Source organism: Eucyclogobius newberryi, unplaced genomic scaffold, assembly GCF_026437365.1.
Source record: "Eucyclogobius newberryi isolate DKJ021-1_F unplaced genomic scaffold, fEucNew1.0.hap1 SCAF_17, whole genome shotgun sequence".
NCBI classification, from domain to species: domain Eukaryota; kingdom Metazoa; phylum Chordata; class Actinopteri; order Gobiiformes; family Gobiidae; genus Eucyclogobius; species Eucyclogobius newberryi.
In genome coordinates, this window is record NW_027315801.1 from 32,909,388 (window position 1) to 32,981,476 (window position 72,089).

Sequence of the window (72,089 nt, forward strand, 5' to 3'; positions counted from 1 at the left end):
TCATAACACCGATAATAACACCTATAATAACACCGATAATAACACAGATAATAACACCGATAATAACACCGATAATACCACCGATAATAACACAGCTCATAACACCGATAATAACACCGATAATAACACCTATAATAACACAGATAATAACACCGATAATAACACAGATAATAACACCGATAATAACACAGCTCATAACACCTATAATAACACCGATAATAACACCGATAATAACACCGATAATAACACCGATAATACCACCGATAATAACACAGCTCATAACACCGATAATAACACCGATAATAACACCTATAATAACACAGATGATAACACTGATAATAACACAGCTCATAACACCGATAATAACACAGATAATAACACCGATAATAACACAGATAATAACACCGATAATAACACAGCTCATAACACCGATAATAACACCGATAATAACACAGATAATACCACCGATAACAACACAGATAATAACACCGATAATAACACAGCTCATAACACCGATAATAACACAGATAATAACACAGATAATAACACCGATAATAACACCGATAATAACACAGATAATAACACAGCTCATAACACCGATAATAACACCGATAATAACACCTATAATAACACAGATAATAACACCGATAATAACACAGATAATAACACCGATAATAACACAGCTCATAACACCGATAATAACACCTATAATAACACCGATAATAACACCGATAATAACACCGATAATAACACCGATAATAACACCGATAATAACACAGCTCATAACACCGATAATAACACCGATAATAACACCTATAATAACACCGATAATAACACCGATAATACCACTGATAATAACACCGATAATAACACAGATAATAACACTGATAATAACACGGGTCAGATCATCTCCAGTAGCCGCCAAACACACCTATAAAGTCACTGTTGCACCTGATGACTCTTATCTACCGGAGCTGAATACCTTTCTCATGAACAAGTCGTTATCACAGTTATGAGTTATCACAGTGCGTTTCAAACCCACGGCAATTTCACTATTTGTTTTATTCAAAGAGACAAATACATGAATGTTTTTGTCGTCCAGGCGTGTTCCATAATAGAAAAAGCTTCAGTTGTAGTCATCTGGACTCAGTTTGAAAAAATAGACGTTTCGACTCTCATCCAAGAGTCATTGTCAATAAAAGAATTTAGATCGAGAACTCCGATATTAATACTGTTCTGTGGTAAGACCCGCCCATTGGGCGGAGCCTTCCTGAAGTAGAAAGAGTTGTTTGTTTCAACAGAAACTCCCCCCTTGTATCTACCGAGCTAGCCTATTCAGAATCTTAATGGGCTATTAGAATCCTCTTTGTCTTTGTGAGACCCTGGCTCAACCACCCTGAGTACCTGATTAGCATCTAAATGTCCTGGTCCTGGTCCTCTACCTTTCCAGGGGTTCAGTATACCATTATAGATACCAGGAAGATTGAATCTTAGCCCTCCATTTCTGTTTAAAGAAGGTCTTTCTTTTTTTAACAAAAATAGCTTCCTTGACTCCTCTTTCAAACCATCTTTTCTCCTGCTTAAAACCTTCACCTCACCGTCTTCAAACGAGTGATTAGAGGCTTCAAGATGGAGATGCACGGCGCTCTGAGGTCCTGAACTAGTATTTCTTCTGTGCTGATAAAGCCTCTTGTGTAGAGGCTGTTTAGTCTCACCTATGTAACGTTCTTTACAACTTTCTTCACTGCATTGGATCGAATAAACTACATTGCTCTGTTTTTGAGTCGGCAACTTGTCCTTTGGGTGAACCAGTTTTTGTCTTAAAGTGTTTCCTGGTTTAAAATAAACAGGGACTTCGTGTTGTCTAAAAATTCTCTGCAGTTTTTCTGACAGGCCAGACACATAAGGGATAGAAACACCCTTCCTTCTCTGTTCAGTTTCCCTTTTGTCCTGCTTCTTGGTTCTCTTCACTCTGTTGAGAGCCCAAGCGGGGTAACCACAGGCTGAGAGGGCATTTCGGACATGTTTTTCCTCTTTCTTCTTGCCCTCTGAGCTGGTGGGCACACCTTGAGCTCTGTGTTGTAAGGTTCTGATCACCCCCAGCTTGTGCTGTAGTGGGTGGTTGGAACCAAAGAGCAGATACTGGTCCGTGTGTGTAGGTTTCCTATATACTTCTATTTGGAGTTTCCCGTCCTCTCCTCTGATCGTGGAACAATCAAGAAAGGTCAAGCGATTCTCCTTAGCGTCTTCTCTTGTAAACCTGATATGTGGGTCCACAGCATTGATGTGATCAGAGAAGGTTTCCAGCTCTTGTTTCTTAATTGTTACAAAAGTATCATCCTTTTCCTCTGTATCTACTGCGTTGCAACAATGAAATTTCCCCATGTGTGGACAATAAAGGAATATCTCATCTTATCTTATCTTATAATGTAACTTTTTTCTTGATTTAGTCTCATTTTAGCCCCTCGACCATGAGTCTTGTCCGGCTTTAGCTCTGGTGCGACTCCAAAAGCCAAACGTTATAAGATAAGATAAGATAAGATAAGATATTCCTTTATTGTCCCACATGGGGAAATTTCATTGGTGCAACGCAGGTAGATACAGAGGTAGATACAGAAGAGCAGATCACTTATAGGAAGTCTGAAAAACACTTCCCCTATAAACTATATTTCATTTATAGACTTTATTTTTTTGTTTGAAATTGCAAACTTTGACTGATCTTGCTTCAAAGGGGTCGTAGGGTCCAATTAGAAGTCCTTTACGTGCTCCTGTGTGAGAACTTTGGCGCGTGGGATCCTCCGTCGGACACCTGATGTTGGGGGCCCGGCTCCCAGGCTCCGCTTTACTGTCCTGAGGTGTGACTTTGGCACCGGGGGCCTCAGCGGCTCAGTCTGGATATACACCAGCGAGGGTTAGGGGTCCGGGCCCCACACAAGGAGGGCCCCGTGTGTGAGCCTCCCACATCATGTTCACATGTGGTTTTGTTACGTTCACAACGTGTTGGGAATGACAGGTCAGGCAAAGGTTCCACTCATGTCCAAATATGAACTTATTAGAAAGATAAAAGTGTAATTGTCATGACAACAACAACAACAACAACAACAACAACTATCCCAGAGTCATCATTTGAGTGTTATGTGAGAAATAACTGCAATTATCATTTGTGTTCTACAAAGGCCAAATGTACAAATACAAATGCATTAACTTTCTCAGTGTGTAACGACGCAGATTTTATCCTGAAAATCGAACATAATAATCTAATAATCCAAGTTTCAAACTAAATAAGGCCAGTACCAAAATCTACTATGTCAGGGGTTAAAAGTAAAACAATTTTTAATTTTTGTGGTTATAAACTTAATACTTAATACATGATTTACTATGAAACAAACAATGTATTCTGAAACAAACAATGTATTTTATTGTAATTATTCTATTCTGATTAAATTATCATTCCAATTCTATATTCCAATTGGACTATAAAAAATACCAATATGTTCATCCCCTAAATCTGTGTATATATATATATATATATATTGTATATATAAGATAAGATAATATATTCCTTTATTGTCCACACATGGGGAAATTTCATTATTACAACGCAGTAGATCCAGAGGAAAAGGACAGAAAACTTATAGGAAGTTTCAAAAAAACACTCTTAATAGAAGAACTCTTATAAACAAAACAAAAAACTCTTATTAACAAAACTCCTCTCATATTTGAATATATATATATATATATATATATATATATATATATATATATATATATATATATATAATAATCCTTTATTGTCCACACATGGGGAAATTTGGGATATATATATATTTCTCAACCACTTTCAGTGGGAAGTGGGCTCACAGCGTGCTCTGGTGAGTAAAGGAAAGTATGTGGAGTATTGAGGTCCAGCTCATTCAGGAATGATGTGGCCGGTGTTATAAATTGGTCCAGTAAAAAAGAATGGGATGTTATTCTGACTCTGTGAAGTGTTTCTTTTGGCAAAGCGCTCGGTATTTCCTCTTCCTCTTCCTGTTGTGGGAGCGAGACACGAACCATCACAATCCCACTGTACGACAGTGACAATCCCACTGTATGAGTCTGTCTCACACTGGACATTGACTATGTCATGACATGTTGACAGGGGATAATGACAGGGCATGTGTTGATTTTATGCACCTGTCATTTGGAGCAAAACAATTGAAATAGTTATAACCTACATCGGACCTGTTCAAACATGACCAGAAACTGAACAGAAACTGAACAGAAACTGGATTTTAGTATAAAAATGAGTCACTTGAATCACCATCAAAAAATTCCCCGAAACTTTTTTCCTCAATATTTCAGTTTCCTAGAATCTTGATAAACTTCTTTAGAATATGATCCAGTTCTGGAGAAATAAGACCAGTTAAAGCACAACTATTATTTAGACAGAAAGAGGAAGAAGAATCTTCCTTTTAAACTTTCAAACTAATTTTATTCCTTAAAGAAGACATGTGTTTTGTGTTTAGTTAAGTATTAAAGATCATCTCTTTACATGATTGTAATCTGCATTATTCCATTGACTTCATATTCAAAACCACAGAACGAAAATATGAATGGAATTAAAAACGATCATTGTTAATTTTCAATTCTCTCCTTTCTTCTCTTTCTCTCCCTTTCTTACTCAACAAAGTCACAATATGACGTCTATCAGGGAATAAAGTCAACTTGGAAAAATGTAATTTGTTGCCATTAAATTAATATTATAAGAAAATACTGATTCAAAATCAAAAAACACAATGGAAAGAATAATAAATCATATATATGTATATATATATATATATATATATATATGTATATATATATATATATATATATATATATGTATATATATATATATATATATATATATATGTATATACATATATACATATACATATACATATGTGACTACAGATTACACCAAATCGCTGTTCAAATCGGGATATAAATCTTAAACATCTAAAAATTAAAATAGTAACCAAGATGAAAGGTTTGTGACATCTTCAAATATCCCTGTGGAGTCAAGAGAACATAGTGAAAATAAGTATGTAATAAGTATGTAATAAGTAATTATCTGCTGGTCAAGTTCATACTAAAAATGATGCCTATAAAATAATATTGGTTTAATGAGTGACACGAAAACAATTGTGATTTCATTTGAGAAGAGAAAAGCTTCTTGTAATATTGGGCTTAACTCCCAGTTAAAAGGAGAATTCTTTACATTACGACCTCATGTTTGGCTGTGAGTTATTTCATCCATCAGAAGATAAAGACTGGATACAAATTATGATAATATGCAAATACATTTAGACATTGAAACAAAAAGTGTATATTATATGGAAAAACTACCAAATGAAACAGAGTCCAATTGAAGCAACCTAAAGTATCTGTGTATTTGAGTGTCGAAAAACCTAATATAAAAATTAGAAACAAAGAAATCTTAGAATTTTGTGTTAAAAGTAAGTTATGTTAAAATAATAAACTGACTGTATTATTATTATTACCTCTCAATTGTTTAAAATGTGAAGAATGTCAGAAAATCCAAGATTTATGGCAAACCACTGAGCCACATCACATCTAAATGTAGAAAGTCCAATAACACCACATGTGTTCTTATGTTCAGTCATATTTCAGTAAAGAATAAAAACATATTTCCATAAAAAACGGACTGACACTGACAGTCACATTATGACAGGAGAACACCAGACATTATATTAAAGAAACAGCAGCTGGATTTATAAATGATGAAGCAGATTATCTGGACCTCTCAATTTATACTTGATCTTCAATTCATCTATAAAACATAAAAGTATACATTTTGTGCAATAATGTGTACAGTTACATGAGGTTCATTATGAACACGAGGGCAGAACTCTGTATATTTAGGCCCGAGCGCCACAAGCTGGCGAGAGGCCTATTAATCTCGTAAGGCCGTGCGAAGCACGGCTGCGAAAGTGCGCACGTAGTGCGCACGAAATCGAGCGCGAAGCGCTCGCCCACTTCCAAACACTCACTAACGCACTCCTTCACTCACGCACGCCCCGTGCATACTAATTAATAGTAGGAAAATGGAACATTACCGTTGTAAACGGGCGAAGCCCGTGCAAAAGTGCGCACTAAACGAGTGCATATAAAGCACTCATTTGCCCTAAGTAGCTCACGAATACGTTCCCCATCTCTTGCATGTTCCATGCATATAAGCATGTAATGCAAAAATTTAACATTATTACTGTATAGAGGGCCAAAAACACAAAGTGGGCGGAGCCCACTCAAAATTAACAAAAGTACCCGTCAGTGACCAGGGACCCACACCATGAGGTAGGAAAGCGCGAGCGCTTTCCGAAAATGTATAGTTTATGATATTTGAAAAATGGGAAACATTGTTTTCGCATCGGAATATTTAGGCCCGAGCCCCAGCAGGGCGGAGGGCCTATTGCTCCCGCAACGCTGCCGAAGGCAGCGTTGCAACTGTCTGACCAAACATGCGGGCGCAGCCCGCATGTTTGGTGCCCCGTCGCCCCTGGCAAGTACAGTGAACTAGCCCATGCCGAAGGCATGGATCATGCATACTTACTCCTGCTATGACAGAAATAGTGAATTTGTGAATTTGTGAATGGGCTACGCCCATTCACAAAATTCAGAATCGGCGAAAAATTTTGTTTTTTCTGGGCCATTTTTTTTTGCGTTAAAAAATGGCGCGACAGCGCCACCGACAAAAGTCAAAATACATTGCGCCTATGGAAGACGCCCCGAGGTCAACTTTGTCGTAGAGCTACGAAATTCGGGACACGCATTCCTCTTGTGAGGACAAAAAAAAAATATTATTGTGGCCACGCCCCCAGACTTACCCTATGGCCACCATCTTCCTTTGAAAATGAAAACACGCTGTGTTAGCCATTTTGTTCACGTCAAACTTTGACGAACTCCTCCTAGGGCGTTTTGCCCACCGACTTCAAAATCGGCGTACGTCCTCTGGACAAGTGGGGCATCTAAAGTTATTCAATTTTTTGAGATACCTTTTACGGTCTGTGTGCGGCGCAGCCGCAAAGTTGGACAACTTATTTTGGAATATTGCAGATCTAAAAATTGCTCCCATTTGATCAAAACCAGTCCGATTAGGACCAAATTTGAATCAGTTGTTAAACTTTCTAGTTTGGACCAGTTTAGGCTGACAAAATTGAAATGGCCGCGATAGCGCCCCCTACAGAGTGACCTTTAAATTAACATTGAAGGTCAAAAATTAGTTTTACCAAAATTGTCTAAACTTTACCCAAAATTCTATTTTGCCGTCCCGATCACAAAAGCCAATCACAAAAATGCCAAAATTTTTACGCCGTAGTCGTAGCGATGACAGAAACCTCCCATGTTATCCCTATGGGAAAACCACAAAATCTCTCAAATTACCACATTTTTATGTTTCACACTTTAACGAAGTCCTCCTAGTGCGTTTTGCCCACCAACCTCAAAATCGGTGTACGTCCTCTAGACAAGTGGTGTATCTAAAGTTATCCAAATTTTAAGGATAACTTTTACGGTCTTTGTGCGACGGAGCCGCAAACGTTTCCCAGAATTCTGACTATTTGGCCTTCAGAGTGGCCTATAAACAATAGAGTTTTTCCAAATGACATGATATTTTGAACAAAATTCTAATTTGCCATCCTGATCATAAAAGTATGAGAGCCAAAGTCATATTTTGTACGGCGTAACCGTAGCGTTGACAGAAACATCCCATGTTATCCTTATGGGAAAATCGTAGAATCGCTCAAATCACCACATTTTTACGCTTCACACTTTAACAAACTCCTCCTAGGGCGATTGTCCGACCAAGCTCATATTTGGAGAATATCATCTACACAAGCGGGGCATTAAAACGTATCCATATTTTGATTTTAAGTGCTACGGTCTCCGTGCCGTGGAGCTGCAAATATACTGTCACAAATGGGAAAAACGCCAAATCCTTGAAATGTTCACATTTACGCTTCACACTTTAACAAACTCCTCCGTGGGCAATAGCTCGATCAAGCTTTACTTTGGGAAATATCATCTACACAAGCGCGGCATCAAAAGTTATCCATATTTTTATTCCAAGTGCTACGGTCTCTGTGCGGCGGCGCAGCAAATTTGACTGACACTTGTGTTGATTTGCACTGGATTGGCCATGTCCAATGTGTCGCCGTCTGACAAGTTCTTTTTTTATTCAACACACAATAAGGGCGCCATCTTTATCAAGTCGAAAGTGCAGAGTCGGAAGGCCGGCGGCCCGCGAGGGCCGTTGGATGCCGCTTGCGGCTTTAATCTTCTTCTTCTTCTTCTTCTTCTTCTTCTTCTCGGGACCAACCCCCCTATTTTTCACCCAGTGAACATTGACGAAAAGTCACAAAAATGTTCACACCTCTAAAAATCGTGCCTCTCTACATTCTGGCTATTTCACTTTTCTAAAATAAAAAAAATTGGCGCGTCAGCGCCCCCAAATGTACCAAAAATGCATTGAGAGATGGGAAATGACCCAAAAAAAATCTGATCGTAGAATCATGAAATTTGGCGCAGAGGTAGATGGTGACAAGAGAAGTAAAAAATATTATTACGGCAACGCCGTCCGCCCAACCACATGTCGGCCATATTGCTTCAAAAATGGCTAAACATGATTTTGGAGTTTTTCCAAACGTCGTACTTTTACGAACTCCTCCCAGGGCGTTGGCCCTAAAAAGCTGAAATTTGGTGAAAATGCTACTGAGGAGTGGGACATCAAAAGTTATCCAAATTACATTGATACCTCTCACGGTCTCTGTGCGGTGAAGCCGCAAACTGTAGCTAGAATTTCAGAAATCTCCCATATTTAAAATTTCTGCCGTTTGCGCAGATAAAGTCCGAATTGCGTCAAATTAGAATCAGTTGTTAAACTCTTTGCCCTAAACCCACTTGAAGTGAAATAAATTCATTTGGCGCCACAGCGCCCCCTACAGATTTTATATGGAGGTTAAATGTTTAGTTTTGCGAAATTATATGAAATTTGACACACAACTCAATTTTAGCATCCCCATCAAAAAAGTCAATGAGAGCCATGTCATAATTGTTATGGCGTTGCCGTAACGATGACCGAAACCTTCCATGTTTTTCCAATGGGGAAATCGCCAGAACATGTTTACACTTTATACTTTCACAAACTCTTCTTAGGGCGTTAGCCCTATTAACCTGAAATTTGGTGAGACTCATCTTCAGGGGTGGACCATCAAAAGTGATCCACATTTTTATTCAAAGAGTCACGGTGTCTGTGCGGCAAAGCCGCACATTGTGCCAAGAATTCAAAATAAAATTGCTTTTTGATGGTAAAACAAAGGGGAGAAGATGTGACAGCGTCACAGATTCAGCAGTAGGCGCAATAAAAGAACAATTGGGGCGCGTTAGCGCCCCCTCCTCTTGCGGCGTGGCGGCGGCGTGGCGAGGGCCGATCATTGCCGCTTGCGGCTATATTTATATTTATCTGTGTAATATAATTCATGGTGTTTTATGCGTATATAAAGTGACCGGGAACTGAAGCCTCTTCATTGTAATATTTCATTATATATTTAAGATAATTATTTAAATTGAATTAAGATAAGATAAGATATTCCTTTATTGTCCCACATGGGGAAATTTCATTGGTGCAACGCAGGTAGATACAGAGGTAGATACAGAAGAACAGATCACTTATGGGAAGTCTGAAAAACACTTTCAGTAGAAGATCTCCTATAAATAAATAAAAACTCCCATAGACAAATAAATAAATAAATACCATTGCATGTGATCACGACAGTAATTGCACATGAATATGTGTCACGACAGCACATAGATTGCACATGAATTTCACAGTAATTGCACATATGACAGAATTGCACATCAGTATTAGGTTAGGTCAGTATTGCGAGTGTTCAGTACTAACAGAATTCATTCTATTGTTGAAAAGACATTTTATAACCCTTACTGCATGTAAGTCTGATTTCTTTAAATACTCGTGTATTATTAAGTACAAACAGTGCAGAGGTTGAAACCTGTAATTTTCGGAGCTCTCGTGCCTCAAAGACAAGACAAGTATTATTACTCAATCCAAATACATCTTAGATAAAGGTAATGATGAGGTCGTTATAACATGGTTACAATATATTAGAAAATGTGTCTTTAATACTGCACAATACACAGATTAACCCACATAAAATCAATAATGCACTAATAGTTTGGAGTAGCACACGTTACAATACGCATCTTAAAGTCAAAGTATGTTGTTGTTGTTGTTGTTGTTGTTGTTGTTTTGTGTTACTTTTGTGTTACTTTTGTGTTGTGCTTGTCAAAATGGAGACTAAACACATGAAAAACTAAGACACTTCAGTGAAGACCAGACAATGGGACATTAGCTTGTTAACCAGGTTCCACACTGGTCTTTTGTATTGGCATAAGTGACTCCCCGTCTGTCCTGGGACAGAGCGGGATTATCACATAAACCTTATCACAGAACGTGTCTGTCGACCGCCTCGTCTCTCACATGTGTTCTCACTCGTCCACACGCTCAGAGCAGTGAAGCCTCATCAGAACAGCACGATTGAATTAGGCCTTATCAGGAGCGGGGCCTTCTCTGAGAACAGTGACACAGTGTTTAAACACATGCAAAACGACTGTTGGAGCCCCGGGTGCAAACGCTGGGAGACAATCCGGTCTGACAGGTCGACATCAGCGGGACGGAGCGCTCGGGATATTACACACCACAGACAGTGATCTAATTTACTGAGCAAACATCGGCTGATCAGGAAAATGACTTCACGCTCTGACTGGGAAAAACATGTCCCGTTCATTCACTGTGATTCAACATTTACTGCTATGAATCATGGGAAAATAGACGGTATTGATTGATAGACCTTAAAACCAAAATAGATATACACAACCGGAGCTCCACAGAAGCTGGGGGAAATGTCAAATGGTGTTAAATGAAACTAAATAAACAGCTAGAGGTGATGTGTGTGCGCAGCAGTTTCACATTGTTTCACCAGGGCCATAATGTACGTTAGAGTTGTTTGCATTCAGCACAATTTGCATAAACCTGTTGAAGTTTGTCTTCTGAATACACATAACTACTGACATCATGACCTACATGCTGCTGAGCTCATTAACCATTGTTCTGTTCTAAAGATCTACCAAATGTATTATATATGTCATTCATGTGATACAATAAAACACATCTTTTTAATCTTTTTCTATTTAACTAGTAACTGAACCCATTGTGAACTTTGACAACCCATTTTAAACTCAGGATATGATATTATTACTGTCACACACAACAATGTCCAATTCTGTATCGATTCAATTCTGTATCGATTCAATTCTGTACACTTGAGTTATTATTATTATTATTACGACACTGAAATTAACCGAAACTTTCCATGTGCTCACATTTCAACTGTATGTTTCTTGTTTGGTGGTAACAAATATACTTCTTCAGGCTGATGGAATGCCACGTGTCGGGACATGTCTTCTGGTTCCCAGCTCCATTTCTGATTGACACACACACAACAATCAGTTTCGCTCACGATCGTCCCGGGGTCGAGCATAATGAGCCCCATTTGGCCCCTTAAAGGTGTGAAACGGCACACTCCGACCCCCGCCCCCTCGCCCCCCACCCCCTCCCCTCGCCCCCTGTCCCCGCCCCTCGCCTCTGCAGGACTGCATTACCAGACAGTAGGTGTGAGCTCCGCGCTGATTATTCACCGTGTCACAGCCCGGACTCCGCCCCTTTTACGCAGATAGCCCTGTCCAAACAGCCCTGAGCGCCTGCAGGAGCCTCACTACAACTCTGACTGGAGCCGGGAGCGCACCGCCGTCCTCCAGGAGCTATTACACACATCCATCAGACCAGGGCTGCCATCTGTCCAGGACTAAGACTCACTTCAATGGGCAGCATGGGGAGCAGCATGTCATGTGTCCCCCAGCAGAACTTAAGATTCTCCAGCAAGAGCTTCATCCGCAGAAACAGGTAGGAAACACTTTTAATTCTTGTCTTTTCTGCCGTTGTGCGTGCGTCCAGAGTCACACTGAAGCCCGGCCTTGACCGTCTGTTGCTGTTATTCTAGATGTGGAAGGAATCTCTGGTATTTCTCGGTGTTTGAGGAGTGAGGTTGTGAGTTTCTGAGTTTTTATCAGGCTCTGGAGGATCATATTGTAATGTAAGAGGAAAGTCCCCTCTGGGATCCTGTCTGTGGCCGCCGAGGTGTCAGTGATACACTCACCATTTGCCTCTCGTTTGCATCTCTGTGAAGAGGATCCGCCAGCTGTCAGTGAGTCCAGTTTCCCTCCGAAACCGGACTAGACTACTATTATTTTACTACGACAACATGCGGGCCATAAAGGAGGAGTGATTAGATACACGGAAGGATATATGACTTTGTCTGGGATGTTAAGTGCCAGGTTCATAACTGTACTGTACTTAGAGCCGTATTCTCTTTTTAGATAACTCCTACGGCTGTCAAGATGAATCAGTTAATCAGCAGTTAAGGTCACAAAACAGTTGTAAGAATAGAATAATAATTGTGACTTTGTTTTTAAAGCAAAATAAGTTCATTTAAATTAAAAAAAAAGTCCAAAAAGTCCCTAACATAAATCTATCCGTCTGTTATATTTTATTTACTTTATCATTCATTCATTTTATACCAGTTTTATGATATATTAGACAACCGTAATGATACATACAAATACATTATGTCACTGTTATTTATGGTGTCAATAATCATGAATAATTGTTAATGAAAATGTTTTGATTCAATACTTTCCTGATTTTAAAATTTTCATGTATCAATTTATCTAGTGTGAAATTTGTGATTATAACCTTTTAAATATAAGGCTTTATCAAATGAGCTCAAGAAAACAAGCATTTTTTAAATTCATCAACATGTAAAAAAAAAAATCTACTTCAACATCCATCACAATGAGCCCAAAAAACTGTTTATCTGATCCAAAAACTGGAATATCAGATGTGTTTTTGACCTTGCGTCGCTGTTTGTGGAGCTTTTTGCCAGGACATGTCCCCCGGGGCTCCGTCCACTCAGCTGGACACACACCTCACTGTGATTGGCCGCTGCAGCGCTGGCTCTGCACTCACCTCCACATGTGGCCCGAGATTTCAAATCAAACAAAACCGTTGCACACCTTTGACACGCGGCAGGAGTCCGATTGCTGATACGTTACGATTTAGACTGAACAATACGCCCAGTGTCCCTGTTTCCTGAGGTTTCCACCCCCCGGGCCAGGCTCAGGTATTCCCCACTGTGGATCCATCGTGAATACCGCCGCGTCACGTTGTCAAAGCACGGCCCACCTGTCTATCATCCACATTCCTCTTTCACTTTGCAACTGTGCCTTGCATCAGCGCGTGATTTACATAGTTATAAACTTCAGCACAACTATAAAGGGCATGACTCGGTGAACTGATAATCATTCTTAGTGTCTTCCGGATGCGATGGACCTTGATTCCCACAGTCTGAACAAAGCCTGGTCTTGTTGCCTTAAGGACACTGGCACACACATGCACAGATAAGCGGATGAACTTCATGCTGAGATTGTGAACGCAGTCGTCGCTGTCTTATCACTGCAGCGTGGAAGCTTCCTCATCCAAATGTGACACTAATGCTAACAGATGGGGGTCAGGCAAAACAATGGGAGACATTGAGGCTCCATTTTCCTATGCACGTCCCCTATGCCACCACAGACAGACGCCCTGATTGTCCCTGTGGCTTTACAAGGAAATGATACTACAACAGGAAGCGCAAACTATAGTCATAAACTTGTGCAAATGACTGTGAGGGTTTAGCTTAGACAGAGCACATGTTTACAATGCAAACCACCAAAGGTTGTCCTGAGGTCGTATTACCCTTTGACAACCTTGAACCTCATTAGAACCTCATCAGACAATTATAATATACGTTTTTGTGTCTTGAGCAGCAGTCGCCTGTTTCGCAAGAAGAACCCGCAGGAGGGACAGGAGAAGTCCAACAGCATCATCAACATACTGTGCACGGTCACTCCCAGAAAGGTACGGACGTCCTTGTTCAAAATGTATTCGCACATAAACCAGAGTAAATAAGTTGTCAAATGTTGCTTTAACGGCTGGTCTGACCGGTTCTGAATGTAACCGTACAATGACTGTTTGTAGGAAATGTCACCTAAAGATCTGCAGTCGATAGATAACATCAAATGGGATCCTCCGTTTCCCTACGACCCGGCCAGCGGCTGGAAGAAGAGCAGCATCAACGTGAAGAATTATGGACGAATGATCCACAGCTCCAAAGTTCGATTTCGCTTCCAGCACTGCCAGGTTAGTAAAACACAACCAGTGGGGAAGTACTTTCTCTGGAGACGACGGTGTCCAGACTCTTGTGGTTCAGAGATAAACTCATGTCTCACAAACGCAAAGAATGACCCCCAAACTGATCATTGTCCCCTTTACTGACCCCATGTGTCTGCGGTCAGCTCTATCTCTATCTCTATCTACAACACTAAACAATCCCTTCAAATAATCCTGCAACGTTCTTCTATAAAACCCTGGTATATACTCGCCTGACTTTCCTGAAAATGAATCGAACGATATCAGAAGAGTCACGATCCAACAGAGCAATTAGCAAGTCAATAATGTAAACCTCTTTAAGGGAAGTAATGACGCACACATAACACCACAGGAAGACAAACAAAAACCCAACAAAACCCACTTTGACTATAAAAACAATGACCAACAAGCCTGTAAATGCCAGTCACCTACCGCAGCAGTGAAAAAAGGGGTAAAACAGGATGTACTTTGCCAGCTCCACACTGTATTGTAACTGTGCGGCTGATATGAGGGTTGTTTGTGTATTGGGCAAAACAGTTCTTTTCACATGGCCGCCGCAGCCTGTGCCGGGGCATGCTCTGCTCCGCTCTGCTCGGCTCAAGTTGTGAAAGATTGTGTATAAAACCTCAGGGTAGAGAGTGTTCCTCTGATCCCAGAGCCTGACACAGGACACGGCGTCTCCTCCAACGTGGGAACTGCAATTTGTCAGAGCCGGTGACACAGCGGATCTGTCAAAAGACATGAAAGGGAAGATTGATATGAGGGATGTTAGGTTGAATGAGATAGTGACGACAGAAGGCATCTGGGGGGGAAAGAGGGAAGGGAAGAAAAGGACATTCGCGGACTTTGGGTGAGTCATTTTGATGAACAATGAATGTGGTTCCCTAAATTACATGTAGGTCCATAGGAATAATGCTGTCATCATGGTGCAACAGCAGGAAATATAAGGACTAATTGTTCTATTTGACACAGTCTGTGAAGTACGTTTTATTACATAGACAATAAACGACAAACTAAGCAGATTTAAAGTGACGTAAAGATAACATTATCCACAATTTTCTCTCACAATGAAAAACACTCTTCATAGGTTCAAAATGCTAACGCAGTCATAATGTTCTTTAAGCATTTATTGCTTTTATGGTCAAACGTGTGGCCTTTAAACTCAACTCAAAAAGCATGTTTCATTATTCTGCAGATGTTAAACAATGGGCAAAACAGACAGAAGTTAGAAGATAGTGAGCTGGATATTGTCCTGTAAAAAGTCTACAGTTGTTGATCTAACCTGTCTGCTCTGCACCCTCAGGACATCCACGACTGCTACCTGGATCTCTTCCAGACACACCTCCACTTTGTATCCAACAACACCACCGGCCTGACCTACCAGGTAACTTTTCACCACCCCACATACATTTATACACCTTTTATTCTTCCTTTGAGCTCAGGTTTTTATGTAAAGTTATAATAGCTGCCGACATGTGTTCCCTGTCAACCACCTGCGTCTTAGTAAACAGAGAGTATGATCCCATATCTTCACCTGCCTCATAAAGTCGAGGCAGGCATTAATCATCACAGACAAAGTAGTAAAATATCAGCGAGCACCTGTATGTTAGTCAGTTCAGGATAAAGCTGACTTCATAGCAATGTGTTTTCATGATTTGAAATGTTAAAATGTTGCCGTCAAGCTTTGGGTTATTCTAAATTTGACTTTTGTTGCGTTGCAGGGAACTCTTCCACTGAAGGAGCTCACGATATGCAACCTCCAACAGAACTGCAATCACAGCCAAGCCCAGGAATTTGCTTTTCAAATAAACGGTAAGGAAGTTGTGCTGGAAGGATCGCGGGTGTTGGCACAAAGCAGAGGAATGCAACTAATTATGGGATTTAATATTAGTCAATTCATCCAAATAGTAGAAACTGGTAAATCCACACTTCATTGCGAATCCTATTTTCTCATGCAAAACGTAATATATTTCCCAAACACGAGCGAATACAACGTGCAGACCGCTCCATTTCCGCCGTTGTCACATTCCAGTCGCTCGAAAGGTGCCGCGACCTCCGTCACCTTCTCTTGACCTAAAGACTAACTAGAATTGGGCCCCTTCACCTTTGGCCACGGGGCCAGGGACGCTTCACAGTGCTTCGCTTGTGTTGGACGACAGGTGCACGACAGGGGCCCCAGCTGTCGCGTACAAAAGACCAGATTCCATCCACCACCAATAATCTATGGCACATTCCCATATCTACTCAGGTTAATGCCTCGGAGAAATGCCACTTATCTTTTCAGCTCCGCCGAGGCTAAAATAATCCCAAAACTGATTTATTGTCCTTGGAGATGAAAGGGTTGTGGGTTGTGGGCGCGGTGTGGGTGACCTAGAGCTTTGATTCTGCTTTGGGGGAACATTTAAGAGCAGTGAAGTCAGGGGTTAAGGTAAATCACGCTCTGAACTCATGATTCTCAGTCCAAGGATCTCACTTTCCTCGGAGCGATCTGGAAATCCGAACCGATTCCAAACATTGACACGCTTTGATGATTAATTGTTTGTACTATTTCCCAGATCTGCCTTATTATTTTGTGGAATTGTGTTTCAGTCTGACCACAGGGAGGCTGATGATAAAAACAATATGTAGTTATACAGGAAGTGTGACAAACCACTGAGTCAAGCAATAGATTTAAGTTTAAGAGTGGATTTATCATGCGAGGTCGCTGCTTCCTGCGTGAAAGTGTGAATCAGCTCGAGTCTGGAGCGTGAGCTGGAGGTGACGTAGAAAATCTGAACCAAATGTGTGGAAAAAAAGACTCGGAAGTCCTCACATTGTTTGAACACCTACAGCTGTGTGAGCTGCAAATGCCTTGTTTCACTCAAAGTAAGATCCAGTCTGGGAAATATAGCAGGAACTGATCCAAAGTCAGCAAAGGAGGGAGCAGTGGCTGATTATCAAGTTTGCAGAAAGTGGATTATGTTCCGAACAAGCACAACACAAAGCTAAGACTATCTGTGTTGGTCATCTGAAGTATGTGCAGGGCTGACAAAGGGAGATTCCAGCTCTTTTCTTCTGTTCTATGCTCTGGGTGAGCGGGGGAGGACGTGGACGAGCCAAAGCAACAGATTATTGAGAATAAACTATAAAACATAAGTTCACAAGTGTAAAAGTCCCTTTCTGGCTGAACACATTGTAAACATTAAACGGGAGCCGGCCGCGTCCAGGTTGAGATGTTAATCATTGCCACCGTGGCCTTCGCTGGCCTCGGTGACACGTTCCCTTTTTCACCTTGTGCCCTTTGACCCCGACAGGTGTAAGCCTCAATCCCATTATCGTCTACTGTGCGAAACAAGAAGAACTGGATCTTTGGTTTGGACTTCTAAAAGAAAACATCGAAGCCAACGGAGGCACTGCGATTGCACCAGAAAACTTCACAAGGGTCAAAGTAAGTGAGATATTTTGAATGTGAGTCTGGTGCTGACCTACAAGTTCAACATGCTTCATGTTCAGACATGCACCGCGTGTGGTCAGGTTTAATCCATGGTAGATTAGTAAAACAGCTATGGCTTCTACAGCTGAGATAAAACAGGATGTGTATGAGCATGTGTATTTATGAGTCAAGTGGGTCAGTGCTGGCTCTCCCTGAGGGAGCGGCCACTGTCCCGTCACCTCTGGGACAAAGTGCTGACTCCACACGCCCAGGTGGGAACAGACTGATGAAACACATAAACCTACATATGTCACAACAAGAGAAATGAAGAGAGCTGATGATGTGGTTGAACATAAATAAAGCTCCATGCGTTTTCTGGAAAACACAGTGATGTCATGTGAAATGTCCTGATGGGGTAATAATGTGTTTTTCTACCTGTAGTTACATCAGCATGAGACAAAAGTGGGCAAAGAGGAGCTGAGGAACTCCATCAACAGGGAGCCAATCTACGAGTGGGAAGGCTCTCAACGCGACAGTCTCGGCCCAATCACTTATGTGACCAAAGTCCGCCTGCAGCACCTCCCCTGTCAGGTACGGCTTCTGTTCTTATCACAACCGTTACTGGGGCCGTTAGGTCAAGTACAATCGGCGGATTACAGTCAAAATGGCCAGTTCTGTCCAGCGAAACAGCGATGCACAGCTCTGGTTTTTTCCCGTCACTAAAAACAAAACAAAAAGTTTATCCAGGTGACTCATGTCACACGACCTCAACACAAAAGGGTGTGGTCAGTTTGACACATGTTGCTTAAGCAAGAAGCAATTACTGTACTTATTTTATTACTCCTGGACGGGCAAAGAGGCAAAAACATAACAATGCTTCCAAAGGTTTCCAGAGCAGAAAACTAAAAAAACATCATGACAGAGCCTTCAGGAGCCTGTGGCTAATGTTGTGTGGGAAATGGCGGCAGCTCTATTGAAGTGGGTGAGATTTAGAGGCTGGGCGTGTGAGAGACACTCACCTCACAGCTGGAATGTCAGCTGTCCGTCTGACACGCCCTTTAACACACATCACCGCACCTTTAAATGACTTTAAACTGCAGCCCTGACAACGTTTGAATGGATCAAAACTAAACTAACACTATTGAAAGTGATGATGCATTATTTATTTAGGCATTTAAGTCGCAAATAATGTATGTGAAATGTATATTACCTCAATAATAAACAGCACTTTGTATGAGCAAGCAAATACAGGAATATGTTTTACTTTACTGGCCTTGTTTTTAAAAGCCAAAAGTTTATAAAATGTTGTCTTTGCAGGAACAGAGTGACAGACTTCTGGTGATGTACTCGTCCACACTGATCATCCTTTCAGAAGAAAATGACGGGCTATTTTACAAGGTATCACAGATCTCTCTCCCATTGACTCTTTTGATGCATTTAACTTTTCCAATACCAAAACGTAATGTTCCTGCCCGTCTACGATTACAGGGAAAGCTTCCTCTGAACATGATTACTGTGACCACGCCCTGCCAAGACGTCAAGCCCAACACATTTATGATTGAAGGTAAACACAAGGCGCTGCTGTACGACTGTGACGCAGTGTGAGTCCACATGTTAAAGGGATTGTAATGAGCAGAATTCCTATGCACGCTTTACCCTGAGTGGCCTTTTCCACAAGTCCAGAGCGTCACGCACATGAACCCCACATGAATGAGTCGGTTTTATCCCCAATGAATGACACTCTGACTTTTGCACATTCCTCTGAACATAATGGTCCAAATGACAGCCTTTGTGCGTCTGCTCTGTTTCAGGCAAACTGATAAACCCCATCGTGGTGTCCTGCCTGGACCGGAGTGAGTTCTGTGACTGGATACAGCATTTCAAATCTGCTGACATCCCAGTCCTCAGCCCTCCTCCCCCTGTGTATGACATCATCTACACCCCAACACAAAAAGAGGTGAGTGGATCATTCATTATAAAAGATGTATTAGTGCTTTTTCATTTAGAAATCATTTTAATACATGTACATTTTGCTCTCAGGGTCTGCCGGTCGACAGATGGAGCGGACACAGCCAGGAAAAGAAGGATTCTCTGAGGTTTAGTCAGAGTGGAGGAGCTTCTCAAAACATCCCGTTCCCGATACAAGAAGACAACCCTCTTTCCCCGGGATACGCTGAACCCCTTTGTGTGAGTAAACGCAAAGATGGAAGTAAGACTTTCAGGAGGAGGTTGCACTAAGTCTGCTTTGTTTCGATAACTGGATTGCAATGTGTTACCTCGCCAAGTTAACAATTAAAGAAGGTCAACCTGCTCCTGTTACAACGCGGAGGCCCTGGCAGTGAATCTCTGGAGGAAAATAAGAGCCAGTATTTGAACTCATGGAAAACGAAAAGATTTGATGCTTATTCAGCAAGAAACATTTGCTCGTTAGCGTGAGGCTGCATTATCAGAACTTTGCTACTCCCCTGGCCAAATGTGTTCAGTTGGCCAACTGCCCGTCTACTGACCGCCAAGTGGGAGAGGCTCTGGGCCAAAGAGACATGTTGTGTCAGAGTGTCTGACCTGACACCACATTTTCCCCATTAGACTGTAGAAATATACGGAAAATGGATTTTATTAACACAGAAACCTCTTTGTAGATCATAAATAAACAGAACTACAGTAAATACACACACACTGATACTAAATTGTGTGGAGGGCGATAATAAACCATCGTAAAAACCACGTTGACTTATGCCTTTTCTTTTCTTTTCATGACAGTACTCGAGCCGGCCCTCGTCCACCGAAACCGCACGCTACGGCAGTCGCACCAACAGCATGTCGTCCCACACCAGGCCCCCGTCCCTGCGGTACTCGTCCCCTCAGCGCGGCTCCCACCTCCAGCCCAGCGAGACGTCTGCACTGTACAGCACCCCATACTCTTATAGAATGCACTCGCAACCGCAGCGGCTGGAGAAAGCCCCGCTCGTAAAGGTAATTCAGCCTCACTCCATAACCAAATATTCTCTACGACGGACAGATCATGTGCACTGTGATTAAAATAGATGCAACATATAGTGGCTTGTACTGAATTTAAACCTACGATACCAATGACCAAGCGACTACCTAAATACATTTGGTGTTTTTTTTTTGATCAGTCCAACAGCTGGAGCACCCCTCAGACTGCCTTCAACAGCTCCATCAATTATGCAAATCAGCGGCATTCGGACCTGTGCGCCCCCCGCCAGCCCCTGTCGCCCCTGTACGACGAGCCCTGCACCCCTGAAATCTACTCCCTGGAAGAGGCCGTTCCAGTGGTAAGTGGGGCAATGACACGAGATCCAGAGCCTCACTTTACATCCTGCTCTGATATCTTGGAGCAGAAACGCTTCCAACTCAAACTCAGACATCGAATACTAAAGTAACTGTGAAATATGCAAAATCCAACAAGGCAATGGATGAACTAATTACAATAAAGATGAAATATTGTGAAAGATTGAGGGTGAACATTACGCAAAAAAGATCATCCAGGTTTTCTTAGAGACGTATCACAACTCACATAAGATAAGATAAGATATTCCTTTATTGTCCACACATGGGGAAATTTCATTGTTGCAACGCAGTAGATACAGAGGAAAAGGACAGATAACTTTCCTTTTAAAAAAAACACTCTTAATAGAAGAACTCTTATAAACAAAAACACCTATAGACAAAACCTCTCATTGGTTAATAAGGAATGAAGGGGGAAATACAGATAAAATAAAATAAAAACAGCTAGCGTAAGACAAAATAATACTAATAATAATGGTAAAATAAACACTCTATTTACATCAGTTATATGCACATGAATGTGACACTATCACATGTGAGTATGACAGTAATTGCACATGAATATGACGGTATAAGTCTGCACAATTAATAAAATATCATCGTGACTAGTCGACTATTGAAATATTCATAATTATAATTGATAATAGAGCAATATGAAAGAGGTATGAGTTTGGAAAAGTACATGTTTGAGCTGATTTAATAGAGAAACAGTTCATTATTTTCAAGGGAGATGATCCCAATTCAGTTTTTATCGCCACATCATCATCCAGCCCCACATTGACGTGCAGTTTGTTCTCTACAGCCCTCTCTACTGCACCACCACCACCACCACCACCAGCAGCAGCAAGTGTCCGTGCACCATCACCACCAGCACCAGCAGCAGCAAGTGTCCGTGCACCATCACCACCAGCACCACCAGCAGCAAGTGTCCGTGCACCATCACCACCAGCACCACCAGCAGCAAGAGCCCGTGCACCATCACCACCAGCACCACCAGCAGCAGCAGCAGCAGCAGCAGCAGCAGCAGCAGCAGCAGCAGCAGCAGCAGCAGCAGCACCAGCAGCAGCAGCAGCAGCACCAGCAGCAGCAGCAGCATCCACAGCTCGCCCCCTCATTCCAGCTCAGGACACCTCCGATGGGCCGGCGCTGCAGAAGGAGCCTGGTCCTGACCAACCCCCAAGGCCACGCCCCGGAGATGGAGACGCCCCAGAGCCACGCCGAGAGGAGGGCGGAGGCAGTGTCCAGACTGAAGCTGCTGCCGACGCCCAGCCAAGTCCAAGAGCAGGTGAGCGGCTTAGAGGTCCCAGGACACTCCTGTTTGGAGAATGTCGTAGAGCAGCTCTAGAATATTTAAATACTAGTTCTGCAAGAGTTGTTTTAACAGATGCCATGAGTGAAACATATTTGAGGAAAGAAAAAGATATTGGTTTGGTAATTCACAGGAAGTAACTTTGTTTTGTTGTGACATCTTTTGACAGATTCATCCTTCAAACTCTGTAATGAACACGTCTCAGATGTCGTGCGGTTACTCACCAGGTAAGATCCAAAGGAATGCAGTAATAAAACATCTCGTTTGTATGTGTATGGGCTAAAAATACTCTAATACAATAGACAGTTCATGCAAAAACCTGCATCGGTTGTAAAAAATGCAATAAAACAAAGATATCTTTGTATCTTTGACTGTAGTGTGCTTCCATACAGGACACATTATTGTGTTATTATTATCATTCTGACCAGAAAGTGACATTTAAAATACAAATACAAATAGACATCAACTAGACAATAAAAATCCATGGCACAATCAAAATAAAAATAAACATTCCATTTAGTCGAAAGTTGGTCAATTTGTCCATTTCCAAAAAAAGTCTGAATGTAATTCTTTCCATTTCTCTGATGTCTGTTACAATGTTGGTTTGTGTCAGTCATTTCTTTGTGATGTCCTTTTTTCCTGCTGCCAAAAGTGTTTCCAGAAGGTCATTTATTGTGTCACATTAACAGTAGATTGCCACAACAGTTGAAGATCATATTTCCTTATGAGTGTATTTAGAAACTCTGCCATGCTCCTGGATAAATACAACCAAGGACACCACACTGCTACAAATATTATACCTATATTAAACCCTGATGGAATAAATGACCTCAACAACAGGTTAGACATCACAAAGTAAAGAAAAATGTGCCACTGAAATGGAGCTTAGTGCGGCACGAAATGTCTCACACGGAAGCTCAATGTAAGGGAACACTCCTCCCTGGGATTTGTCCAGCACGTTGATGGACAGCACACAACTGTACATGGGCTACATTCAATGTACAGCAATATAAAGAGACTGTATTGACTGAAAGGCTTTAAATATTGTATTTATTTATGTAACAATCACCAGATTGTTTAGCCTGTAATCTGACATGAAGTAAAACCACATAATACTACATGAACTACATAATAATATCTCTTCTTCCTCATTGTCACGTACAAAGAGGAAACTGCTCATAACATGTGGTTTTAAGAGGCATTTAAAATATGTAAAATATCATGAAGTCAGTGCAAAAGTCTAAATGATGTGTTGTGTGAGCGAGTGATGTCTATGTTTAGGTCAGACTGTACAATAGGAGGCGGAGCCACGATGGCATGTGACTCGACTGGTTTGACAAACACATTAGATGGACAAGGCCAGAACAAAAGTACAAAGAGACTTTAGTTAAAATGCATGTTGAAACTGAACATAAGTCTTTTCTCTCCTCCAGGTCGGCATTCGTACCTTGAACCGTCAGACCCAGATGATCAGGAAGTAGACTATGACAACATTTGGGAGTTTGACTGTAATCCAGGGATGATTCAGCCCCTGTCTGGAATTTCCACACACTGGACGGGATTAGAGTATGGGGCCAGGGGCCTCAGTGCCATGGGGGCCCAGCAGAGATGGTCATAAAGCTGAACAATGGTCCGGCACTCGCCTGGACGTGTGCAAACAACAGATCCTTATCAGAGGGACATGAACGGTCTATAATGTGCTCACGGTACCATCCACTCACTGGACATGATAAGGATCCAGGAATGTGACGGGATAATGGGAGGAGCTTATTTTTATGTAGCAAGGAATTAAAACTATTTGAAGCATCAACACTTTCTTGGAGAGTGTGACTGGATAAAAGCAACTGCTTTGGTTATTTATTCTATTTTCTAATATGCTATGTTTTAATATTATTATTATTTCTCACAGTGAAATCAAATGCATTCCAAAATGGCAAGGAAAAGGATTTTGTACATAATGTAAAGTAATATTTTATTTTCTAAGTTGACACTAAACAGACTACAGTATGTGTTAATGCTGTGCCCTCTGATGTCATGTTTGAAGTGCTTATTTATATTTAAAATAAAAGTAGACAACTCTTCTGCAAATTACCATTTCAATTAATACTTTTACTTTGATTTTTATTCACGTTTAACTTCAGACTATCACTTAGTAGAGTTTATTACATAAATCGCTCGACCCATAAGTGAAGCGTTTGTTGTAGTTAAACGTTGGTTTTCCAGACATTACGAGCTCATTTATAAACGCGAGCAAACACTAACAATAATAAACTATGGTTCTCATTATATTTTCATACCTAAAAAGTGTTTTGAGGTGAAGTGATTGGACACTGCCATCTGCTGGTGAATCACTATAACACATTCAACACAAAAACGTTTAAAACTCATTTGATATTTTTCTAAGATATAAGTTTACTACAGAAGTTAAATACAATGTGAAGCGTCTTTGAGTGTCCGGGAAAACGCAGTATGTAGCATTATTAATATTTATCATAATTATTATTTAGGCCAGACACAATTTCTTACTTTTAGAAGAGTGAAATATAAAATAATGTGGGTAAAAGAGATCAGTAAAGTTACTACGATGAAGATGAACAAAACAGTCACAATTCTCAAAACTAGAACTATGAGTTATGTTATGTTGTTCTCAGAGTTATAGCGCCCTCTAGTGTTTCTAGTGCGGCAACAGACGAAACGACACAACAAATAGTTCCTCTATTTATTACAGTGGTTAGTTTAGGATCCATGTACAAATGTTGAACACTGGAAAAAACAAACTTGAAGTAAATAAATAAATAATTACTGGCACAGAAAAAGTCCCTTAAATGTGACTTTCAGTTTTATTTTGTCATAAACGTCTCAGTTTGACTGTGTGGGAAATATGATGTCATTATTTTAAAATCATTTAATGAAACCAAACATGCTCAAACAACAACATGTCCAACTGCTGAAACTAACTCTGTTCCCACTTGTTAAGTTTCACAACTCAAGCACGTCATAACGACAGGCTCATAAAACACACACTTCTCTTCTTTGGTCATCTCACTGGAAGAACTAATGTTATCTATGAATAACACAAATATAATAGTGCACAAAATGAAATGTGAATGTATTATTTTGTCATTGATTCAAGATGAACAGAGAGCTTTGAGGTTGGGTTTCCTCTGACCAGCTGTAGTCTCTCCTCTGACGTACTTACGCAGGTATCTGATCGCTGACAGAGCACTGACGTTTGCCAAAAGAACTGCAGGGCAATCAGACAATAGCATTAACTGCCTCATTAATTATGAATAAAACATTGAGTCCAATTGAATGGCAACCTGATTGGATGTTGTTTTATGGAGATACATACATACACATATATATATATATACATACCAGCCTTCCAGGTGTCCCCGGCCTGTGGGTTCGCAGTCTTTAGCACCCAAGATGCAAAGGCGATGCAAATAAGGCACATGTCTGACTGTTTCAGAGGCAGGAGGGGCCCGTCCAAGTCTGTAACAAAGAGAATATGTGATTTTAGACAAACTTAAAGGAACGTTAATGCCAGAAGCCACAAATGTTAGTGCGACAGCTGCTCTGACATGATGCTGCTCTTTAATAAAGGTTTTATAAATCCTGCATGAAGAGCGTGTCCCACAGGTCGAGACAGAGACACTGAACATGTAATAACTCTGCTGATGTCACTCATTAAGAAACACCAACTTATCACATACTCATCACTCTGGAAAGGAACATGTGTTGACTCTGAATCTTCTGTTATTTACTGGCGTCTGTTCTTCTGAACATTCAGCAGCTGATATACCACCACTATAGTAACTGTAGTCTAGGAGCTACTTAACCCCTCAGTAGAGTCTGATCTCTGCCTGTGACATTCTTATGCACTCTCTTGTTGTCACCAGCCCCTCATTCAGTTTGACACACATGGACCAGCACATATTATTAGTGATTTAATTCTAGTATAAAGAGATATGCTCATTTATCATGATGATACTAAAAGTGCATGTAATTGTAATGTTGTACATTAGAGTAAATGTACTCACTGGGATTGGCCACAGCGGTCTGCAGACTCTCGTATATCAGCGGCTGCTGTAGTTTTGTGAGGATCCGGTCATCGAAGTGACACAGAACAGAATCTGGAAAGACTAAATCTTGACTTCCCAGGACAGTGATGGGCCTCGCCTTGACACGATATGACCTTGACTCTCGTCCTAGAGGTCGAACAGCCAGAGCTTTTGATGACATCCTTTTGGACGTATCATTCCCATTTATATTAATGTTTCTGAACGAGAACGTGGTCTTGAAAAAGTCTTCTTTGAGGTCCCGGTCTGTGTAGAAATGCTCGTATGCGTCAGTGACTATGTCTCTGGAGCTGGTCTTGCGGGTGAAGCGTGTGACCACACGAATGGGAGCGCGCTCTTCACTCTCGTCTTCATCAGAGGAGGAGGAACTGTCAGACGAGGAGACCAGGAAATAATCATAAGCATCACGATACTTTGTTCTTGTTCCTGATGAACGTGAGCAAGAGAAAATGGGCACCAGCTCAGGTTTGACCTCCTCTGAGTAGAAGAAACTGTCAGTGTCAAAATCAGAGAAGAAATGGTCATAACTTTCAGGTCCAGAGTCACCATCGGTATGAATACAATCTTCTATCGGCGGCTCAGGGCTGGAAACAGGTCGTTTATCACTAAAGAAATAACTAAATATATCAGAAATGGAACATCTGAAGTTTTCTATCGTAGAGGAAAGTGTGGGCTCTTGTTTAGGCTCTTCAGGGAGGAAACTACTGTCATCACACGCATCATCCAGTGATTCCAGCGCAGACTGACTCTTACATTTGTAGCTGAAAGACTCGGATTCAAATGAACAAAGATTCTGCACTGTAATATTTCTGCACATCCTCGGAACACCTGGGGAAATGAGCGCTCCAGAAATGTCCTTCAGAGATGTCTTGTCGTTATGGATGTTTTCCGGAGGTGGAACTGGCTCATTCTCCGATAAGATACTTGCAGATGCATCACTTTTGACACCACAGCTCGAGTCACGGTCGATGGGAGCTGGGATGGGAGCTGGGATGGGAGCTGGGATGGGAGCTGGGATGGGAGCTGGGATGGGAGCTGGGATGGGAGCTGGGATGGGAGCTGGGATGGGAGCTGGGATGGGAGCTGGGATGGGAGCTGGGATGGGAGCTGGGATGGGAGCTGGGATGGGAGCTGGGATGGGAGCTGGGATGGGAGCTGGGATGGGAGCTGGGATGGGAGCTGGGATGGGAGCTGGTGCATCTCTGCAGCAGCTCGTGTCGGACAGAGTGAAGCAGTCGGACTCATCAGTTTCCTGTAGAGATGGGAGGAAACTGGACTGAGCTTTCTTTTCTTTTCGTAATCCCAAGATATCGTTTATTGTCAGCTTCTCCATGTCCTTCCAAAACGAGGACATGGCAAACACAGTGTGCTCTGAGTCTACAACAGGTTCCTGCAGTTCCTCGGCTTCACAGTTCGTCATGGCAACCTCAGCTCGGCCCCAACACGGCTCCTCAGCCTCATCTGATAAACGTTGAACTTTATCTTGCAAGATTTGGCCAGTTTTTCCGTCCTTACCAATAATAACTTGTGTTCTTTCTTCTTGCAAACCGTTGTGACTCAAAGTTTGTGAGAGATTTCCGTTTGGCAGAGGCTCAGTTCCAGGAGCAGGACTAGACCATAAAGTAGAGATTAATGTGGACCGTGACTCACTGATCTGATCTGTATCTCCACTTGTGATAAGGGTTCCTTCCTCTGACTCACATACCTCAGTGATTTCATGCTTTGGTGATAAATCAACGTGATTTACGCCATTTTCTTTGGGATATTGAAGTTTCTGCCCTGCACCACCCATAGAAAGGTTACAAGGCATTAAACTTAGATGATGTAGTGTTGAACTTGACTCTTCAGATGCCGTGTCAGCGCTTTGAGGAGCATGATGTCTTGTTTCGTGATCAAGCAGCTCTGTTACCGTAGAAATACCACTTGGAGGGGTCATGTTGGCCACCACATGCCCACTCTGGTATGCCGTGAGACTCTGGGTTTCCAGCTGCCGGTGGGTTTCTTGGGTCTGACACTGGGAAACTCTCTTGGTTTCAGCCTCCTCACGCATGATGACCGACTTAGCAGTGGCTCCTCTGTCACTTTGGCTCGCAGCCACGCTCTGATCATTTGACTCGGCGCTTGGGAAAATAGAATTGGTTATTGATTGGGCCTCGTTTCTATGATCGTCAGTAGATGATACGACACTTTCCAAATGGATTTCTGCACCTTTTATGTCTTCCTTTACTTTAGTCAGCTCCTTGTCACCCGCAAAGCCTCCATTTGTGTTTGTTTCGATGCGGGGCCATATTTCCTTCACACCAGCGGGGTCAAAATGAGCTTGTATTAAAACACTTTGATATTGACTGTGGTGTGGCTTCGGCTGACTCTCCTTTGCTTCGACTCCAGCTGTGAAGTCACTGCTGAGTCTGCACTGACCTAATGGAGGCATAAAACCACATTTCAGATGCTGATGTTTTAAGCCAGACCAGTCACAGAAGCACGGATCCACGGCTCTTCTCCAGGTGAACAGCTCGTCTTCAGAGTCGTACAGCCGCTCACACGTGTACAGATTCTCTACAGGTTCAACACCGAGTCTTCGCTTCTTTCTTCTCTTTCTTTTAACAGAGGCACAGGGTGAAGACTCCTTACTCAGCGGTTTGTAAGTGCTGTCTGTGTCTGACTGTGAGACTTGGGTGCTTTTGTCCTCTGTCCGTTTACCGTTCACCTCTGGACCTGGATTCATACTTAAATCAGAGATTTTCTGGTAAGTTGAGAACTGGTTAATATCACACATGTGCGTTTCTTTCTCCATGTGGATAACTTTGTTTGAATGAGGTGCAGATCTGTCTGCTTTGCTTAGAGGGCGTTGCTCATTTGCGGTGTTGTCTGGGCTTGATTCGATGTAGAGCTGTGTTTGAAGGTAAGGATGGCGTATGTAGAGACTGGTGGAAGATTCAGAGCTGGACTCGTCTGTTCTCACAGAGTATGTGTTACGGATGGTGCTGACAGGACCTGTGCTCTTTAGGCCAGTGGCTGCTTCACCTCTGCAAGAGTTTAAGTTTGGGATGTTTTTGGGCAAAACTGGGTCAGTGCGTCTGGCCGAGAGCCCAGCTCCTTTCAGCTCATCTGAGCTCTTACTAGCGGAGGAGCTCTTCATCTGTTCAAAGAACATATTGACAGACTGCAGATGGATGTCCTCCTCACTGCCTGACAAGACACTCTCGATCCCCCCAGAGCTGTGTGTGCCCGGGCCCTCAGGAGGGCCCTCACATGGTGAACCAGCAGGCTCATCCTCCTCCAGAAGACCTGTCTTTAAATCACGTTTCTGAACCCTCTTTGCAAAGAAAGCCCCCAATTCATCCACGTCGCTCATGCCCGAGTCCTCCAGACCCGCCAGAGAAGGAGGAAGAACATTGCACTCTTCACACTGAGAGAAGAAGCTCTGCCAGTCCCGGTCACTTATGTCCACACTGAACTCAAATTCATCCATTCTGAAGGAAATGATGACCACCTGTAATATAAAATATAAAATATAAAATGTAAGATAAAATGTAAAATATATATATATTTATAGATTCATTGAAGAAAATGTAGATACGTAACATAACAACAATAATATAATTTAATAACATCAACGTTATCAAATAAAAATGGCAAAACATTTCTAATAAATCACACAGGTAATGATAAAAATGAGAATAATATAAACTTGAACTTGATTTAATGTTTAAACTGTATATACTTAAACAATCCCTGCATAGTACAGTGAATACTAAAGAAGTCCATAACATGTTCTGTATATATATAATATAATAGTCATGCGCCTGTGCTCGACAGGTGCCTTACCTGTCAGGTCTGTGCTGGGTCCTGCTCGGTGCCGCACGGCGCTGTGGCCCCATGTTGGCCGTCCTCTGCTCGTTGCCCTGGCGCACACGCCGGGCCCCATGATTTGATAAATATAGAGTGGGGCTTCTGATCACGTAGTACACGAAATGTTTTCACCAAGCATCTCCCACAGAGGAATACAGTTTCAACACTTGAAATAGACTTCACACCATCAACTGCCCAAACTCTTATGCAACCCACACTTTCTGATTGTTATTCACTGATTTGACCTCAATTCATAAGCATTATTATTATTATTAGTTTTCTATTTCTTTTCAGAATTAAATGTCCGTTTGCAGGACACATTAGTCCAGTGACATCACAGTTCTGTCCTGAAAGTTGAGCCGGACCTTTGCGGTGCCGTTTCCAGAGTTTGTTCCAGAGTCTGGAGCAGGAGCCAGAGAATGAGACGGAACAACCTCCATGACATTTATAATTGTGCTACAACTACAAATGCTTTTAATGAGGTTGTTTTTTATTTTCTTGTTAAAATGAAAATGAAATAAAAGTATTAAAAAACAATGAAAGATTTCCATGTATATTAAACTCATATTAAATCAGTGCAACTGACATTGCATGTGAATCCACCTCAAAAACATGACAAAAGCTCATAAATAGTATCAAACATGTCACATGTGAAAGGTCATTATACTCTTAACTTTCTTAAATGACATGCCAGATGGCAAGAATTATTTTCTGCTTAAAAATGCAATCTACAATTAGTGAAGTCTTATCTGAGGTGGGATTGACTCTTTGTCTGGAGCTCTCAGAAAGACTTGGAGGAGACAATGTGATTCGAGGGCCCCGCTCGCTCTGAGATGTCACTGACACTGAAGATGCAGAGATAACTTATCAGGCCTGATCTCATTAGCAGCTGTTAACCGGCCCTAACAGACGCTTCATGTAAAGCAGCAGACGCAAATAAACAAGCCCCAGTCTGTGTGGAAGCATTAGTTATTAGCATTAGCATCAGTATGAACATAAACTAATAAAGAGTCAGAGCAGAAGCACATTTCCAGGGGATCGATTGTCTTCACCAACCCAATTAAATAGAGACATTTGGAGTTTCAGAAGAAGACTTCACTTTACATAATGAGCTGAATTAAAACACGACTCTAAAGTAAATTGTGGTAACAAAAGCTTTCTGCTTTTCTTCCACAGAATAAGCATGTTCTGCTTCAACACTTTCACATGCTGTAGCTGCTCATTATGGGTCCAATTTTCATTACTATAGATATTTATGAGAAAACAAAGTCTCTAATTAGCCAAACCACAACCCGGGCTGCGAGCCCAAGAGGGGCACAGGCCGTGATGAAAGGACAGGCCCGGGCCTGTGAGCTGCACCTGGGGCACAGCTTTGACTGGGCTGGGATCCTGTTTCAAACAACAGGATTAGCCACTCGTGAGTCAGATTTAGAGTTAAAATCAGGCTCTGTTTGGACTGTTTCACAGCAGCTAATGGGAGAACATTTCACCCTAATTGTCGACTATGTCAGAGTGAGTGTCGCCAACTGAGTGTCGATTAAACAAAGCCCAGTAAACACACATTCAGAGTTTAAACAGAGGGAAGCTTGTGTTTGGCTCTGTTACTAAGCGTCCTCGCCTGTGGCATCTTTTGTGTCAGGCACAGCACAAATTTAATTACGGCAAACTAAAACAGTACACACAGATTTTTGTCATAGATCACAAAACAGTTTAAACATTGACTAATGCCACACAAGTTGATGAGTCTCACACTCAAAGAGGAGCGAGAGGCAAAGCGCTGATGAATCCTTTATCATTCATTTAGCTCCATAGAATCTAAATAAAACACTATTTGAGAGACACAATTTAAAAGATTGGCCAAAAATACTGGGCCTATCCTAAAACAAAGAAGTAGAATAAAGTTCAAAGTCTTCTCTGTCATAGATAAACTCTTATTTCACGGCTTTAGAAAGTGCCAAAGACAAATGGTAAAACTAACATTCTAACTTCATTTGGAAATGGACATTTACTTTATTTTATCTGTGTCACGATTGGTTTTCTTTTGTTTTCTAGTTGATGTCTATTTGTAATTGTATTTGTAATTTTATTATCTTGTCCTGTTCTGTGTTTTATGTTTTAAACTTTTAAATAGGAAGAAAAAAAAGACAAGAAAAAACAAACAAACAAAAATAAAGTGCCAGTATCAACCCAGAAGGACTGTTCTGAGTTTGTGGAGTCGATCCCCAACAAATACATTTGTGGATCATAATTCTTTCAAAAACAGTGAATTTCCTGTTCATTGTTCTTGATATGATTTCATTAATTCCACACAATCTGCTCTGGTTTTCAGTATTTCCACCAATTATCAAAACAAACATGAGATCGCGATGTGGCAATGATGATGTTTGTGGAGAGAGTAGAAGAAAGAAAGCATTTTTAAAGCAGCTCTTTGAGTACGAGACCTGCTGCAGCCACAGAGGACATGAGACTCCTCCAGCAGCTCCTCCTGCAGCTCCTCCTGCAGCTCCTCCTCCTCCTGCAGCTCCTCCAGCAGCTCCTCCTGCAGCTCCTCCTCCTCCTGCAGCTCCTCCAGCAGCTCCTCCTGCAGCTCCTCCTCCTCCTGCAGCTCCTCCAGCAGCTCCTCCTGCAGCAGCTTCTCCTGCAGCAGCTCCTCCTGCAGCAGCTCCTCCTGCAGCAGCTTCTCCTGCAGCAGCTCCTCCTGCAGCAGCTCCTCCTGCAGCAGCTTCTCCTGCAGCAGCTCCTCCTGCAGCAGCTCCTCCTGCAGCAGCTCCTCCTGCAGCAGCTCCTCCAGCAGCTCCTCCAGCAGCTCCTCCTGCAGTTCCTCCAGCAGCTCCTCCTGCAGCTCCTCCTGCAGCTCCTCTTGCAGCAGCTTCTCCTGCAGCAGCTCCTCCTGCAGCTCCTCCTGCAGCAGCTCCTCCTGCAGCAGCTCCTCCAGCAGCTCCTCCAGCAGCTCCTCCTGCAGTTCCTCCAGCAGCTCCTCCTGCAGCTCCTCCTGCAGCTCCTCCTCCTCCAGCAGCTCCTCCTGCAGCTCCTCCTGCAGCTCCTCCTCCAGCAGCTCCTCCTGCAGCTCCTCCTGCAGCTCCTCCTCCTCCAGCAGCTCCTCCTGCAGCTCCTCCTGCAGCTCCTCCTGAAGCTCCTCCTGCAGCTCCTCCTCCTCCTGCAGCTCCTTCAGCAGCTCCTCCTGCAGCAGCTCCTCCTGCAGCAGCTCCTCCTGCAGCTCCTCCTGAAGCTCCTCCTAAAGCTCCTCCTGCAGCTCCACCTCCTCCTGCAGCTCCTACTGCAGCAGCTCCTCCTGCAGCAGCTCCTCCTGCAGCAGCTCCTGCAGCTCCCCTCCTGCAGCTCCTCCTGCAGCTCCTCCAGCAGCTCCTCCAGCAGCTCCTCCTGCAGCTCCTCCTGCAGCTCCTCCTCCTGCAGCTACTCCTGCAGCTCCCCTCCTGCAGCTCCTCCTGCAGCTCCTCCAGCAGCTCCTCCAGCAGCTCCTCCTGCAGCTTCTCCTGCAGCTCCTCCTCCTCCTGCAGCTCCTCCAGCAGCTCCTCCTGCAGCAGCTTCTCCTGCAGCAGCTCCTCCTGCAGCAGCTCCTTCTGCAGCTCCTCCAGCAGCTCCTCCTGCAGCAGCTCCTCCAGCAGCTCCTCCAGCAGCTCCTCCTGCAGCTCCTCCAGCAGCTCTTCCTGCAGCTCCTCCTGCAGCTCCTCCTCCTCCAGCAGCTCCTCCAGCAGCTCCTCCAGCAGCTCCTCCTGCAGCTCCTCCAGCAGCTCTTCCTGCAGCTCCTCCTGCAGCTCCTCCTCCTCCAGCAGCTCCTCCTGCAGCTCCTCCTGCAGCTCCTCCTGCAGCTCCTCCTCCTGCAGCTCCTCCAGAGGATTAAGGGCCTGACAATGGTGAGATCTGATCAGACGCACCAACAAAACACCATTGAATTCTCCTCAGCCTGTCTCACTCTCACATATCCGTCTCACTCTCACATATTCGTCTCACTCTCACATATCTGTCTCACTCTCAGATATCTGTCTCACGCTCACATATCTGTCTCACTCTCACATATCTGTCTCACTCTCACATATCCGTCTCACTCTCATATATCTGTCTCACTCTCAGATATCTGTCTCACTCTCACATATCTGTCTCACTCTCACATATCCGTCTCACCCTCACATATCTGTCTCACTCTCACATATCCGTCTCACCCTCACATATCTGTCTCACTCTCACATATCCGTCTCACCCTCACATATCTGTCTCACTCTCAGATATCTGTCTCACTCTCAGATATCTGTCTCACTCTCATATATCTGTCTCACTCTCACATATCTGTCTCACTCTCACATATCCGTCTCACCCTCACATATCTGTCTCACTCTCACATATCCGTCTCACTCTCATATATCTGTCTCACTCTCACATATCTGTCTCACTCTCACATATCCGTCTCACCCTCACATATCTGTCTCACGCTCACATATCCTCTCACTCTCATATATCCGTCTCACTCTCATATATCTGTCTCACTCTCACATATCTGTCTCACTCTCATATATCTGTCTCACTCTCACATATCTGTCTCACTCTCACATATCTGTCTCACTCTCAGATATCTGTCTCACTCTCACATATCTGTCTCACTCTCATATATCTGTCTCACTCTCACATATCCGTCTCACCCTCACATATCTGTCTCACTCTCACATATCCGTCTCACCCTCACATATCTGTCTCACTCTCAGATATCTGTCTCACTCTCAGATATCTGTCTCACTCTCACATATCTGTCTCACTCTCAGATATCTGTCTCACTCTCACATATCCGTCTCACTCTCATATATCCGTCTCACTCTCATATATCTGTCTCACTCTCACATATCTGTCTCACTCTCATTTATCTGTCTCACTCTCACTTATCTATCTCTCTCTCACATATCTGTCTCACTCTCAGATATCTGTCTCACTCTCACATATCTGTCTCACTCTCATATATCTGTCTCACTCTCACATATCCGTCTCACCCTCACATATCTGTCTCACTCTCACATATCCGTCTCACCCTCACATATCTGTCTCACTCTCACATATCCGTCTCACCCTCACATATCTGTCTCACTCTCAGATATCTGTCTCACTCTCAGATATCTGTCTCACTCTCATATATCTGTCTCACTCTCACATATCTGTCTCACTCTCACATATCCGTCTCACCCTCACATATCTGTCTCACTCTCACATATCCGTCTCACTCTCATATATCTGTCTCACTTTCACATATCTGTCTCACTCTCAGATATCTGTCTCACTCTCACATATCTGTCTCACTCTCAGATATCTGTCTCACTCTCACATATCTGTCTCACTCTCACATATCTGTCTCACTCTCACATATCCGTCTCACCCTCACATATCTGTCTCACTCTCACATATCCGTCTCACCCTCACATATCTGTCTCACTCTCACATATCCGTCTCACCCTCACATATCTGTCTCACTCTCAGATATCTGTCTCACTCTCAGATATCTGTCTCACTCTCACATATCTGTCTCACTCTCATATATCTGTCTCACTCTCACATATCTGTCTCACTCTCACATATCTGTCTCACTCTCACATATCTGTCTCACTCTCACATATCTGTCTCACTCTCACATATCCGTCTCACCCTCACATATCTGTCTCACTCTCACATATCCGTCTCACTCTCATATATCTGTCTCACTCTCACATATCTGTCTCACTCTCAGATATCTGTCTCACTCTCACATATCTGTTTCACTCTCATATATCTGTCTCACTCTCACATATCTGTCTCACTCTCACATATCTGTCTCACTCTCAGATATCTGTCTCACTCTCACATATCTGTCTCACTCTCACATATATGTCTCACTCTCAGATATCTGTCTCACTCTCACATATCCGTCTCACCCTCACATATCTGTCTCACTCTCACATATCTTTCTCACTCTCACATATCTGTCTTACTCTCACATATCCGTCTCACCCTCACACATCTGTCTCACTCTCAGATATCTGTCTCACTCTCATATATCTGTCTCACTCTCACATATCTGTCTCACTCTCACATATCCGTCTCACTCTCACATATCTGCTCTGTCATGTCAAATGTCCACGCCTGCTCGGCCTGGCTGTCACTCAAAGCAGCTCACAGCATTATATTTGAGCAAAGTTATATTTAAGTCCATCCCGGGCAGAGCACATGGCGCGGAAGAGGGCGGGGCAGTACTGAGCCTGGCATGGGTCTTTTTCCATGATCACATTTTTATGCATAGAATCAATGAAGGGATTGCACTGACCACATGTTTGGGTCCCATGAGCCACAGATCCAGGGCTGACCAGCGGCGACCAAAATGATGTTCCGCAGTACTTCCAATCTTCCACAAGATGGCGACAAACAACCGCCAGCTCAAAGTGCTCAGGCGTCGCAGCGTCATTTCCCTGGCAACCACTTTATTGTTTTGCCCTCTGCCCTTTGTTCAAGTCACACAACCTGGTTAGAAACAATCCCCTTGTTTTAACCCTAAACTCAGCAGAATTGTATCATATTTTACATTAAAGGACCAGTGTTTTTAGGCCTAAATAAATTCATTCACAAGACACATTTGGAGATACTGTATTCTAATAAAGTTACTGTACTGTACTGGTATAAGTGAATCACTTGTTATTCAATTTAGGCTTCAAACTGCAAGGTAATAGTGAGAAAAAACACCGCTCTTGTACATGCGCGACCTTATATATAATAAATAAATGCATAGAAAACAGTGCAACAAACATAAAGTGGTTTTATTCCAGTCTCACATTTATTTTATAACATAATATATTGCAGCTCAATTTAAAAGTATTCTTAAGTATTCTGAATACAATATCATGTAGTGAAGGGTCCACCACCGGCCTGTCTGATGATAAAGATTCCTTTAGCTGTAATGTTCCACAATATGGCATTAAACTTCTGGGTTGTACAACTCTGAGGACGAGCAAGTTACAGCCCGCTCACAGTGAGAATGTATGCTTTTCCAAGGGATTTTTGAGCAATAAAAACACATCTAATTGAGAAAACATTTTAAAGCAATAACATCATTGAGACGAGCGGGTGTCAGAAAAGTCACATCCTTTAAACAACTTTCACCTTTAAATAACTAACAAAGGCATTTCATATTGATCACTGCAGAATCCGTAGAATGTTCTAGCCTGCAGCTTAATGTTCTTTTATTGTGAGCGTTCAAAAAGCCCCGGCCGGTCACACATGGGCCGGTCACTGGTCCTTTATCACGCTGGTATGCATACTTCTTGTTTCGGGCCCTAAGGCACTGACACCACTCTGTTTGACCCACTTCAGATCCTCGGTATGAAAGCTGGAGTTGTTCTGGAGTCAGAGCCGAGCTGAGGAAGGGCAGCCTGACGCGTGACTCCCGGCGCAGGGCCTGAGGTGTGGGGTGACCTTGGCTGACACCCGTCTGTCTCTGGTTACTGTCTGTCCCGGGACACACGGCCCTGCAGCCGTCAGAAGGGGCAAATATCAGCATGCGCCCGACAGCTGACGTTTGCCTACGATGGGCCAAAATATTCTCATATTAACTTCAAGTATTCAAGTATGTTATGTCATATCAGGGACAAAAGTGACTCTCCACTGTCGACTGCTCATGTGGAGAAACTTACAGGAGCAATAATATATGCTAAATGATTTGATATGTTTCAATAGTTTTTCTTTTGATGGCCATTTTACACATTAATAATTCATATTGTGAAAGAATTCCTTGCACTACTCGTTGCATTTTCTGTTGAAAGTTATCCTTTGTTCCCATTAGAAAGTTCATGCCTTAGGGCCTCGGGCAGAGTCACTATAAAGTCAGTTTGGGTGAATTTGAGACTCTAAATTGTCCCTTTAGGGAATAACAGTGAGAGTGGAAACTTGTTTTTGTTTTTTTAAGTTACACCATCTAATGACCAGAGGATATGCACATTCTACTGGCAACCGAAATAGAAAATATGCATTAAGATCCATGAATTGTATTGCAAATCTATCTGCTCATCAAATACTGGAGAATATTGTGAAGAATATACACTATTCCACAGCTTTTCTTTAATAAGCTTATATTTGATGAGCGATTAAGCAGTTGAATATTCAATAGCTCTATAGCTATTCCTTCTTTGACTGTAGCTGAAAGTGAATCCATTCATTGCAATCAATCACTGAAATAATTGTCAACTCATTTAGTAAATGAATAATGGCTCTCTGGACGACACAGACGTTTTATGACTTAGAGCAAGAATTACATCTGAAGACAAAGTAAAAATGTCATATTTACAGACCTTTTGCCATCTAACAACTAATCGATCAATCAATCAAAGGAAATATTCAATAGATAAATCAAATAATTGTTGCAGCCCTAACTTTGACCACACCCTCCTCAAAGATGACTGGACCAGGGCAATGATGATGATATTAATGTTTAGTAAGGCATCAACATAAATCAAGTTACTTTCCAGAAGCAAAGGCTAAAACTACAACTCTCTTCTGGTTTTTGCCCCTCCGCGTCATTAGAAAACATCCTGCAGAGCTGTTTATAGCTGTTTATTAACCATAAGGCGGGTCATGTGACAGATCACTCCTGTATCAGCTCTGCTCCGGGTTAATAAGTCCTCTGGACACAAAGACCTGACGAGCCTCGCGCTCGTGTCCACGCTCGGGCCTTCCTTCCTCTGGCTCGGGTCGTGGGGTTATCACCGACAGGGAAACAATAGGAAGTGGTCAGACCGATCCGACTGAACGTCCAGCAGGCCTCTGTGCAGAGCTGAGACGTGTCGCCGTGGAGACAGAGCTGTCCGTCATGTGCTGCCACTGGCTCCTGTGTTGTCATCACCGTGGCTGCTGGTGTGTCATATGTGGTTGAACTTTGACCTCATTTATGAAGTGCATTACTCACCGTCTGCGGCGGACGTGAAGCAAAGACGTTTGCGGCAGCAGCGACGTGACATTCGATAGTCACTGGTTTCACAGATTTGACCGTGTTATTGAATAAATGGCAACATAAATGACAGTTCCCTCTATTTTTTTATGAAGTTACCAATAAAGACAATGTAATTCATGTCAAATCCTTATTTCACATGAAACATTAAAACGGTAAGATCACATGGCGCTGGGAAATATAGTGTTGAAAATCAAATCATGATCTCATTCATGTGACGATTTGATATTTGGTCAAATTAGCATATTGTATTTCAGTCTTTTTATCTTGAACGCAGCTTTTTGGTCAAACAAAAACACTTTTTCCCCATCCACTCCTTTTATTATTCAGCCTCAGCAACAAAAAGTGAGTGAAATGAGGATTTAACCAATTGCAATGCGAACTTTCAGATGACTTTATTTACCTCTTCAAGGCAGTGTAAAGGTAAAGACACTTTTACATGACAAACTCTTAATAGTGATCTGGCTCATGTTTGTAAGTAACAGCTTCTTTTTCTTTTCGCCCACACATAAGATCACATTTGAGTTTTGTATTGTATCTATACTAAATGTTATTTCATGATATTCCATTATCTGAGAACACTCTGGAACGTCCTGTTGTAATGTTTGCGAGTGTATTTCTGCCTCATCTGTGTGATACCTCCACAGCTCTGCCACTGGGTAAATGACACGTGTGGTATTTTTAGCTAAACGTTCACCTCTAAGTCGAGCAAATGAACGTTTAAATAGGCAACTGTGCAAAAGACGGTTGTGTGCCACATTGTAACACGATCAGGAAGTATCGGGCCGTCTCCTCCGCGAGGGGAAGACACGTCAGGAGCAGAGTGTAAATCACAGAGAGTCCCCGGGGGCCAGAGGGCGCACCCACAGCCCTCCTGCTCGTCCTGTTTGAGCACGGTGCCCCGGTGCCCTCTCGCTCTGAGTCAGCCTCGGCTCCGGGACGCTGTGGGTGGGGCGCGCTGTGGCTATGGGGCACCCCCCGAGCAAACCTCACTCATGTTTGTGTGGCTTTGTCTGTGCGGCAGAATGACTGGGCACAAGTTTTACCGTGCGCAAACATCCACCCCACCCCACTCCCTCAGGTTTCCTCTCTCAAACGTGGGGCCTGTTTGTTTCCTGTGGCTGGGGATCACCCACTGTGTCAGGAAGAGTCTCCTGAAAACACTCAGCACACAGGGTTATCAATGCCTCTGACAGTGGGGTGAACTGTAGAGGGCCGGTCCCGGTTTGTTTAACTACAGCTGGTTGTTTGCTGTGCGACGCTTGTTAATGATGCGTCTCCACGAGGCTGAACGGCGCATTCTTGCCCCGACACTCGAGATAACTCTTGTTCCATTGAGATGAACACTGTGGATGCAGCAGGGTTGAAAGACGCTAAATTGGCCCAGTCAGTCAGAGTCGGCCTTTGCCACCTCAGAGTGCTGGAGAATTTGCATTGAGCTCTCGCCATTCATGTGACAATGCGCCGGGTCCCCGACAAGTGCTCCGGCGGGTCCGGGGTCGCTCTGAGGGGAGAGACTCTTCACTTGTATGATGCTAGAGGCCAAACGGGAGCTTAGGGGAAAAGAGACGCTGAATTGTGTGGTAGCTGGCAAAACAGAGGGATAATAAGTCATATTGGATAATGAGTTCCCACACTGCATAATGAGGAGGCACAAAAGTACGGTTCAGCCCATTACTACATGTTTCTCAAACAACTTCATAGTATTAGTGACTGAATGAGAGTAAATGGCTGTGTGTTGTGTGTTGTAATCTGTCATTGTCCAGGGTGTTTTTTGGCCTGGTCTAAGAAGCTGGGAATGTCGCTTTGCCACTGTTAAATAACATAAAACACAAATAAAGCTTTGCATGAATCACAAGGAAGAACATTTAGGGGATTTCTCCAGTGCACTCTCTATATCTTCAATTGTTTTGCATGTTTATTTTGTCCAACAGGAACCTACACTTAAACTTAACATAATGAACTCTTTCCATGGAAAAGTCTAACATATAGACTTGTGTTGCTGTTGTCACTGATAGTGATTTGTAGTTACTCATGTCAGTTGTCTTGGTGTGAGTCAGGCTGCCTACACTTTACTTTCCTAGTATCGGATCAAAACGAAAGCGTAAAGAGCTTCTTAAGCCAGTGCCAATGCCACATGTACGAGTTAGAAAATGGCAAGTGGAATCCAGACCTGGTTAAGTGGACTTGAATGTAGAGAGTGAATTCAAGTAATCACTTTTAGCACGGCCTGAATTAATTTGTGGATTTGCTACAATCGGACATTTGAATATTTGTGCAAAATATTTTATCTAAATTTAGAAGTGAATACTATTTCACTTCTAAGGAACTAAGAAAAGTTTCACTTGTGAGGGCAAGAACAACGTTGAACAAAGTTATAGAGCAAACCTTTCACTTTGTGTCAAAAATCACCATGGAAACGCGTCTCTTGCCACAACACACTTGAGGACGGTTCCAGACAGCGGCCCCAAAAATCCCCATGAATCCTTTTTGGAAAACTGCAGTCGTTGTTTGGGTCTTTAGGTCTGAAAGTCTTGTATGTTACCCACACACGACATGTACGTGCCGCTGTACGAGCAGGTCAGTAGCAAACTCGAAGTGAGCAACAGAATGCAACTGAAAAAAGGAAACGTAAGTCCAGTTACTTGCTGTTTTTCTGCCCCTTTGAGCCAGATGACCTGTGCGTTACATAGTTACCCCCTTGACCACTCGATACCTCACCATTTTAATCAAACCGCACAGAGCAAGGCATGCTGGGAGCCGTGAGAACTCCACCACATCACTGCTTTCCCTGCAAGCTCCTACTGGGATGTAATATAGGCTAAGACAAGGCCATTGCCATGAGGCCAGTGGCACATGCCATTAGTGAATAGTAGCAGAGCCGGAGATGTTGCTGAGGTGAAGTGCTTTGGTTTTGCAGGTGCTGCGCGGGCGGGCGGAGAGCTGCACATGGAGACAGAGTTAATTAAAAGTGTCTGGGTGAAATGATGACCACATATTAGCCAGTGTCGCTCCACTGCAGTCAAGATTTAAGAGGCAGAGGTATTTTTAATATAAGACCAGTGACAAGATCGGCTCTAAAGGGTCTTCATACTTCAATAAATGCTTAAAATGTAAAAATCATTATTGGTATTGTTTTTTCTATTTACTCGGATAAAAAAGATAGCTCATAATAGTACACGACTATAAATACAAACGGGTCTTGTGCACACTATCTTACACTTTTAACCATTTAATAGTTTTATTGAACTGAAGTATTTAGCAGCATACGAAGCAGCATAAAACAAAGAGTGATTGACCCCCCAGTTTAATTACAGATTAAAGTCTCTTCATGAACTCTACCTTGAAAGCTCTTAGTTAATCCAGGATGTGATTTTCTACTAAAAGACCCACAGTAAGAAAGCCTAAACCACAAGTGCCCCTATAAAAGGAGAACATTACCATTTATATTTACTAGGAAACACTCTAGATTTAGATAAAGATTCTCAATGACTTCATACATGAAAAGAATATAAAAGACCATAAGCTCATTTAAAACACTTACTTAAAGGCATGGAAATGGGTCCATAGTATTTTCTGTCCCCGCTGTGATAAGTAGTGGCCACTGTCAAAAGCATTAACTGACCTGCTGAAACCTTTCCATTCATTCCGTTAGCTTCAGTTGAGAATCTCTGGCCCCCGATGCTGCGCCCCCTCCGGAGTCCACCTCAGGCTAAAGTGAGTGTCGCTTTTACCCTTACCCCAGGCCGCCTCTCTGCGGGTACAAGCGGCCCCAGGGCCAGCTCCCCTACCATCCCGGGACAATGTTTGCACTTCCTCCGAATAGCCCCCGACACTATTCGTTTTTTTTTTACAGTAGCAGGCCACATATGGCGGCGGCGCACACCCACGCGCTCTCACATACGCTCACGTACGCACACGAGCTGGTGACTGCGCTGGAGTTGAATAGGGACTGTGTTTTTTTGTGTGTGTTTCGTTTGGACTCTCTGCGTGAGGCCCCCCGTCCATCCACCTGTGACCATAAAACTCAGTGTGAAACAAAAGAGAGGCAAGTGAAAAGAGGCTTCATGTCACAAAGGACTGGGAACTGTAGCATTAAGTTCACGATATACAGTTTACAATCCAGGCTTAGGCGAGTGCTTGTGGACTAACACTGGGGACAAGAAGCACTGCTTAGGACAGACAGAGGGACAAGGAACTCGTAAAGCACAGTAGCTCATTACTTTTGTGTCCTTCCCCTCTCTCATCTACATTTCAAGCTGAACCATTCTGTCAGATAAAACCTACGGACCAAAAAACCCTTTGTGTACAGTTTTATGTAGAGATTAAACCCAGATCAAATGTCAAAGCCTAACTACAACCATCCAGCTTTATGTGGCGTGATGTAAGTACATACAAGACCAGTCCATGTCTGATGAAAATACTGCAGCACTCAACACCACAGAATAATCCTCTCTGTTCCATGTCGGCCTGTGTTGTGCCCGTGGCAGTGCGATCGTGTCGCTCTGCGCCTCCCGATCCCTTTCACTCCGTCGGGCCACGCACTCAGACCCTTCCCGCTGCGACCGGCGCTTTCACTCCGGTGCCATTTCCAAAGCTTATATCGACGACCATACAACTGCCCCGCCGCAATAGGTTACAAGTCCGGCTCCCTGCTCATTAGCCTCTAATTGATTGTAATCTGGCCTTTGAGAAGTGCCTGTCCCGCTATGGGGTTGTTCCGCACATGCCAGTACCCCCACTGTCTCCTGCACTTGTCCGCCGCACTCAGCAGCAGGGCACGGAGTACACGTACAATTGGCGCTCTCAGATGGAATCATTAAAGCGGGCAGGAGAGCATGCGGCTCTTTCATACAAGCGGCTTCTGTGGACCAGCTTGAGACCAGGGACAGTGGCCACTCTTGCTGCCCAGTGGGAGAGCACCATCCTGGGCAGCCCATTGTCGCCCTCGCCCCTTGACTGGCTGCCTGCGGTTCCGGCTGCATTGGCTCGATTTGTATGCCAAGGTTTTCCTAGGACTAAAGAGAGCGTTGCAGGGGGGCCGGGTCAATATTGGTTTTGAGAGCTTGAGGAGAAATGTCTAAATGTTAAATTCTATTGACTGTCCCCCCACTGCTATTTGTTTCTGTGGCCAAAGAGCCTAGTGGGCCGTTAGTGTAAACAGGGCTTTGTTTCAGAGCGAGGGTGCAGCAGGAGGCGGGCGGCACAAAAAGATGGAGGTGCAGAGTTGACTTTGGCTTAAAATGGCTGAGCTGTGGGACTCGAGAAAGACCGTCCATGACAAAGAGCAGATAAAGAAAACAAACTAATGCCATCTCCGATACATCCAATAAATAATTAGGCAAAGGGATTTGACATTTAAAAGGACAAGGACGAGAAGAATGAAGCAGGAAATAGGTTTTTGTTCTGTTTTGGTGCAGCGTTCAAATGTTTTATACAGAGGCATTTTGTAAACCATGTTTTTTAGATCGAAACTAAAATGGTTAATGAGATTTGCAGCTCATGACAACAGCTTTTGAAAATGTGACCACTGTTATAATTATAGTCATATTAATATCAAAAGCATGTATGTATTTTGCATGTATCTTTCATTGGCTCCAAATGTAAATTGCAGTGTGTTGGTACTTTGTTGGTAAAAGTGAGAGAGCAGCTGGTTTACAGCCTCTTCTGTCTCTACTGTCTCTTTCAGCCCTCCAGGAATACTGCAGGACGCTTTTTCAATTCACTTTTATTAACACAGGTCATAAAAGTGTTCTGGTCCTTTCACAACACTCTCTTTCTCCAGTGCTCTGAGCGTATTTAACCACATTTATGAGAGTCTTTGTGTGAGCGGGGCACTTCCTCCTCCACAGGTAGGCAGGGGCATGGGCAGGGGCAGGGGCAGGGGCAAGACAGTGACACCACAACAGGACGGCCCAAAGGCTGTTTTCACTCTTTGACTGTAACACACAGTGTGACATCAAAAGGGTCTGAGCCTTAAAGGATTCAGTGCATTTGTGGCCGTGTCCATGTACCTCTGTATAATTCACTTTTTTAATAGAATAATTATCAATTTACATTATTTCTCCAACAAAAGGTTCATGCTTGAAAATGTTTTTCATTTGTAAATTATAATCAGCCTCAAGACAACTCCTAATATCAGATCCTTTCCAAAGCACATTCTTAGCTTCTCTGATTCTGATTGGTTTAATCACACACACAATGTGGATTACCAAAGAATTCCTATAAATCACTGCCATCCTATGTAACCAGCAGTAACATTTTCATTTGTTGTGGAAACGCTCAGTTAGCTTTGACCTTCTTTATCTGTTTTTACGGCACAGTTTAGACAGAGGCAATGATTGTGAATTGCACTTGAACAACTCCAGTGAGTCCACAGGAACTCAATGAGAGACGTGTCACTCCTACACAACCACGTGTGACTTCCAACGCTCAAAGTGTTTCTACTGACCAGTGCTAAGTCATCTATTAGCAGCAGTAACGCTAACTACACAACACACTCACACACGATGAGGTCGGCTTCTTCAACAGTGAAATGCAAAGTTGTGGAGACTTTTTTTTAAATATATTTTTTAATTAACTGGTTTAAACAATTTGATTCTGCTAAATGATGTTAATTTATCAAATGTGTTATATATTTCTCCGCCTATAGTGCTCCACATTATAATGGCTGTGAGTGCTATAGTCGCTCATAAAAGCACTACAGCCTACACAGAATACACAAAAGCCCAGCATAGAAAATCAATGTGCATTCAAGTACTTGCCGGGAGAATAAAAAACTCAGAAGGCACCTTGATGGAAGCACTTTTACAACTTAAGGCCTTTCAATCTTTGTACATTTTTGAATGCGTGACCTGTGTTTGACCAGAGAGTGTCCCCAGTGCCATGTGAAGCATGTCTCAGTGTATCGCAACTTCTTTACGCGCCGTGCTCGGATCGCAGAGCACAAAAACCTACAGTCTGCGCTTGTGGAAAAGGCATCCATCACCACCGAGAGTACGCGCACATGAAAGACGCCTCTCCCTTGTAAACGGCGGGGGACACATGTGGTCGTCACGGGACGTCCCAACCCAAACGGCGTCCTGCATACGCCAACAAACGGCCACAGTTCCCCGCTTTTGTGAGTTTGCATAGATACATATTTGCTGATTGGGAATGCCGGGCCATTTAGGCAGGAGTGTTAGCAAACATGAGACTGTCCCCCTGCGGCCCGGCTGTGGTGAAACTGAGAGACCCGTGACAAAAGGAGGAAAAGAACAGTCAGAAAGGTAAAGAAAAGGTCTGCAGTTTGAAAGAATCTCTAAACAGGAATAAGCTTCAGAACAAGAACACGCATCATGTGAGTGTGTGGACTACTTAAAGCTGCACTGCGTAACTTCTGATGAGGGGTTCACCACCTGTCTCCATCAAGAGGTCATTGCTTTATCTGGATTATGCCACATTAGGGCGTAGATGTATCTGGGACTGTTTTGAGGTGCACCTACACCTTTAAATCTTACCTTAAAAATAGCAACTTTTAAATGTATTCAAATTAAAAGGTCTTTAAGTCTCTAAAAATACTATTGAGATATAAATATGGGAAGGAGTGTCTGGAATGCCTGCTAATGTGGTCCGATACATTTGGATTTGTCTAGATGTTTTTTTTATTTTTATTTAGTTTGTTTTATTGTATTTCTGTTTCTGTCATTTCTTTGTGATTTTAATGCATTTTTCCTGCCGTGTGAAGCACTTTGAATGAAATGTGCTCTACAAATAAACTTGCCTCAGCTTAAACGAATCTATCCAGCATTTTAATCAAATACAGCTGAATAAATGACCTTGACATATATGCATTCTGTGATCGTCTCTTTACAGATGTGACATTTAACTTGGTGAACTGGTGGCGTAATCTGCTTGTCTCCACGGAGATAAGAGACGTCAAGTGCAATGCATAGGATTTCACTGACCTTAGAAAAAACCTGACACATTTTAAGGCCCATATCTTTAATCAGATATCAGATTAGCAGCACAGAATTGAAAGAATGTAAAAATGCACTTCCTGAAGCACAAAATCAGCATAAACTGGGTTAACTTGTAACACATTGGCAGGATGCACTTAGTTGAGAGTTATTGTTGATTAATATGGTTTGGGAAATTAATGTAAGGTCACTTCAAAATGTTTGTTATTTAGTTTATAATGTTTCCAATTTTATTACAAGAAATAATTTGTATTTGGGCCAATTTAGCAGGAATAAAAATTGGTGCCACATTTGGACAGCCCTGCTCTAGATCACTTTTAAGGACTTTTTATGTAAGAATTAATACAGTAATGGTCTCTTGACAAACTTGGTCACATGATGCACACTGTCTGAGTTCCCAGGAAACAGCGTCCCGTCTTTTGTGGTCTTGAGTTTTGCTTTACGCACAGCCACAAAGAGAGTCTGTGAATGACAATGGCCTAAGTAGGAGGCAGAACCAAGAGGCTAACTGCGCTAAGTGAAGTGCAATGTCAGGCTTTTTTACATGTTTTTATTGGCCGCTGGAGTGACCGGGGCGGCGGGCGGGACGGCGGTCACTGAGAGAGGGGAGCTCTTTCACACTTAGGTGTCTATCCTGTCATTGAACCGTTTGTAACACTGACAGGATGAAGTGTGGGAGGAGCAGGGTCGAGCCGTAGGTACACACTGGTCTATTGTGTGTCCTCAGATGTGTCTCACTGCCTTGTACAATGACATATATATGCTCATGTGATTGGCTTTTTAAAAAATAAAGAGCTTTCATTGTGCCATAGAGCCTTACGCTGTATTAAGTAACAACGGCTTTGACTGTCCCACTTTAAAGACATTTCAAAAACATGAAACGTTTTGTGACGGGATACGCTTTACAACTGGTAAAAAAAGGGGTTCAATAGTGATGAAGTAGTGTCTTATATATTTTTAAGATTGTCCAGTACCTTTGACTACCACTTCAAAGTCTGATATAGTTGCCACACTATTAATATATTGAAGTCAAGTTCATGAAAGCAATCAGACAGATCTTGTTATTTCCCAGCTCGCCACATTGAAGGCACGCTTTTGGATTTTTTTGGCTGATCATGTGCAAAATCCATCTTTGTCCCGCTGACGGCATCATCACCTAAACAGATCTTATTCTGTGACGAGTTCCAACAACTTTATCGGCTTCTCTTCCTTCCTTTTCATGTTCCCACTGTTTATGAAATGAGAGAAAAGAAAAATTTATTCACATCAAACAATTTAAGCGTGGATTACGTGTGTCCGACGAGTCAGAACTCACTGGTCAAATACCTGCGTAAAGCAAAGTTAATGCTCGTTAAAGCGTTGGGAGGGAGCAGAGACAGGAAGTGATGTCACAATATCACATTTTAGTGATGCGATCACTGAGAAAAAACATCATGATATAACGATTATTCACAATTATTGAGACCAAACAAATTCCCCCTTTTTGATTGTCTTTTCTCCTTCAATCAGTGTGTCAGCGTGAATGAAGCCAGGGGGGGGCGACGCTGCGGTGGGGGGTGACACTGTGGTGGGGGGTGACACTGTGATACTGCGGTGGGGGGGTGACACTGTGGTGGGGGGTGACACTGTGATACTGCGGTGGGGGGTGACGCTGCGGTGGGGGGTGACACTGTGATACTGCGGTGGGGGGGTGACACTGTGGTGGGGGGTGACACTGTGATACTGCGGTGGGGGGTGACGCTGCGGTGGGGGGTGACACTGTGATACTGCGGTGGGGGGGTGACACTGTGGTGGGGGGTGACACTGTGATACTGCGGTGGGGGGTGACGCTGCGGTGGGGGGGTGACACTGTGATACTGCGGTGGGTGGTGACGCTGCGGTGGGGGGGTGACACTGCGGTGGGGGTGACGCTGCGGTGGGGGGGTGACACTGTGGTGGGTGGTGAGGTGGGGGTGACACTGCGGTGGGGGGGTGACACTGCTGTGGGGGGTGCGGTGGGGGTGACATTGCGATGGGGGGGCGACACTGCGGTGGGGGGTGACACTGCGGTGGGGGGGCGACACTGCGGTGGGGGTGACACTGCGGTGGGGGTGACACTGGGGTGGGGGTGACATGGCAGTGGAGGGTGACACTGCGGTGGGGGGGTGACACTGCGGTGGGGGTGAAACTGTGACACTGCGGTGGGGGGGTGACACTGCGGTGGGGGTGACACTGGGGTGGGGGTGACATAGTAGTGGGGGGTTAAACTGCGGTGGGGGGGTGACACTGCGGTGGGGGTGAAACTGTGACACTGCGGTGGGGGGGTGACACTGGGGTGGGGGGGCTACACTGCGGTGGGGGCGACACTGTGACACTGCGGTGGGGGGTGACACTGCGGTGGGGGGTGACACTGCGGTGGGGGGTGACACTGCGGTGGGGGGGTGACACTGCGGTGGGGTGACACTGCGGTGGGGTGACACTGCGGTGGGGGGGTGACACTGCGGTGGGGGCGACACTGTGACACTGCGGTGGGGGGTGACACTGCGGTGGGGGGGTGACACTGCGGTGGGGGGGTGACACTGCGGTGGGGGTGACACTGCGGTGGGGGGTGACACTGCGTTGGGGGGGTGACACTGCGGTGGGGGCGACACTGTGACACTGCGGTGGGGGTGACACTGCGGTGGGGGGTGACACTGCGGTGGGGGGGTGACACTGCGGTGGGGGCGACACTGTGACACTGCGGTGGGGGGTGACACTGCGGTGGGGGTGACACTGCGGTGGGGGGTGACACTGCGGTGGGGGGGTGACACTGCGGTGGGGGCAACACTGTGACACTGCGGTGGGGGGTGACACTGCGGTGGGGGTGACACTGCGGTGGGGGGGTGACACTGCGGTGGGGGCGACACTGTGACACTGCGGTGGGGGGTGAAACTGCGGTGGGGGGGTGACACTGTGATACTGCGGTGGGTGGTCACGCTGCGGTGGGGGGGTGACACTGCGGTGGGGGTGACGCTGCGGTGGGGGGGTGACACTGTGGTGGGTGGTGAGGTGGGGGTGACACTGCGGTGGGGGGGTGACACTGCTGTGGGGGGTGCGGTGGGGGTGACATTGCGATGGGGGGGCGACACTGCGGTGGGGGGTGACACTGCGGTGGGGGGGCGACACTGCGGTGGGGGTGACACTGCGGTGGGGGTGACACTGGGGTGGGGGTGACATGGCAGTGGAGGGTGACACTGCGGTGGGGGGGTGACACTGCGGTGGGGGTGAAACTGTGACACTGCGGTGGGGGGGTGACACTGCGGTGGGGGTGACACTGGGGTGGGGGTGACATAGCAGTGGGGGGTGAAACTGCGGTGGGGGGGTGACACTGCGGTGGGGGTGAAACTGTGACACTGCGGTGGGGGGGTGACACTGCGGTGGGGTGACACTGCGGTGGGGGGGTGACACTGCGGTGGGGGCGACACTGTGACACTGCGGTGGGGGGTGACACTGCGGTGGGGGGGTGACACTGCGGTGGGGGTGACACTGCGGTGGGGGGTGACACTGCGTTGGGGGGGTGACACTGCGGTGGGGGCGACACTGTGACACTGCGGTGGGGGGTGACACTGCGGTGGGGGGGTGACACTGCGGTGGGGGTGACACTGCGGTGGGGGGTGACACTGCGGTGGGGGGGTGACACTGCGGTGGGGGCGACACTGTGACACTGCGGTGGGGGTGACACTGCGGTGGGGGGTGACACTGCGGTGGGGGGGTGACACTGCGGTGGGGGCGACACTGTGACACTGCGGTGGGGGGTGACACTGCGGTGGGGGTGACACTGCGGTGGGGGGTGACACTGCGGTGGGGGGGTGACACTGCGGTGGGGGCGACACTGTGACACTGCGGTGGGGGCGACACTGCGGTGGGGGTGACACTGCGGTGGGGGGGTGACAGTGCGGTGGGGGGGTGACACTGCGGTGGGGGCGACACTGTGACACTGCGGTGGGGGGGTGACACTGGGGTGGGGGGGTTACACTGCGGTGGGGGCGACACTGTGACACTGCGGTGGGGGGTGACACTGCGGTGGGGGGTGACACTGCGGTGGGGTGACACTGCGGTGGGGGGTGACACTGCGGTGGGGGGGTGACACTGCGGTGGGGTGACACTGCGGTGGGGGGGTGACACTGCGGTGGGGGCGACACTGTGACACTGCGGTGGGGGGTGACACTGCGGTGGGGGGGTGACACTGCGGTGGGGGGTGACACTGCGGTGGGGGGGTGACACTGCGGTGGGGGCGACACTGTGACACTGCGGTGGGGGTGACACTGCGGTGGGGGGTGACACTGCGGTGGGGGGGTGACACTGCGGTGGGGGCGACACTGTGACACTGCGGTGGGGGGTGACACTGCGGTGGGGGTGACACTGCGGTGGGGGGTGACACTGCGGTGGGGGGGTGACACTGCGGTGGGGGCGACACTGTGACACTGCGGTGGGGGCGACACTGCGGTGGGGGTGACACTGCGGTGGGTGGGTGACAGTGCGGTGGGGGGGTGACACTGCGGTGGGGGCGACACTGTGACACTGCGGTGGGGGGTGAAACTGCGGTGGGGGGGTGACACTGCGGTGGGGGCGACACTGTGACACTGCGGTGGGGGGTGACACTGCGGTGGGGGGGTTACACTGCGGTGGGGGGGTGACACTGCGGTGGGGGGGTGACACTGCGGGGGGGGTGAGTCGTGCAGCTCACCTGTTGGATTTGGTTCAGTATCTTCACTGGGATTGGTCGCTCCCGCAGACGCCCGAGGTTCCCAGGTACAGAGGCAGCAGTGAAGGGAGGAGAGTTCCCACCGCGCTGCTCACCGTTCTCACTGCAGCTGATTGGTGGAGCATTACCTCATCCCTGTAACTCGACACAGGTGAGGGGGGAGGGGCAGGTGTATTAAGCAGAGACACAGGTACAAAGAGGAAAGAAAAGACAAGCGAGTTTCTGTCCGCATTGTCATAGCTTTAGACTCCTGTGTGTGTGCGCGCGTGTGTGTGTGTGTGTGTTATATATGTGTATGTGTGTGTGTTATATATGTGTATGTGTGTGTGTTATATATGTGTATGTGTGTGTGTGTGTGTGTTATATATGTGTATGTGTGTGTGTTATATATGTGTATGTGTGTGTGTTATATATGTGTATGTGTGTGTGTTATATATGTGTATGTGTGTGTGTGCGTGTGTTATATATGTGTATGTGTGTGTGTGTGTGTGTTATATATGTGTATGTGTGTGTGTGTGTGTGTTATATATGTGTATGTGTGTGTGCGTGTGTGAGTGTGTGTTATATATGTGTATGTGTGTGTGTTATATATGTGTATGTGTGTGTGTGCGTGTGTTATATATGTGTATGTGTGTGTGTGCGTGTGTTATATATGTGCATGTGTGTGTGTGTGTGTGTTATATATGTGTATGTGTGTGTGCGTGTGTGAGTGTGTGTTATATATGTGTATGTGTGTGTGCGTGTGTGTGTTATATATGTGTATGTGTGTGTGTGTGTGTGTGTGCGCGCGTGTGTGTTATATATGTGTATGTGTGTGTGCGTGTGTGTGTGTGTGTGTGTGTTATATATGTGTATGTGTGTGTGCGTGTGTGTGTGTGTGTGTGTGTTATATATGTGTATGTGTGTGTGCGTGTGTGTGTGTGTGTTATATATGTGTATGTGTGTGCGTGTGTGAGTGTGTGTTATATATGTGTATGTGTGTGTGCGAGTGTGAGTGTGTGTTATATATGTGTATGTGTGTGTGTTATATATATGTGTGTGTGTGTGTTATATATGTATATGTGTGTGTGTTATATATATGTGTGTGTGTGTTATATATGTGTATGTGTGTGTGTTAAATATATGTGTGTGTGTTATATATATGTGCGTGTGTGTGTGTGTGTGTGTGCATGTGTGTGCGTGCGTGTGCGTGCGCGCGTGTGTGTGTATGTGTGTGTGTGTGTGTGTGCGTGCGTGTGTGTGTATGTGTGTGTGTGTGTGTGTGTGCGTGCGTGTGTGTGTGTGTGTGTGTGCATGTGCGTGTGTGTGTGCATGTGTGTGTGTATTGGGGGTAAAGCGGGGTCTCTGACCAGCTGTGGCCAGCCTCAGCAGGTGTAGTACACAAACACACACACTATGTTGCCAATACATAGGCAAATCAGGCTCTTACATCAAATATTGCTGCTTTCAAGAAGCGCTGGGAAAGTAAACAGTGTTTTGAAAACATTGTAGCAACAAAAAACAAAAAAAACGTCCTCAGGGTCATATAAAGGTGTGAAGTTCAACAAGTCATTCATGCCCTATCTCACTTCAGTTCAGACTAATATTTCTGAATGAAAGGAAGATATGAGGAAACCACTGGTGCACCTGGGAACACACCTGAACTCTGGAGTCTTCCTGAGCCTCGCTCTTATCACCGGATTTAACTCCTCTGCAAACACTGACGGCTCACTTCCTGGTGTGGGTTTCGACATGGTTCTCGTGCCTCGAACGGGCATGTCCTCACCTGAGAGCCAATCATTGTCACCTCTGACTAGTGCCAGAGGGAGATATCATAATAACTTTAGTACTTTGTGCTTCTGGCGTGTGGTGCAGGTGATTTACTGGGCTGTCTCTTGTCTATGAGTTATCGTTGTTATGAACTGAAGCGTTCCATAAAGTTACAGTGGTCAACAACGTCCTACACATTGGATTTAGCCGTATTACATAGACATTTTGGTGCAAATGCAATAGAAATCTGCTGCTTGGTATTATAAACTGTAGCTGTTGTTGGACAGAGCTGCCAGCGTGGTGTAGCAGTTTAGCACGTAGCTATGACGGTAATCAGCGCTGTAGTTCACAACCAGAAGTCAGCGGTCCTACTTCTATTATTATTGTCATTTTAGATCAACATTACAATTTCCATAATAAAAAATAATGATCCACAGGTGTCAGATTAGAACTGTACAGCAGACAAAAGCATAACATGTCTTCTTTAAATGTGTGAATCCTTCTGTATGTAGCTGAACAAAATTAGTTGTGCAGATATATATTGTAAAACCAGCATTTAGGGTCAAAATGATACCATTGTGTGCTGTCTGCATCAAATTAAAAGTGTTTTTAAACGGCGTCTGTTTAAACCTATTCCTAAAAACAAACATAAACAGCCATTGTTTACTTCCGGGCGCCTTCAGTGCCTGCGGTTGGTTGTCTGTGTGAAAGGACATTATGAATCCAGCGGTGGTGGTGGTGGTGGTGTGTGAGCGAGGCAGCCAGTCTCCTGCCCCAGCTCTTGTTGAGACTCTGCGGTGCGCTGCTCACCAGGCGCTGGGCCAGGCTGCGTGCCCGCCTGCCTGCAGGAGCCGCATCACTATCACGGCTGCACTATCAGGGCTGCACATCTTTGGCTCAGTTTGTGTTGACACTCTTGCCTCCGGGTGGTGGAGGAGGAGGTGTGTGGGTGTGTGTGTGTGCAGAGGTTGAGGAGAACAGCGGTTTCCCACGGCTGCTCGGGCCCTGCCTCTGCATTCCTGGGCTGCCAGCGCTCAGTAAATGTTTGGACAGCCTTGAACAAATAGCACACCTTGAAAGGCACCAGCACGGGCCGTGTGCAGCAGCAGCAGCAGAAGCAGCAGCAGCAGCAGCAGCAGCAGCAACTTAAGCTCACACATCTTTAACACCTCCCCACGCCCCTGAACCTCCCCAAACCACAGACTGGCTCTGCACCTTCCGCCCAGCCACCCGCCAAGCTCCAACTTTCCCAGCGTGGCTTTGGTTGTATAAATAAACGGCAGTGTCTCAGGTCACAGCCGCCCGGCGCACACACCTGCAGTGGTAAATACACAAAAGCCTATTCTTTCTCAAAGCTGTTTGAACTTTGAAGGATTAGTTTTACATACAAGCACACGGACGTCGAAGAGAAATATATTTGTGAAACAAAAGTATATTTTCCTAAATGTGTGTGGTAAAAAGTGTATAATGAGACACAGATATGGCTTTGTCCAGAGAAGTGCGGTGCTAATTTTGGGGGACATTTTAGTAAAGGGGCAATTCAGCACACACTGCGTTTAATCCTCCTACTAAACCTCAAGAACCTTCTACTGAATTCAAATCTTGAGGGCGGGGCCTCAATCTATGGCAATGTAGAACTGCCAATGGCGTTTAAATAAAATTGTGTTAGAATAAAATTGTGAATGAATGAACTAGACTCTGAGAAAGTGGAGTCATTACACAAAGAGCTGTCCATGTTTCCATGTGCACTAGAGCGATATCCACAGCCAACTATGCTCAAAGTTAGAAGAGGCAGCACTTCACCTGTCTTGGACAAAAGCCCACACCTTCAATAAATGTGTTTTTCATGATACGTACATTCTTAAGCAGCCATGGCGATCTCATTTGGTTGTAAGTCTGTGGGATAATTTACAGTGTGTAAAATGTAATCCCAGGAACACTGTGCGTAAAGGAGCTTTTGAAAACTGGATACACCAAGACAATGTGGATGGAGCGAGAGGGTCGACCCATATTACATGAGCATCATATACATTTTGATTAATAATGATGTGATGGCCCTGGATGAGGCATTCAGCAGACACTCGTGAGCCTCACAGGTATGTATTCATCCAAATGTGCATGAATGCTCACATAATATCCATCATATCCCTGTTATTAAGTAACATACTGTACTATGCTTTAAACATGAACTGAATCAGATGTTATTGTCATTTACATTTAAGATCTTATAGTCCTAGTTCAGATTCTGTGATTCTGTTGTTAAAGCCTGATGTGACCTACAATATGTTTAGTATTGGTTCAGGGTTAGGTCTAGTTCAAGTCTGGTTATTGATTGACACTAGGTCGGTCTTTGTTTAGTCCTGCTTTAGTTCTTTTTTTTGTGACAGAGATTTTTTTTACATTTTATTTCAATCAGTTAAACAACAGATTGATGTTGAGTAGTACCATTGTGTGGATATTGAATATAAATAATAGAATTGTAAGTACGTACATTTTATTTCTATTGCACCTTTCACAGACACAAGTCACAAAGTGCTTCACAAAAACACAGAATATATATATATATATATATATATATGTTTTTTTAAATGGTGTTATTATACCTTATGTTATTATAAATGTGTTATTTTGTTGTCCGATCCCCAGACAATAGACCTCTGAAAAATATGTCTCCAGGAAAAATAGAATTGAACAGCTCTAGTGTAGACGTGCTGCCTCTTATGCCATAACTTTGTGCACAGTCATTCAAGCACAAGCAGTTTGTGGATGCCTCCTCCTCCTCCACATTGATGACATGGCACTACGTCCTCTTATTTTTATACATTTCTTTACAAATTGCAGCTTAAGTAAACCTATGATGAATATGAAGTGCTATCTCACCAAACTAAATCAGAATTAGAAAAAAAAACATGAGAACATATGAACTTTAATGGTGGATTGTGTTTCCAGGGGTCTGCTATGTGATTTCAACCAAACATAACCATAACCAACCTTCATAAGGCCAATCTCAGCCATACACAAAAACATATTAAGAAATTCAACATTTGTGGCACTTTGAGATGTGGCTAAAGCTAAACAAGAAACAACTTCCTGTTTTTCTGAACTTTCACTTTCACTTCCATCCGCGTCCAGGCCATACCTGCTGCAAATGCCTGATCTCGTCAACTCTTAGAGGCACAGGGCCTGGTCAGTTCCTGGTCAGTTCCTGGTCAGTTCCTGGTCAGTTCCTGGTCAGTTCCTGGTCAGTTCCTGGATGCGAGACCGCTAAAGTACCAGGTAGCTTTCTTTTGGTTTAAGCTCAACAACTAAAGTTATCATCATTGGAAATATGGTGGTTTGTCACCAGGTCGAGTCAGCATGTGGCGAGGAATGATTCCTTTCTTCTTATAGCTGCTTTTAACGGTTTGCTCTTTTGATCTCTCTTGTCCGATCGTTTTGCAATGAACCGGTCCATGGTACATCTCAAACTGATGGGTGCGGTTCACGTTTGTGCAGTGCATCACTTTGGAGACCAGGCTTATGACATCTTTTTACAGCTTTACAGTATTTTATGTCTGTCATTGAGTCCTCAGTGTCAGCTTTGAGGTACAAATGACTAGTTTCTTCCTCATACTTTCAGTCTACAGCTCTGCCTGGGACGTCCTGCCTAAGAAATTACTCCCATGTCCTGATAATGCCCCATGTCCTGCCCCAGTCGGCGTTCCCGCACTGGTGCCCACGTGCCAGCAGCTGTGGCTCCGGCGGCGCTCTCAGGTTGTAACACAATCTAACATAATGCATGAGGACTTCCAGCGCAGCAGCCACTCAAATGCCGCTCTGTTTCCCTTGTCAGTCGACCGGCCCGGGGCAACATATTTCTGTAATTTGGCCTTTGTGCTCAGCAGTTTTGCAGCTGTGATGACATTTGGGTGTCGCCCCCTTGTTTCTCACGGTCTCTCTGCCAACGCCAGGCCACTTGCTGGTCGGCTGCCAGGTTTGCCCTCTCTCTGCAGTGCACACATGAGCAGTGAAAGAAGGAGCTTGAGGAGAAATGTTCCTGGCACTGAGCTGACCGCAGTGGGCCGTCCTCTCAGGGTCAGGCTGAAGTGCGCGGTGATGGAGGTTAGTGGAGGAAGGGTGTGAGGTGGTCCACTGTGCACAGGCAGGCCTTGTGTGCAGGCTTTGAAGCGGCCTCAGGTGATGTTCCTTTGGCTTTCGTCGACACTGCAGTGAAAATGATGTTTTGTGGTGAGGCTTTGATGTGCTGCTTCTGACACTGCTATTAATGCACTACTGTTTCTTCAGCACATAGCTCTCATTCATGTTCAGTGTCTTTTATGTCACTTTAACAGTGGTTCTTATTGTTACCACTGGGTTTTACGGAAGATGTTGTGCTGACAATGTAGACTAGTAGACTGTAGAGGAAAGTAATATGAAAGAACTGTATCAAATGATCATGGAATGAGTTTCTTTTGATTAGCCAAAGATTCAGAGATGGGTTAGTCCAGCTTAAAGACACTGTAACTGATTTTTACTATGATAAAACATGAAAAAACAGAACCAGATCCAAATGTATCCCTCACTTTCCTGACACAGTCCTTGGATCCTGGCTATTCAGTGTTTAAACATTTGTCATATCTTCAGAGGCCAGACCGGCGCTGTCACTCCACCACACTGACCACCACACTGACCACAACCAGCACGCTAATAGCATTCAAGTATTACGTCCTGGTCCGTGAATAATAACAATCATTTAGACACAGACAGCACACAGCAGTCTCATTTTGACCCTTCTTTTACAATGTATCTGTACCAAAACAAAACTGATTTGAGTTTTTTACATAATACAAATTGGATACAGCCCTTTAAAACGATAGAATTTGCTGTTTTAGATGATAAAACTAAACATAACTAGAGTACACTAGATTCCAACTTCAAAAATGCAGGTCCAGGTCCTACAGACTGACTCATATGGTTCTTTTCCAGGAGGGACTTTCCAGCTCTTGCCAGCCCTGTGTCCCGGTGCTGACAGGGTGATGTCTGCAGTTGTGCGGACGGATCATCATCTCACTCGTTCAGACCACAGTAATGATTTCCTGGTCAGGGCGGGGCCTGTAGTTTAGTTTGGGTCCCAGGGGGGCGATAATGGGCTCTCCCCTGCTCTTTCTCAGCTGTCCTCCCGGAAACCTGCCCCAGCTGCCGCCCATTACACCAGGAATGTGTGCCCTGGGTCAGATGGCAGGAGTGTGGCAACAGCACTGACCACGGGCCCAAGACGCTTGTGAGTTATTAACGGGACAAACTGGAATCCTTCCCATGGCCCCCCTCCTGTGGCCCCCGTGGCCCCTGCGCCTCACACAGTCCTGACGGCAGCTGCTGATCCGAGCATGTCCACCGGCCCGAGCTGGAGAGAGTGTGCCGGCGTGTGTGTTCCTTATGGGGTCAGTCAATCAGATTAATTGGACACAAATGCGTGTCAGTAGTTCATGTGCTGTCTGTTATCGCTTTGGAAGAGTCTGCATTCATTTATATTAGTGAAAATGTAGTATTTGAAAGGATTTTTTTAATTTGATAAATGGTAAAATTGATCATTTATACACCTTAGATTGGTCATTTTAATGCACATGAGATGAGTTATTAAGATAAGTTATTATTTCTGTACTTGGCACTGAAGATAACAGAAGCACAGAAATAACCAAAAAGTATTATAAATGAACAAAATAAACCCAATTTCTTCCATGTAATGAATACTTCAAACACAGCAATGGTAGAAATATGATCCGACTGTTTAATTGTTTCTAAAGCTTAAACCTCAAAGCGAGTGAAATTTCAAATAAAATACTTTAATAATTAGTGGTTTTAAAGACAGACAGGGGAAAATCTTGGTGAATGAGCGTGACGCATGAATGTGGTGGAGGGAACATACAGCCCCTAAGCCACTTCCTGGAGCTCCAACAACGACAGCCTCCAGACAACACTCTAACCATTATTTACCTCGAAGAGCCCAGAAGAAACATTTATATTATATACAAGGTTAAAACGAGGGGAGATGAAAGGGGAGACAAAAGCTTTTCTTTAAGCTTGTGTCATTTGCAGAACTTATTTGAGCCAAACACGTTAGAAATACAAATCTTCAGCTCACTGTCTGTCCAGGACTTTACTTTTGTTAAGATCATTTTCAACATTTTTAACTAATGATTGTACACGTTTTTAAGATACGATAAGATAAGATATTCCTTTATTGTCCACACATTGGGAAATTTCATTGTTGCAACGCAGGTAGATACAGAGGAAAAGGACAGATCACTTATAGGAAGTAATAATAGAATAATAGAAGAACTCTTATAAACCAAACTCTTATAAACAAAACTCTTATAAACAAAACTCTTATAAACAAAACTCCTATAGACAAAACCTCTCATTTCCTAATAAGGAATGGAGGGGAAAAATAAAGATAAAATAAAATAAAAACAGCTAGCGTAAGTCATGATAATACTAATAATAATGGTAAATGTACTTTTATGTACTATATTGACGCTGTTGTTGTTGCTGCTGCAGTATTATTTTTTTTTAAACTATTTTAGGCTTCCATAAGTTCTAGACACTATTCTGCGCTGTCCTTTATTTCTTTTTGTGATGTGTTAATTGTGAATATTATATAACTGTAATATAGAGCTGCACTCTCTGTTCAGACTCAAATGGGTCAATGTCATAAATGCACGTCTACTGCTTGTACAAATACGTATATGTTTATGTGTATTACAAAGTTCTCAAACATACCCCTCATTGTGTCCCGTGTGCTAATTGTCCAAACTTAAAAGACCCCTTCCCATTGAGCATCTGTGAGTTGGAGAGCACCTTACAAGGCCGGGCTCACTGCAGTTTTTCTTTACATGATGTCATAAATATTTAGGCACTGAGCACCTGGGCGGGGCTTACCGGCCTTAATGATATAGTCGCACAACAAAACAACTCAAATGGTACTTGAGGAAGTTTTTGGGAGCCTGGTCCTAATTGCAACACGGGACAAAAAAATCAAACCACCCCGCACTTAATTGGCTTCTTTTCTTTCATGCTCCTATACATGGCCATTCAAACATGAGATGGAGCCAAACAAAACGAGCGCCCTCCTTGAACCACACACTTCACTAATTGCAGCGATGGGGACGTCCTATAGAGGAGGAGCTCTGCTATAGATTCACTCACAATGGACAATCAGTGGGAAAAAGGCAGGACAAGGAAATTAATTCTGTCCTTCTGTGTAAACCTCAGTAAATAAATATCTAGCACTTTGTGGGGGAAAAATCAAAAATTGGCTGGTTATTTAGATGTATTTTTTATGTACTTTGCATTTGATGGGTTTTTGCATTCTTGTTTCATTTTATTTTTTAAGAAAGAAAGACAGGAAACAGAAATGAATAGGTCCCAATTGATTACATGGCAATAAGAATTCACAAATGTTGAACTTTATATTTCTGTTGATAATTTCTGTTTCTGGCCTATAGAATGTTGTGATGTCATTTGAAGCTAACACTGCTTCATGTCCTGCAAAATGACAGTGTCAAATGTGTATTCATTTCAAATTTCAACAGTGCACAATAGTATGACATGTCAACAAAGTCTCTCATTGTAAAGTGCAAAAGTCTCTCCATATCCTCATTGAGTCATTAGATGGATTAATTGCAACCTCAGAATTCACCTGTAATTGTTAAATGAGGTCACTTCTGCTGTAGTCTACATTTCCCGTCTGTTCTCTGGGGAAGAGTGACTGTGGTCTGTGCGTCTGCTGCTGAGGTCATGACCCCCACATTCACACATGAGGCATGTGGAGCTGCGTGCCGGAGCTGTGTGCGGCCGCAGCCAATGAGGCATGAGCAGACAGACAGAGACACACCACCTCCACTAATGACAACCACTGCTTTCAAGTCTGCCAGTGTAAACTGGAAATGCCTGTTCGAGCCAAAGTACAGTCAAATAACTCTAGTTAGTCATTATGAATAGAGCAGCAAGCGCAGCACAAAGTCCTCCATTCCAAATACATTAATCTCTTGAAACAAAAGCAAAATGGCTTTTCCTCCCAAATTCATCAGAAATGTTGATACAATCAAATGTGTGTTCAGCTCACATTGATTTGTCAATTTCATTGACAATTAGTTGATTTCAATCTAGTAAGAGAAGAATTGGGCTGAAATAGTAAACATTAAAATTAACTTCCCATGTTAAATTCATCCATTTGACCTTCAGGCCAGATCAATAAAGATGGAATCAGAGAAACTGAAAGTATGGAAGGGAAAGTATAATATTTATCTTATACAGTTTTTTCTAAATAGCATGAAAGACAGTTTTTTCTCTATTAAAACATACAAGTCAATAAACAAATGGCTACAGGCCACTGGCCTCACATTGCCCGTATGGCCAGCTGCATGAGCTCTGACCCATCACTAAGATGCATTGAGAGTCCATCACTCAGGCGGCTCAGGTCGGCCTGCACCGCTGCAGTGGGAGTGCCATGGGAATCACACTCCTAATTGGGCCCTGAACCGTTTTAAAGAATATTAAGCTGCATTAGTCGACCGCTGGCCTTTGATTGGGGACTTTTTTCAGGAGAGGGCTCCACTCACCCAGCGCCCCATTAAACGTGACAGGTCTTTGTGATGAACTCGGAGCAAAGTGGGCCAGGCTAACTCTGAGGCGAGCAGGTTTACCATCCGAGCGTCTGGTTCATGTCAAACACCAAAACCTCAGGCCTATTAGGAGCTATTTAACATCCCAGTGGAGGCCGAGGCTAGGTGCTGTTAGCCATAACTAAAGCAGGACGGATCAGAGCAGACACAATACAGGGATCATTAGAACAAGGATTTTCCAGCTTCACTGATGTCATTGTTGCTGTATAATACTCTAAACAGCTTGCAACAGCCTCATCTCGCAATCAACTCACTTCATAAAAAGTTATACCACAAAGTAAATCATGAATTACTGTCGAAACCTCAAGAAAACGCTATAGAATCTTGTGCCGTTGATTTTCTTGGAGAACATTTATGATATTTCACTTTTTTAAAGATCAAATTGCCTCAAAAAAAAGTTTGTGTGAGAGCTTTTGTGTGGCATTTTGCATGTTCTGCCTGCGTTTGAGTTTCTACTGGAGTATTTATCCTAAAAGCTTAATGAGGGATGAAGGATGAATGAATCAAATGTTTCATGTGGGACAATAAAGTAGATCGTAACCTTGATAACTTTTATGTACCGTAATGAGATGGAACTTTTGGAGCAAAATTGAGTATGTTCAAAATATTGTATTTCAATTTTAACATTGCAGACTCTCTGTTTTGCTTCCCACAGATTTCGTGTAGATTCTTCCAACAGACCAAATAGAATCACTTTTATCCATGCTAAACTGCTAAACTAAGCCATATTTGGTATGTCTGCAATTCTAACAGCAGCTTATAGTAACTTAAAACCCTCATTTGAAATGACGGCAAAGACTTTCTTGATGTTTTGGGACGTGACTTGTATTATTTCAGTCACCTGACCCGCCGGCCTCTGGGGCAGCACCATTGTGAAGCACATTAGTGTCATTAAGGAGACTTTGACGGCTCGTGGGGACGAGCTCTGGTTAAGGCCGGTGTTAAGCTTCTGCTCTCTGGTTTGTCAGGACTGGACTCGCCCCGAGCCCTCAGTGACACGGAGGGATTTAGCGGGGAATGGGGTTGGACTGAAGAGGGGTGTAGGCTAATTTAAGAGGTCACATCATCTCTGAGGCAAACGGCTTGCATTTAGAGAAAGAGGACAAAGGAGGGACAAGGGTCAGATGGATGGAAGAAACAACAAGTGCACATTTATAGACATTCAATCACATTTGAGTTATTATTACATAGGCTAATGTGTGAGTATTCTACGAGAGCTGGTCGGGATGAATCTGAAATGGGACAGTGTGAATTAGAGTATTGATCTCACAGTCCAGTCCGGACAAAGAATGCAATTTGTGGTTGTGAAATTGCTAATGTGGTAAGCTCAGTTAATAAAGGTGAAGGTAAATACGGAAGCAAATAAATCCACAGCAAGCACTAAGCATTAACATTGACATTACAAGTGCACATTTTAAACACCTATAGGTAAAGCCACTAAGTAACTTCAGTTTGCACGCTGTTCTTTGTTTCTCCTTTTCAATGGGCTAAACTTTGCCACAGAGAAATCATTAGTGTTTCTTTGGAGCATGTTCTGGCTGCAGGGAAAAGGCCACCACAAAAAATGGACCACACCAACAGAACTAACTGGAAAAATTGAAAAAAATAAAAATACATTTAGAAATGACATTCAAATTTGACATACTTTGGACTGAGTGGGACCTTTACGTCTCTGTGTGCTGTGACTTGTGACTTGTGACCTGTTTATTTCACTCTCTGTTTTGTGTTCTGTGTTTTTCTGTTTTGCACTTGCACTAAAAAGCATATGCGGGACTGTGAACTCATAAAGAATGGACTTATTAGCCAAGAAAATTAGCATATTCGGGCTGGGCGATGATGTAAACAATTTTTTTTTTAAATCTGGCATTGATTAGTTAACATTTGATCTCGTCTGATTCAAAACAAATCTTAATTTCCGGAATGAAAAACAATACAAACTATTAGAAAAAGCTTCAGTTGTAGTCATCTGGACTCAGTTTGAAAAAATAGACGTTTCAACTCTCATCCAAGAGTCATTGTCAATAACAGAATTTAGGTCGAGAACTCCGATATTAATACTGTTCTGTGGTAAGACCCGCCCATTGGGCGGAGCCTTCCTGAAGTAGAAAGAGTTGTTTGTTTCAACACAGGGTTCTGACACAGGCCGAAAAGGAGGTGCTCTCTAAAGGGCTCAACTTTTCTGTCACCTCTAAACACATCCCTACAGAGGACTACATCACAGCCACTGAAACTGCAATTAGAAACAACAAAATGACTGAATCGGAGGCTGCAGACCTGAGGTTACGTGTCACAGCGACCCTGAAGAGTGCCAAACCACCGCCTTCAAATATCACAGCTGAAGAGAGAAAAGCACTTTCAGCACTGGAAAAAGATCATAGTATCAACATCCTCCCAGCAGACAAGAGACGTTGCACTGTGATTCTCAACGCAGCTGATTACGAAGCCAAAGTCCACACCCTCCTCGAGGACACGACCACATACGAGCGCTTGAAAAGAGATCCGACCAGTGGCTACAAGAAGAAAGTGATAGACTGTTTACAAAGGCTGGAAAAAGAGGAAGCGATAGACTGGCCTCTGTATTACAGACTGTATCCTGGTGAAGCCATGCCCTGCATTTATGGCCTTCCAAAAATACACAAAAAGGAGGTTCCACTCAGACCCATAGTGTGCAGCACAGATTCCATCACTTACAATGTGGCCAAGCATTTAACAACTATATTGGCTCCGCTTGTGGGGAATTCGGAACATCATGTGGAAAACACGCACAACTTTGTGGATAAAGTGAAACATCTCCAACTGGACCCAGATGACCTCATGGTTTCATATGATGTTGTGTCCCTGTTCACCTGCATCCCGACCTCTGATGCAGTAGCAGCAGTGAGGATCAGACTGCAGGAAGACACCACCTACAGGAAAGGACCAAACTGACACCTGAACACATATGTAAACTGTTGGACATCTGTCTGAACACCACTTACTTTCAATTCCGGGGACAATTTTACAGACAGATTCATGGCTGTGCCATGGGCTCGCCCGTCTCTCCCATAGTGGCCAACCTGTACATGGAGCACTTTGAGAAGAAGGCACTGTCCTCATTCTTAGGCATAGCCCCAAAACTGTGGCTCCGCTATGTCGATGATACTTTTGTAACAATCAAGAAACAAGAGCTGGAAACCTTCTCTGATCACATCAATGCTGTGGACCCACATATCAGGTTTACAAGAGAAGACTCTAAGGAGAATCGCTTGACCTTTCTTGATTGTTCCACGATCAGAGGAGAGGACGGGAAACTCCAAATAGAAGTATATAGGAAACCTACACACACGGACCAGTATCTGCTCTTTGGTTCCAACCACCCACTACAGCACAAGCTGGGGGTGATCAGAACCTTACAACACAGAGCTCAAGGTGTGCCCACCAGCTCAGAGGGCAAGAAGAAAGAGGAAAAACATGTCCGAAATGCCCTCTCAGCCTGTGGTTACCCCGCTTGGGCTCTCAACAGAGTGAAGAGAACCAAGAAGCAGGACAAAAGGGAAACTGAACAGAGAAGGAAGGGTGTTTATATCCCTTATGTGTCTGGCCTCTCGGAAAAACTGCAGAGAATTTTTAGACAACACGAAGTCCCTGTTTATTTTAAACCAGGAAACACTTTAAGACAAAAACTGGTTCACCCAAAGGACAAGTTGCCGACTCAAAAACAGAGCAATGTAGTTTATTCGATCCAATGCAGTGAAGAAAGTTGTAAAGAACGTTACATAGGTGAGACTAAACAGCCTCTACACAAGAGGCTTTATCAGCACAGAAGAAATACAAGTTCAGGACCTCAGAGCGCCGTGCATCTCCATCTTGAAGCCTCTAATCACTCGTTTGAAGACGGTGAGGTGAAGGTTTTAAGCAGGAGAAAAGATGGTTTGAAAGAGGAGTCAAGGAAGCTATTTTTGTTAAAAAAGAAAGACCTTCTTTAAACAGAAATGGAGGGCTAAGATTCAATCTTCCTGGTATCTATAATGGGATACTGAACCCCTGGAAAGGTAGAGGACCAGGACAAGGACATTTAGATGCTAATCAGGTACTCAGGGTGGTTGAGCCAGGGTCTCACAAAGACAAAGAGGTTTCTAATAGCCCATTAAGATTCTGAATAGGCTAGCTCGGTAGATACAAGGGGGAGTTTCTGTTGAAACAAACAACTCTTTCTACTTCAGGAAGGCTCCTCCCAATGGGCGGGTCTTACCACAGAACAGTATTAATATCGGAGTTCTCGACCTAAATTCTGTTATTGACAATGACTCTTGGATGAGAGTCGAAACGTCTATTTTTTCAAACTGAGTCCAGATGACTACAACTGAAGCTTTTTCTACTATGGAACACGCCTGGACGAATGAGGGATTACACCGAAATACAAACTATTAATAATGTCATAAAATAGACAAAATTCATCCTCCCAAGTCTGAACTCTGCTCCAAACCACTTTAATGACAAAGTCTGTGGACATCTTGATAAAAAACAACCAATGCATTGACAATTGAATGTAACTGTCTGCAGCGCCCTCAGGTAGATGCTAATCCCAGACAAGTGACTGAAGATATCGCTGAACATCACCAAACAATCGCTTCTAACCAGTGTGATGAGTAAAGAGCTGGCATTGTCTCTTAATGCAGCACGTAAACAAAGCCTTTACTGCCACAGATGTAGAATTGAGTTCGTGAAAAGGACCATCTCTGTCTTTCTTTCACTCATCCTGGGACTCAACTCTGACCCCGCCACATCATTACTCACTATCTGCACACGGCGCTCCCCTGCTCTGGACTTAAAACACGGCATATGCTGTGTTGAAGGAGTGTCCATTAATCAACACTGGTTTGGTGCTAAGTAGACACATCTTGGACGAGGAAACACAACGAGAAGTCATCTACAAAAAACAATTGAGCCCCTCTGAATCCAGTGGGGGAAGTAACAAAGTAAAAGTACTTACCTATTTGCTGTTTGGTTATTTTACTTTGACATTACACTACATTTGAGAGCAGGCATCTGTACTTTTTACACTACATTTTTATTTAGACTGTAAAGAAGATACTTTTCACCTGGTTTGAGGTGTTCAGCACGTTCATGGTGACGTTCTGCATAACGGTTTTGAGTTGAAGCGCTGGTTTTGAGCAAATAAATAAAATATATACACAAAATCCCCATATTTCACATTTGAACAGTTATCAAAAATCTTTTAAAATACTTTACTTTTCACTCTTAAAGTAACTTAAACAGGTATTTCAAACTTTTACGTAAGTAGACATTTGTGCTGCTTATCAGATCCTTTTAGTCCACAAACTCTTGACAATGCACCTTGTTTAAGCTCAAACTGATTCATTTGCAATCTGCACCAGTGGTAAACGGGCCAATCGCATGGCCTTTAGGGTCCGCAGGCAGAACTGGAACCAATCACAAAGCAGTATCTCAGTGCTGATGAATTAAAGAAATATAACGGAAAATACCGAAATATGATGAGAAATACAGGCTATTTTGTTTGTGAAAAACCTACACACAACGGCCCTTTGTACATTTGTGGATTACTATTTGATTTTTCTGCTTCTTCTACTGTTGTGACAAAGTATTTTTTTAACATCCCGACGGCTTTTGGCCAGAGCCTTCCCAGATTGCAGCCAGATAAGTAAAATACTTTGTGCTACTTTTACTTTTACACAATTGAATACTTTGATCACTCCCCATACCTGCTCAGCTTTGCCACAAACTATGAATACATTGCCTGTCACATATAGGGGCTTAGCAGAGATGGTCAAGGATGGGCGTGGCCTGCTTATTGCTGACACAAAGCGGTCGCCGCGCAATCATCTCGGTGTAAAATCGCCAGGACAAAGCCGGACAAAGAAAGGGGGCTGGTGGCTGGGCCGGGACAGCTGTGAGCAGAGCCTACACATCCCGCCTCAATATGGGCCCTCCTCACATCTGTAGCAGTTTGGCCTCCGCTTCCGCCAGCGTCCCGGGACAATGGAGACCCTCAGCGTGCCTCTTTGTGTCACATGTTTCAGAGGGCCTTTTTAGCCTAAATCTTAAATATTTCATTAGACCTCCCCTCGCCCAGCGCCCCTTTTCTTTGGGCAGTATTTTTTGGAGAGCATTGCCCAGGACCCTTGCTCCTATCCGCCCTCCCTTCTGTTAAGGTAACGCCCCGCACAACAAAAGACGTCTTACAAAACAGTTTGGGACCAGTTTTACTCAAAAAACAGTTAAGATTAAACAGACGGCAGCCTCAGATCCCTCATTTAAGGCAAGCATTTGACGTTTTCACCTATTGTCTGGAGAAGAAAACGCCTTTTATAGACTTTTATAAGTGTGATGTTTGCGTACAACTATGTATTCTGCTTCAGGTTTTGCACATATCGCCTTCAAAAGCGTCCTAGAAATTCAACTCTTACTAATAATCATTGTTTTAATCAGCATTATAAGACATACATCTTTCCTACTGTGTTATTGTATTTGAATTTTGTCAATTTATTTACTTACTATAATTGATTTAATGAGAATTAGTAATACTTTTATTGATCATCAAGTGTGGAAATTAATTATTACAGACGTGTTAAATGACAGCCTATAGATCCTTACAGTGATGGCCTTCCTATAGACTCCTCCAGTACATCATTGACCACAAACTGCAGTGTATTTGCAGCAAATGTATTCATGACATTACAGAGTCATTATGGAGTGCTGAGGCTCCACTCTCAAAGCGCAGGCGGAGCGGCTGTTGGAAAAGAGGTGGTCAAACACTCCCATCTAAATATTGAACACTTGCTAATAACGTTTTGGCCCCTTCTGCACAACTTCTGTCACATCGAATCAAAAGCCCTGAAAGGGATTTGTCTTTATGCCCGGCTTTAAAACGTGCACGATTGGACCGGGCGACAAAAAAGACCTTTTGTGACGAGGAGAATCGAGAGGGGGTCGGTTTATCCGCCACTTTACGAGAGCCTAATGAATAATTCAATGTTATCATTCAACTTGATGCTCGATTATTTTGTTTTTCTTCTCCCTTCACACGTGAGGGACCCGGGCGGGACGGGGGGCATGACGCTGGGGGGCACCTGGGGGGGAAGTAACGCGCACACAGAGAGGCCGCAGTGCAGTCACGCCGCCGTCAGCTTGATAAATATAATGTGTCAGCAATTAAAAACTCGTTGCCATTCTTTAATTCAGCCGGGCCCTTATTAACCGCGGCCCGGCGGGAGACTGCCACTGTGGCCCCTGCCCTGCACCAGCTCCACCAGAAAGGAGGCCCTGGCGTTCCCATCCTTTTAGCCCACAGCTTGTCCCATTGGCATGTAAATAAGACATTCATTGGGCAGCACTTTTTTGATCAAAAAATGACCATCAACCTCTTTGATTTTCATCTTTTTTTTTGCCAGAGAAAACAAAGAATTCTATAGTTTCAGATTTTTATTCAAAAAAACCTTTTCGGGCCTTTCTTTCGGGACATTCTCATGGTAATGGTGTTGACTCAACTTTGTGCAACGTGGCTATACAAGGCATATGAACCCTAGCAGGAGTCCATTACAGAAATGCCATTTAGCAAGCTGTTTCTGTGAGAAAGTCAAACGTTTAGAGTTTTTTTTTGTGGCAAACGGGGAGCAGGGTCCTGGAGCAGCAACAGGGGGCCTTTGGAAAGTGGAGTGAGACTAAAGACCCCTGAGCTCTGAGATCCTCCGCAGCTGAAGTCACAACTGTGGAAAAACGCAGCAAAAGCACTTTTTCAACAATGTCCACGTCCTTGTCACCCACGACTGCAGCGCCGTTTAGCGTCACTCTGCACTGACATGGGATAAGTAGATGTCAATAACACTCCGTATATACAAAGACACTTTATACATGTCAATCAGAGTGGAAAAACATTCACTAAACTTAAAATAGACAGGATGAGGGAGAGTGAACCCATGTTTTGTGATACAGCAATAAAGAAATGTGAACTATAAAGTAAATTAGTGCCAAACAACAAATAGATTTTCTTTGTATTTCAGAAACATTTCACATCCTCGTTCAAATGCCCGCACTATTTCTTTGCATCGTGCCTTTTTCCTTGGGCTCGTTCGCTCGGTGTTTAATAAGACACTAAAGTGGGAAAAATAACTCTGTTTGGACACATTTGTGAGAGCCGTATTGTAGGAACTCTGCTCACTCTGCTTTATAACGGCCATTCTCTCTGTGCCCCTCATCAGCCCCATTCACGTCCCATAGAAGGAATTTTAAATATTTGCAGAGACAAAAACCAAGACTGGTCATCGTGGAAACATTAAAGCCTCAAGTGTAATTTAAAGCATAAAGGATGAACTTGTGAATCCAGCACTCCCCTTCTCCATCCTGCTCATTATCCCTGTCACACCGGACCAGGCCCTCTTGGCACAGCCTTGCGGACTTAATTGAATTAGACATACTCGCTTGTTTAGGCATTGTGCGCTGGCATGAGAACCTCACAGCCACGGCGGCGCAGACAGGAGGAGAGGGCGGCTTTGGCGGCACTTGTCGGGCAGATCTGAAGCTCAGGCGGCGACAGAAGATGGGAACCATGGACCACCAGCCTCCTATTGAGGCGGAGCCGGTGCCAAGAGCAGACGGCTGGTCCAGCAGCACATTGCCACACAGAGCAGTTCTGTCAGCTAAAACCTCAGATAAAAGTAATGCTTTAAAGACATGAATGTGATACTCACTCAAAGAAAACCTCAGGTGAAAAAAGGTTGGATTTACACACATAGATTCAGTTGAAAATGTGTGGATTAAATAACAAGTAGAAAGAACAATACTTGAGATAATGTTTGGAAATAACTGACTATAGTTTTGGTATAAGTCTAATGAGCCGATAATACGAGTAATAAGTGTATAAGATGTGAAAGATAAAAGATTTCATATACAGCTTTTGAAACTAAAACAGAATCTATAGAATGACAAAAACTGTGCATTGTCAGTTCCTCCAATCAAAATAATCACAAAAGTATTGAATCAATAAAGCTTCTTCTGTTGCTTAAATACTTTTTTCACCTCGTGCTAATTTCAAGGGTGTTTTCATCATGACTTCACTTTTCTTGCAGCTTTTGTCCCGTGTAAACAGAACACAAGGTGCCACTTTAACCCTCTGACATCGCCTTTTCCCAGCCTTTAAAGTTCGGAAGAAGTCACCTTGTGGATCAGGACTTCTCTCCGTTCAGATTGTTGAGTGCCCTCTCCTAATGTGATTGGCCTTTTCCCTTTAAGCAGATGTGTTATAAATGGATGGGCCACTAGCAGACGCCTCGCTGCTGTCACTACACAAGGCTGCGGCGCTAACCTCAGGGTCAGGCCCAGATTGACACCATAACCCAGGGCCCTGATCCTCCTTCAGCCCCTTTAGATGTGCACCCGGCCGGCAGTAACTTTATTCACCGCCAGATCAGTCGGGCTGAAAAGATAAGCTCTGAATAATTGGGAGTCCACAGACCACGCAGAATCTGACGGGATCTCGCGGTCTTTAACTCTTTTTCTTCAGGCCCTTGTGAGTGGAGGACGGGCCTTGTTAGGCTCAGGACGGGACAGATGGGACACTGAGGACGAGGGGTGACACTGCAGTCACGTGTGGTGGAGTCAATGTGGAGATGAATGCATTTTAACTGCCACCAGTGACACAGCTCAAAGTGGACACCGGACCGTCCCAAACAAAGTCCTATAAAC

The 72,089-nt window shown here is 44.0% G+C and overlaps 2 protein-coding genes across 2 annotated transcripts; one reads left to right on the plus strand and one right to left on the minus strand.

Moving 5' to 3' along the window:
• Nucleotides 1–11,828: 11,828 nt before the first annotated feature.
• On the plus strand, nt 11,829–24,425 carry plekhn1 (pleckstrin homology domain containing, family N member 1). The gene is made up of 16 exons (XM_072450141.1): nt 11,829–12,019; nt 13,981–14,071; nt 14,192–14,353; nt 15,666–15,746; nt 16,084–16,174; nt 17,656–17,789; nt 18,216–18,365; nt 19,092–19,172; nt 19,263–19,338; nt 19,586–19,731; nt 19,815–19,961; nt 20,535–20,747; nt 20,912–21,070; nt 21,886–22,368; nt 22,562–22,619; nt 23,826–24,425. The coding sequence occupies exons 1-16, from the start codon at nt 11,937–11,939 to the stop codon at nt 24,008–24,010; spliced, it is 2,340 nt and encodes a 779-aa protein (XP_072306242.1). The 5' UTR covers nt 11,829–11,936; the 3' UTR covers nt 24,011–24,425.
• A 672-nt stretch (nt 24,426–25,097) lies between these two features.
• Nucleotides 25,098–30,377, minus strand: perm1a (PPARGC1 and ESRR induced regulator, muscle 1a). The gene is made up of 4 exons (XM_072450143.1): nt 30,303–30,377; nt 26,436–29,967; nt 25,771–25,887; nt 25,098–25,636 (listed from the first exon to the last, which is right to left on the minus strand). Exons 2-4 carry the CDS (start codon nt 29,944–29,946, stop codon nt 25,521–25,523), a joined length of 3,744 nt encoding a protein of 1,247 aa, XP_072306244.1. The 5' UTR covers nt 29,947–29,967; nt 30,303–30,377; the 3' UTR covers nt 25,098–25,520.
• Nucleotides 30,378–72,089: the final 41,712 nt, after the last annotated feature.

Coding starts and splice junctions, on each gene's coding strand:
- perm1a (XM_072450143.1), bottom strand. CDS start 29,946: ATGGATGAATTTGAGTTCAGTGTGGACATAAGTGACCGGGACTGGCAG. Junction 25,888..26,435: donor GACCGCTGTGGCCAATCCCA/GTGAGTACATTT, acceptor TCTTTGTTACAG/ACTTGGACGGGCCCCTCCTG. Junction 25,637..25,770: donor CGGGGACACCTGGAAGGCTG/GTATGTATATAT, acceptor ATTGCCCTGCAG/TTCTTTTGGCAAACGTCAGT.
- plekhn1 (XM_072450141.1), top strand. CDS start 11,937: ATGGGCAGCATGGGGAGCAGCATGTCATGTGTCCCCCAGCAGAACTTA. Junction 19,173..19,262: donor ATGACGGGCTATTTTACAAG/GTATCACAGATC, acceptor CTACGATTACAG/GGAAAGCTTCCTCTGAACAT. Junction 19,732..19,814: donor ACACCCCAACACAAAAAGAG/GTGAGTGGATCA, acceptor TTTTGCTCTCAG/GGTCTGCCGGTCGACAGATG.